This window comes from Chiloscyllium plagiosum, unplaced genomic scaffold (assembly GCF_037043375.1).
Source record: "Chiloscyllium plagiosum isolate Xiang-an unplaced genomic scaffold, Cpla_swu_hap1 HiC_scaffold_47, whole genome shotgun sequence".
Taxonomy (NCBI): Eukaryota; Metazoa; Chordata; class Chondrichthyes; order Orectolobiformes; family Hemiscylliidae; genus Chiloscyllium; species Chiloscyllium plagiosum.
Window position 1 is genome coordinate 47194419 of NW_028270185.1, and position 72089 is coordinate 47266507.

General features: G+C 46.5%; 2 long non-coding RNA genes and 1 other non-coding gene across 3 annotated transcripts; 1 reads left to right on the forward strand and 2 right to left on the reverse strand.

Annotated features, from left to right (window-relative positions):
- Positions 1-10322: 10322 nt before the first annotated feature.
- On the reverse strand, positions 10323-49938 carry LOC148136169 (uncharacterized). The gene is made up of 3 exons (XR_015754754.1): positions 49821-49938; positions 43666-43763; positions 10323-10510 (listed from the first exon to the last, which is right to left on the reverse strand). It is a non-coding gene; the product is annotated as an uncharacterized LOC148136169 (long non-coding RNA).
- On the reverse strand, positions 17724-17805 carry trnal-uaa (transfer RNA leucine (anticodon UAA)). Its single transcript has one exon. It is a non-coding gene; the product is annotated as a tRNA-Leu (tRNA).
- On the forward strand, positions 39679-58791 carry LOC148136171 (uncharacterized). The gene is made up of 3 exons (XR_015754753.1): positions 39679-40047; positions 51865-51961; positions 58541-58791. It is a non-coding gene; the product is annotated as an uncharacterized LOC148136171 (long non-coding RNA).
- The last annotated feature ends 13298 nt before the right edge of the window (positions 58792-72089 follow it).

A 72089-nucleotide genomic window follows, 5' to 3' on the forward strand; every position in this document is an offset into this window, starting at 1 on the left:
ATGGATGGAACGAGTTGAGAGATGGTGGATAAGATTAAAACGTTTAAAAGGGATGGATATATAAACAGGAAGGATTTAGATGGATATGGGCCAAACGCCGGCAAATGGAACGAGGTTAACTTTATATACCGGGTCAGTATTGAGGAGTTGACAAAGGTGCCGTTTCTGTGCTGCGTGATTTCATAAGAAGACAAATATTCCTCAAATCTTCATCACTCCTGTAATTGGAAAAATCAATCCGTGCTCCTCAACAGTTACCCAAGCCAACAGCGGATTCTGGACATTCAACAGTCAGAGCTAACAGAATCTGAAACCCACACGGTGTAAAGGAGATTAACCAGCTCAAAGCCCTTTTACTCCCTAAAGTAGGAAGGAGGAAATGCGCTGCTATCAATATAACTGCGCAAACACAGATACACGCAGGAATGTGAGAACACTGGGTTTATGAGATCCACTGCACTGACTGTCCACGATCCATTGCAGTTCTATACTTGCTGACATTTCACATCATTCCTTTCCTCAAGATAGCCTCCAGTCTAAGATGCAATTCAGGAGTTCGAAACATTTGACTCAGCGTAATCATGTAAAAAAATGAAACATCAGAAGTTTTAAAATGTATAATTTAACTGCACGATATTTTAACTCGGGAGTCGGTATAACACTTAATATTATATCAGGATGCAAATCTCTGTGTTGGAGAAATTCAGGTCCCCTCATTGTCACCCTCCTGCCGTGGCATGGATTTACTTTTCCCAGTTGCTGATGCAATCCCGTTCTGGTATAATCTAGTTCCAAACCAGGCTCAGACGGGTCATTTTAGCTCCTCACAAAGTATTCTATGTTATTTTTGGGATATATGGTCAGCATGGACAGGTTGGACCGAAGGGTCTATTTTCGTGCTGTACATCTCTATGACTCTATGGCAAGGGCAGCAGCTACTTAGGAACACCACCAGCTTCAAGTTGCCCTCCAAGACACTCACCACCCTCACTTGGAAATATACCGGTATTCCTTTACAGTTGTTGGGTCAAAATCCTGGAAATCCCTCCCTATCGACACTGTGGGTGAACTCACAGCAAGTGGGCTGCAGCGATTCAAAAAGGCAGCTCAGCACCACCTTCTCAAGAGCAAATATGGATGGGCTATCAAGGCTGGCCAAGCCAGAGACGGCCAAGTCCCACAAATGAATTTTGAAAACCTAGAGAATCTGACATGTTAGTGTGGGACCAATGTTCAATATTTTCAAACTGTAATGACATTGTCAGTCTCTCTTGCTTTTCCAGGCTTATAAAGTCAACGTCAGTGCTGTGCTAACACAAACTGGCTGCCGGGAACACACCTAACATGTCTGCCTGACACATTTGGCTATGGAATTCTGTCCGCAAGGGAGAGAGGGGGTGTCAAAAGCCATTTCCATGTCTGAATCCTGTGTGGGTCTACCCCATCCCTAAATCAAGTGTTTATCAAATCCCACTCTGACGTGCTGGGAGTTCAAATTGTGTGTTGTCTACAAATAAAACAAAATAATGCACCTGCAAATAAACAAAGCTGTAGGATGTAACGTTGTGTGTTTGTTGGTGTCATTGTAGTTATACAGGATTGAAGATAAATAAGACAGTGCGAGATAGACAGCACTGTAACCAGCATGGAGATAGTGCCATTATAAAAGGAGTCGAGATGTGGTGCTGGAGAAACACAGCAGCTCAGGCAGTATCCGAGGAGCAGGAAAATCGACGTTTCGGGCAAAAGCCCTTCATCATGAATCCCTCGACTTCAATCTCCAGCATCTACAGTTCTCACTTCCGCCCCATTATAAAAGGATATTAATATCTTCAGTGAATGGGGAAAACAGAGGGGAACGGTGTTCAAAGCAGGCAAATGGTGAGTCACCTGAAGTAGTGAAGTTTATGACTTCAAGACGTAATGGTCGGCATGGACGGGTTGGACTGAATGGTCTGTTTCCATGCTGTACATCTCTATGACTCTATGACTGTAAAATGAAACGATCACAGATCAATTAAAATGTCTCAGTGCAGACTAACAATAATCTGATACCTTTTCCTCACTGTCCCACACGGATTCCTGGTATAATAGGGAACACATCATTTGTTGGTGGAACGAGCAGGTTAACTTCATGTGATTTAACCCCTCTCCAATTCCCTTTCCAAGTTATCTCTGCCGAGTCAATGTTTAAATCTAACACTGTCCTGATCTGATGCCATTTAGAAATTCGAATCTCCTTCTGTCCCTTCCTGCCTGGTGCTCATTGTGTGAGGGTCTGCCTGTTTCTCTCCCATCTTTCAGAACACATGGAAACCTCCACATACAGGAGTTGAATCCTGTCTGGCTCAGCTCATTGTTGAGTTGGTCTATGGTGGGTATTTTCTCCCTTGATTTCTCTCCTCTCATATCCGGTTGTTCTGTATATAAATAATCCACTCCCTTCAATTCTATTCCAGTCTATAACACACTCTCGTGTTTCTAGTATTCTGTGTATAAACCAGCCCGACCACTTTGACTACTTCCAGTCTGTAACTCACTCTCAGGTGTCTGTTTTTTTTAATGCACAAATCAGCACAAAACCCTCAGTTAGATTCCAAACTGTGACTCAATCATGGCCTTCCATTGTTCGATATACAAACCATCCTGAATTCCTCAATAGGATTCCAGTATATAACTCACTCCCATGTATTGTGGCAATTTATGTAGACCATCTCAAACCCCTTGAATAGATTCCAGCCTGTAAATCACTCCTGGGTATCAGTTATTCTACATATAACCCTCCTCAAAGCCCACAAGTAGATTCCAGTTTGCAACTCACAGTTGAGTATCTGTTCTTTTTATAAATAAACCTCCTGATCCATCAATTCGATTCCATTCTGTAACTCACACTTGTTTATCGGTTATTCTAAATATAAACCACCCCAAAACCTTTGATTAGATTCCAGTCTGTAACACACTCCTGGGGATCTGTTATTCTACATATAAACCACCCCGCATCCCTTGATAAAATTCCAATCTGTAACTGATTTCAATTTATCCATGGCTCTCTACATAAACCACCTCAAAACCTCAGTCAGACTTTGATCTGCAATTCATGGCTCGGTACGTTTTATTCTGTAGAAAAACTACTATGAACCCAATCGATTCGATTCCAATGTGTAACTCACTTCCATAAGTCTGTGCTTCATTTTCAGAAACACACCAAATGGTGCAAATGGGGGTAAGCACAGTGCAGGAAAACGGGTCAGCATGGACCAGTTGAATCGAAGGACCTGTTTCCGTGCTGTATGACTCTATAATTTCTATCATCTCGATAACTCACTCCTGAATAACTGTTACTCTGTATAAAAACCACATTGAACTATTCAGTTCATTTCCAGCCTGTAACACAGTCCTGGGTACCTGACACACTGTGTATAAAGCATCCCGATACACTTACAACTCATTCCCAGGCATCAGTTACTGGATGGATGAATCAACCCCCAAAGCTCGATTAGATTCAAATCTGTAACTCACTCCCCGGTATCTGTCATTATGTATACAATGTCTACTCCCGAACCCCACATCACCCTATCCCCACTCCCCACCCCAACACCGATTAGATTCTTGTCTGTAACTCTCTTCTGAACTCTATGTTATTCCATATATAAATCGTCCCGAACTCAATTAGATTCCTGTCTGCACTCAATCCCCGGTACCTGTTACTCTCTGTGTAAGTCCACACGGAACCCTCAATTAGGTTCCATGCTGTAATTCATACCTGGGTATATGTTATTTGATACATAGACCTCCTGAACCGACACTGAGTGGAAGAGTGAGTGAGATCGAGTGAGAGAACGTAAGTGTGCATGTGTGTGGGTGTGTGAAAACGTTTGAGTATGGTAGCATGTGAGTGTATGAGCATGTATGTGTGAGTGTTTATGTGTTACTGTATGTTTACGTATGTGTTAGTGCATGTATAGGTGTCAGCTCATGTGTGAGATTGTGTCTGTATGTGTGAGAAGTTAGGAGTTCCAGTATAAAATCATTGACACTCAAACCTTTCACTCAGATGGACACACACACACACACAGAAATAGGCACATTTGATGGAAATATAGAAATAGAAGATGGACATGGAGAGTTATATCTGGGAGTCACACTAGCAGCAAGAATATTCTGAGACAGAGCCTCAGCTAATAAACCCACGATCTGCCCAGTCCTCTGTGTCGGGCTGGGGGGCGGGTGTCAGAGAATCTTACATGTTAGTGGGGGACCAATGTTCAATAATCACAAACTGTACTGATGTTGCTCGTCTCACTTGCTTTTCCCTCTTTGTAACCTCCATGCTAGTGCTGTGCTTACATGAATTGTCTGCCGGGAACATACTGGTTTAGATTGTGTATGGGAGAGCGTGATAGTGAGACTGAGTATGGGAGAGAGTGGGATTGTCTATGAGAGAGTTGGCAAGATTGAGGATGAGGAAGAGTGACATTGTGACAGAGAGAGACAGTGAGACTGAGCATATGAGACAGAAATAGTTTCTGTATGAGAGGGAAACATGGTGAGACTGTGTATGAGAGAGGGTGAGAAACTGGTATAATGTATGAGACAGATGATGAGATTCTGCATGAGAAAAAAAAATAGTGAGATTGTGCATGAGAGAGCGAGTATTGGGTTCTCAGTTAGTCCACATGTAAAGCACCCCAATCCCCTTGATTACATTCCAGTCTGTACACCATTCATGAGTATCTGTTCCTCTATAAATGAACACCCCAAAACCCACGATAAAATACCAATGTGCAACTAATTTTCAATCATCTGTTATTCTAAATATGAATCACCGCGATCATCTCTATAATTTCCAGTCAGTAACTCACTCCTGGGTATTTGTTATTCTATGTATAAAACTCCTCGAATCCTTCCACATATTCCAGCCTGAGTCTCACTCTCAAGTATCTGTGATTCGATATATAAAAAGCTCAAACTCCTCAATTAGATTCGTTCCCAGTATTGGTTAGTCAATATGTGAGCCACACATTCGACTATACCCCGATCTGTAACTCACTCACTGGCACCTGCTCCTCTGTCGAGAAAGTAGCCCAAATCCCTTAGATCGATTTCAGACTGAAATTCACTCCCTGTTGTGTTCTGAAATACATAGATTCACTGAGACCATCGATGAAATTCCAGTCTCTAACTCAGTATAAACTGAACGGGTGAATATTAATTGGGAGCAGGAACAGAGGAAGCTGGAGTTTAATTTCCACTACATTCTGTTTCTCAAGAAACATTAATTTGATGGAATGCAGCGGTTCAATAAGTCAGCTCCCTCCCAACTTCTCAAGGGCAGATGGGAATGGGGGGATAAATTCTGGGCCCAGCCAGTGATGCTCACATCCCATGAACGAATGAAAACAACAATCCCTTTCCCTTCCTGAACACTCACTACCCCTGCAGACTGAGTCTGCAGACACAGCAAGGCTTCCTCACTTCCCTAGTCCCATGTCCTGGTAATAATTGGCAAATCATCCTAATATTTGATGACACCATTACGTTAGCTTTCTGTGATTTCTGTTCACGGATCCAGAAAATAATGTGTAATACTGGAGTACCAGAGGACATGACCCACGAATGCAGGGCCCCGGTCATTCCCTCTCCCTCTCTCTCTCTCTGTCTCCCTCTCCCACACACACACACACATACAGAGTTACTGAGGGGCAAGGAATAACAGAGGAAAATGAGAATTTTCAAATATTAAAGCTCTGTTAAACAATCCCGGGAGTGGTTGATCGGGACAGTGTGGAGAGAGAGAGAGCTTGACTCAGTATCTAATCCTGTGCTGGCCCTACCCTTGGAGGGGTTGATGGGGATACAGTAAAGGCAGCTTCATTGTGTATCTAACCCCATCCTTTCCCTGCCCTGAGAGTGTTTGATGGGGACAGTTTATGGCATAGGAACAGGAGGAGGCCATTCAGCCCCTCGACCCTGTTGCATCAGTCAATGGCATCATGGTTGATGTGTTGCCTAACTCCACATTCCTTCCTTTGGCCCATATCCCTCACTGAACAAAAATGTATCTCTCACTGATTTAACCTGAACAAGTGATGCAGCTTTGCCCATTTACCCAGTCTATCAATATCCCTTTGTAATGTTAAGGTACTATCTGCACTGTCTACAATGCTGCCTAACTTTGTTCCTCACCCCGTGCTGTCCCTATCCTGTGTGTGTTTGGGAGGTACAGTGCAGATGGATCTTTACTCTGTATATAGCCCCATGTTGTCCCTGTCCTGGGAGTGTCCGATGTGGACAATATGGAAGATCTTGACTCTGTATCGAACCCCATTCTCCCCAGACTCTGGGAGATTCAGGTGGAGAAATTGCCGCTGAACACATAGTCTATATCTAACCCAGTGATGGAACTGCCTTGAGTGTGTTTGATGTGAACAGGATGGAGGAAGTGAGAGATTTGATCAGTATCTACCGCCACACTGAACATGGCCTGGGAATGTGAAAAGCTGCAGTGTACAGGGAGGTTTACTCTCATCTAACTGTATTCTCTACCTGACCTGGAGATTTAAATGGGTACAGTTTAAATAATGTTTTACTTTGTCTGAACCCTGTACTCCCGCTGCCCGGGACAGTTTGCTGGGAACACTGTTTAACCTCTGCGATATGGATCCTATGAAGACTGATGGGAGACAGCGTAAGTGGAATTGTCAGGGTTCAATTCCTTCACGTGGATGAGAGAAGGTCTCCAATTGTATTTGTGAGAAAAATTCATGCCCTTGGGACTGAAGGGTCAGTAACAGAATGAAGACACCAATGGCTCAGTGACAGCAGACAAGATAGAGGGGAATGAGAGTTTCAGCTGGAGGCAGGTACAGGTACACACAAAGGAATCTGAGACACAATTTTTATACACAGAAGGTTTTGAGTGTGCGGAATGATGTGCCAAAGTCTGGTATAGTCACAACATTGTTGCCAGGGTTGGAGAGTTTAAGCTAAGGGGAGAGGCTGAACAGGCTGGGGCTGTTTTCCCTGGAGCGTCGGAGGCTGAGGGGTGACATTATAGAGGTTGACAAAATTATGAGGCGGATAAATAGATAAAGTCTTTTCCTTGGGGTCAGAGTGTCCAGAACCAGCGGGCATGGGTTTAGGGTGAGAGAGGAAAGATATAAAAGAGACCTAAGGGGCAACAATTTCACCCGGGGGTGGTACGGAATGAGCTGCCAGAGGAAATGGTGGAGGCTGATAGAATTGCAACATTTAAGAGGCATTTGGATGGTATATGAATAGGAAGGGTTTGGTGGGATATGGGCCGGATACTGGCAGGTGGGGGAAGATTGGGTTGGGACATCTGTTCGGCATGGAGGTTTGTATCGCTCACTGATCTAACCTGAACAACTTTGCCCATTTACCCAGTCTGTCAATATCCTTTGTAATGTCAGGGTCTGTTTCCATGCTGTAAATCTCTATGACTCTATTTAAAAGGCATCTGGATGGGATGCAGACAGGGAGGGTTTGAAGGGGTAAGGGTCAAATGTTGGCAAATATAACTAGATTAATTTCAGTTATCTGGTCAGCAGAGACGAGCTGGAATGGAGGGTCTGTTTCTGTGCTCAGCCCCTCCGAAATCCTGATGAAGTACTTTTGCCCGAAACGTCGATTTTCCTGCTCCTCGGATGCTACCTGACCTGCTGTGCTTTTCCAGCAACACTCTGATCTAAGCTCTGAAATGCACTCTTTCAGAGTTCCATCAACCTCATACCATGCACTTGAAGGCACTTCTACTGCCTTCCGAAGATACACAAAGCCAACACACCAGGATGTCCCATCATATTAGGCAATAGGATCCGATGTGGGAACCTCACTGCCGATGTCAAATGCATCTTGAAAGCCATGAGGCAGGGTACCCCCAGCTTCTGCCACGACAGAACATTGGGGCACAGGCAGATTTCAACCTCACACCTTCAAGGCTGAATCTGAGCTGTGGTGGCATCTATTGTTAAAGATTTACCTGAGAATTTAGCTATTTGTACATACTGTTTACATATGAAAGAATAAAATCTAACATGGTATTTCTAAAAGTATACAGACTGAACAGACAATGCACTTTTATTTTTAAATATGTCATTTCAGTGGCATCACCCTGTAATCTTTTGCTATAAATTCTGTGTCGTATGATGTTAGGCTCCACAACCACCTGATGAAGGTACAGCGCTCCAAAAGCTAGTACTATCAAATAAGCCTGTTGGACTATAACCTGATGTTGTGTGATTATTTAACTTTGTCCACCCCAGTCTAACACTGGCAACTCCAAATCTTTATTACATATTGTTTACACTAACTCACACGCAGTTCAGGTCAGTTTAGCACAATGACCCTGTTCCTCTTTTTGTGAGGTTCCCTGTGTATATTAACAGAGTTAATGGGCCCCGAGATGATGAGTACATTCTCCTTATCCTCTCAGTTTAAACAGTTGAACATATCAGTTTGAAGCCAGTGGAAGAGGAGATTGTATTTTTCTGTACAATTTCAGTGCAGAAAGTTCAGCCATAAACTGTCTTCGCAAAAGTGGGGGTTGAATGCAATTCTCACTGAGCAACATTAATACAGCAAACACAATTCCGAGTTACTGTTATCAATTGGTTAATGAACTGGGATGAAAAAAAACACTTGTGGTGTGGTGTCGTGACTCAGTTTGTTCACTTGCCGACATCATAAACAGCCCACAAAGATTTCACATCGTAGTGGTGCCTGTGTATTTTACCAAATGCATGGTTGTTTCAAAATCTCCCAAGTCAGTGTTGCCCGTCAGTCAACCATGCGTCCTGTTTGAGCCTCAGCCTGTTTTGGTGACCCTCGTCTGATAGGAGAAAGTGAGTACTGAAGATGCTGGAGATCAGAGCTGAAAATGTGTTGCTGGAAAAGCGCAACAGGTCAGGCAGCATGCAAGGAGCAGGAGAATCGACGTTTCGGGCATGAGCCCTTCTTCAGGAATAAGAAGGGCCTGAAGAAAGGCTCATGCCCGAAACGTCGTTTCACCTGCTCCTTGGACGCTGCCTGACCTGCTGCGCTTTTCCAGCAACACATTTTCAGTTTCGACCCTCGTCTATTTCCTGGTTTAATTCCTCCAGTGGATATTGTTTCTTCCGAGCTATTAATTCAATCTGGAGTTTCCTTCCTGCGTTTGACAAGAACTTCTGCTTGTACTCCTCCTTTATTACGCCTCGTTCATTTCCAGTTTGTTGGGAATAACGAGGTGGGCCAGGAGACATGGCAGGCTTGCCGGGGAATGTTGCAGTGATGGCGCAGACACCAATAGCTGTTCACCCTAATTCTCTGCTGTCAACATTCATTCATTCCACAGCAACAGGAAATACTTCATTGCACTCCTGTCGTTGTGGTTCGCACTGTGAGTGCGGTTTCTTTTCTTGTGGATTATGAATTCTATTTAGAACTCGAAAGGATCATAATATTTGGAGGAAGGAATGACTCCTCACCTCAGGCATAAGTTTAGGGAACTTTATTCGGAGAATGTGAGCCTAATCCCACACATGCTACCGAGAGGGCAGAAAGCCTGTTAGCTGGTCCACTCTCAATTTGTCTCCGAATGTCAGACTTTTCAAAGAGCAGAAATGGGAAATGAGGAATATGGGCAGACCGAGAGTCCGAGAATGTGAAAGAGGGTCAGGTGCATGCACAGAGAAAGAAAGAAATATGGAGACGCATATTGACGGAGATACTGAAAGAACCAATTCTCCAATCGACATGGCTGCTGACTTACAGAAACAAATAATAAAAAAGGTAACTATTAAGCACAGCCTTTCACCATCTCCGAGCAACGGAAGGATTCTTACAGCCAACAAAGTCATTTTGAATTTTCAACATTGATGGTTGTAAGCTAATGAAAGATTTTGGTAAATATCCTGACAGGGAAAACTGATCATTTTACCAAAAGTATAATACAGAAATGTCTAAATAACCTCGCTCCGCCGATATGAAGCATTAACTCTGTTTCTCTCACTGTCGTACTAAGTTTTTCTATCAAACCTTGGTTTTGGTTCCGATTTCAAACATCTGCAATCCTTTGTTTCATATTATTCTTAACAACGTTTGAGACAAAACCAATGACCTGACGGCTTCAGCAAATCGGTCAGAAATACTGTTAGCAAGATATCTTTGCAGAACGCATCGCCCATTCCCTGACCAGGAATTATCCTTTCCCCCTCAGAAAATGCACCAACTCCTAACCGTGAGATTAAAAGGGAAGGCAACAGAAGCTGTCGCATTTATTCTCAATGAAACCACTTATGCATTTCATTTTGGTTCATTTTCGCTGCACATTAGTTTCTCGTTGTCTTCGAGGTGTTGTTAACACGAAAGGAAAATACCATTCGGCCTATCGTGCAGTATGGCTCATCAGATAGCCGTCTGTTTTCGATCCAGTGTCCAGCTTTGACAGGATACTTTGTGTGTTCTGTTGTTTTCACCGCAAAATTCAGAAAAAGATTATCCCTGCGATCTTAAACGAGACAACACTGGGAGTGAGTTATATACCGTCATACTGAAGTGAAATCCCCTCGAGCAACCCATTCACATTTTCATCCATAGAGTGAGTCACAGACACACGTGCCCGGAGGTGGGGGGAGGAGGGCAGAGTTTTCGGGATTATACCAGCTCCTTGTGCTTCAGTACCGCTCTCCACCGACTTAAGACCAAGCCCCACCCCGCCCCCTACACCCCACCTATACACACACACACACACACACACACAGAAGTTTCTCCGACAAAAGGCAGCTTTAGGCGCAACTAAATTCAGTTTTACAGACCATGAGAGACGTTGCGTTGAGCTGGAATTTAAAATGGACAATTGCCTCACATGCAACTTTCAAATTTGAAAACACACTGATCCAAAGTCTGCAGCTCCTGAAAATCTGTCGCACATTGAGGTGCATTACTACCAAATTCGAGACCCACTGATCCAATCCCTGCAGTAAATTGCACACAAATCAGGAAGGATCGAACCACCAAAAGTCAGAGGCATTATCCATTACGTCACTGGCCCAACGGCAGCTGGAGGTACGACAGGTCGTCGATATGAAATTGAAACATGGACATCGGGGTAAACAGTATTCACAAGGTGAACAATCAGTAAAAATAATTATCGTCACTGTTTCACATCGGATGTCCCACTTCGTGAAGCAATGTCTTTCAATAGCCAAGGCAACATATTTGCCCTCAGGTACCTGCTTCCGGGTCGCCTGAGCCTCTGCTGGAAGTTGCCATCATTTTATTCACAGTCAGTCTGCGATTTTTTGATTCACTCCAGTGAAATATCTTTTCATACCTTGCGTCATGACCTTTTCCAGTCAAGACCCTGAGCCAGTCCAGAGAGAAACCTCTGTTGGTTTGAATCTCGCGATGGAGAACAGAGGAGATGAACAGCGCCTTTTAGTGGTGGAATCCCTTCAGTGCAATCTCACGCATCAAAACCTGTTCTGTACATTCCTGCATTGCACCTACTGACCAACATCAGATCACCACAGCTCCACTTTCTTTACTTTGAAACCCAAGGCGATCATATGAAGCGTTTGCAAAATTGAAGAGAGAAACGTTGTTGCCGAAGGTGGTTATGAAGGGATGGACAGGCACAAGGGTGAGTACAATTCAGGTTGCTTTGGATACTATCAGCATTACCAGGGGCCCGTGCTGAGGAGTCAAAGTTTGTATCGTCCAGAAATGGATATAGTTCCAATTCAGGGAATGAAGGTTTAATTCTCTTCATGTGAATTGTCTGACTGAAAACGCTTTCCTCGTTTCACATAGAAGACATACCGAGATCCCTCCAGAATCAGCCCAGTGATTGCTTGAACCATGTAGAAGGACAATGACAGCGGACAGATACGATAGTGACCCCTTCAAATCTCCCTCCAATCATCTCACCTTCCTGAGTTGGAAATATGTTGTGTTCCTTCAGTGTCTCTGGGTGTAAATCCAGGAACTCCCGCACTTGCACCATAATGGCTGTACCTCCGTGTGAAGGAGTTCAATGGTTCACAAGAGCAACTCATCTCCTCCATCTCTGGGGGATTTAGGGATGGACAGCGAGTCCTATTGCATTGAGTGATATCTTTATTCCAGGAATGCGTTCCTAAATGTGGTAGGTTCCAATCGGTAGTAAGTTTGGAAGTGGAGCAGGGAAGTGAAATTGACGTGAATGACAATGATGACTGGGAGGCATGAGGCAGGAAGTGAGTCTGCATCTGGTGGTGCAAGGCTCAGTGTCACTGCTAATGGTTTAGCCTTTACAGCAAACTGTTTACATTGGCTCACACACCATTCCTGGTCAATTCATGGCAATGACACTGTTCCTTTTCGTGTGAAATTCCCTCTGTGTGTATGAAAGCCGTCAATACGCCCCAAGAGGATGAAAAATGTTCCCTTTGTCCTGTCAGCTTAAACAGATACACATATCTGTTTGAAACCAATGCAAGAGAAGATTAGCCTTTTATGTGCCTTTGCATTGAAGAACGATCAATCGTGAAATGTCTGGTTTTGCAAAAGAGGGGTTTGATTGCAAATCACACTGAGTAATATTGATACAGAAATGTATTTCCGAGTTCATGTGGTCATGTGGTTAATGAACTGCACATATGGACGTTGCTTAGTTATTTAAAACCCCTCCTTGGTAAGCAGCTGACCATAGGGTCCAATCGCAGTTGCGCCCGCTTGTTGTATTGAAAGCTCGGAGGTTCACCTTTTATAAAGTATCGTGTTGCTGATGAAGCGACTCAGCATCCTGCCTGAGTTCGAGCCTGTTATGGTTTGGCAAACCCACTCCTTTTTCCTGGTTTAGTTCCAGCAGTGTATGTTGTCCTTCCGAACCAATACACCAACCTAGAGTTTCTTACTGCTGTTCTAATAGGACTCCTTCTTCTCCCCCACTTTTATTCTCCCTCCTTCATTCCAAGTTTGGTGGGAATAACGAGGTGAGGCAGGAAACACTGCAGAAAGGCCGTGGAATGTTGTGGTCATGGCACAGAAACCACGAGTGGATCACCCTCATTCTATGCTGTCGCCATTCATTCATTTTACAGCATCATTAATGTTTCCACGTTCTCCTATAGTTAGTTTATTTTTCTTTGGATAAGAAATGCAACTTTAATTTCGAAAGGGTTATAATGATTTGAGGAAGAAATGGCCCCTTGCATCACATCCAAGTGCCAGACGTATTATCCGTAAAATGTGAGCCATGTTGTGCAGCCTCCTGCCAGGTTCCAGAAAACCTCTCAGCAGCTCCATTCTCAAACTATCCCCGAACGTCAGGCTTTTCATAGAGTAGGGATGGGAAATGAGGGATATTGGCAAAAAAAGGGTCAAAGAATATGAAAAAGGGTGAGGTAGATACACAGAGATAGAGACAGGAAATTAGAGGCCTATCTGGAGGTAGACACTGAACAAATCAGATCTCGGGTCGACATGGCTGCTAACTGGCAAAAAATAAAAGATTTTGATAACAATCCTCAGATAAAACTGACCATTATCCTGGCATTGTGGTCTAGAAATGAAGAACTAATCTGGTTCTGTCGTTGTGTATCATTGTCTCTGTTTCTCTCCACAGATGTTGCCAGGACTATTCAGTTTGCACGTCAATTCTTGTTTTTGGTTCAGATTTCCAACATCTGCATCTCTTGGTTTTCTATTCAACTTTAAAACCGATGTTCTGCCAACTTTGGAAAAGTGGTCAGAAATATTCTTACCACGATGTGTGTGCAGAACAAAGCACGCATTCCTTGACCGGGAATAGAACCCGTGTCACGGCGGTGAGAGCGCCAAAGGCTGGCTACTAGACTACAAGGGAAGGCAGAAGACGCCCTTACATTTATCCAGAAAAGTGAATTAGTGACTGTATGAGAGCATGAGTCAAGAAGTTCATCTGAGGATGTAAATCTTCTCATTCCTGTTGTTGACTGAATAAGCGGTAACCATGCCTTCTGCTTGGACACTCGAATATGTGAACTGCTCCAAATCATGACTGAGGTTTTCTGGTTTTGGTTCACGCAGGTTTAGAAATGCTCGGGTCCAAATGAGGCGTTTCAGAGCCTACTTTGGGATACATTTGACAGAGATGACATCAGGTAACCAATGTTCGCTGTGACCCGAGCAAATGAGAGCTTACCTTGTCACTGAACCAGGATGCCTTCACATGTAAAGCAAATGCGATAGTTTTGGTGCAGAAACGATCAGTGCTGGTAACTGTACCCTTAAAATGGACGGCGGGAGAAGATCCACAATTCGACTCATATCGTCGACCCAGGAGGAGAGAAACTTAGTTGAGAGTGTGGTGCTGGAAAAGCACATCCGGGCAGGCAGCATCCGAGCAGCAGGAGAACTGCCGTTTGTTTTAGGAGCGTTTCATCATCTCCAGCCCTCACTTTATCCGAGGAGAGAAATTGAACGAAGTTTGACACAGCAATTAATCGGAATGGTATTCCTTTTCACCATGGCAGCAGATGTGGGCTAGCAAGTTCAAAGCCAGGTTTGCTGAAGAGAACAACAAGCAGGAACGCTCCATTCCCACCAATCCACTTTTCCCAAGGGAACAAAGTCGCTCCTGCCTGGTTTGAACTAGAGGTGTTTCGGGTGCGACCCAAATGGAACAACGAGGTCACAACCGAGCCACCGAGCCAGCTGCTCTTTATCTATCACTGACATTTCCGTTCCGAATAGACCAATGTTGGCCAGGGTTATTAGCACGATTGAAAAAAAAGGATATCAAAAGAAAATGCTCAGGAAATACTGACAAACAGGTTGCCAGGTTTGCCGAGTTTGGAATGTAGGGCGATGCTGAATAGGCGCGGGCAATTTTCCTTGTAGCGCCGAGACAGAGGAATGTTCCTAACTGCACACTTAAACAGGATGGCCAGCAGGGCTGTAGACATCGCCACATATTCACAGCCACAGCGCAGTGACATTTGAAAAGAAATTCACGCAGCAGTTATTTGGAATGATACTTCTTTTTACCACTAGAGTAGTGTTGGGCGAGTAAATGCAAAACAAGGTTTGATGATGAGGCTGCAATAAAGCCCCATCGATCACCATCTGGGAAACTGTCGCCCTTAAAGCGGGAACAACAATATTTCTGCTCAGCTCTGAACGAGGCCATTTTCTGCAGAAACTGATGCTTCTACTCTCCAGAAATGTATCAGGGCCCGCCGACTGCATTCTTGAAAATAGTAATTATCTGTGCTGGAAACATCCACCTATATTCTGAACAAGGAAGAATGTGTATCGAATAAAACCATACACGGCAATTAATTGGACGTGCATTCCCTTTCACGACAACGGCAGGAATGGGCAGGGACATACAGAGTAAGGTTTACTGACCAGATCAGAAAGCAATTACCTTCATCTATGTTAACACACAAGCCAATTGTTTTTACTGCCCGGATATTTGAAGGACCGATCCTTCCCATGGGAGGTGAAGGTGATAACTGCTCCCCCGCACAAACACAGTGGGGCCAGAGACCTGATCGAGCTGTCCCCCAGCGGTGATTGCGTTGTTCAGAACAGATTGGGTTTGCCGTGCACGACTGAAACTCAGCGCGATCACCCAGAGACACGGTGTAACAGCCGCCAGCAGATGTGGAGGGGTTTGGGGCGGATGAAGACCCAGTCTGGGAAAAAAGACTGGGTCTTAAATTCAAGGGGAATGAGTGTTACAGGGAGAAGACTGGAGAATGGGATTGAGAGCAATATTAGCCATGATAGAATGGCAGAGCAGATTATGGGCTGAAAGCTCTAACCATCATCCTATACATTCCGGTCTCTGGTCATCTGGTATCTAAGGAAATAGAAACAAAGTTAATTGTTCATTTCCAAGTTCTTCGGTCATAAATGAGCAAAGTGAGAGATGGGACAGATCTGATACAAATTTAAAAGCTGGGAACATGGTTGGAGAGGAAAATAAAATACAAGAGAATAAAGTTGGAAGTCAGAAGATAGTCAATAAAAAGGAAGACTGTACAAATCCAGAGGGAGATGGGCATGCAAAAAGATATTTCACGAGTCCCGAAGTCTTAACACTCTTCCTTTCCAAAATGCAAGCAGACCTGCTGAGATTTTCAGCAATTTCATTTGTTGGTTCCGAAACAGAAGATGGTAGTGATCCTGGACCAATCAGCTCTTACATGCTTTGGGGATGTGAGACGTACCCGTTCACCCAGATCACTTCTGTCCCACTGTGAAACCTCACAATCCTGCCCCACCCCCACCCCTGTTACTGACAATAAACTGTCCATTACGTGAACCCCCATGAGCACACAAGATCATTTTCCGTGTGAATTGTGAAACGTTCAGGCGAGTTCGCCTAGGTTTCCGTCAGAACGGTCTGAATCACTTCATTTTGGTTCAGGACCATTTGACATTGAGCAGTCACTGTCAGACCCCGTCCCCCCAACAAGTAGACATTCGCGTTCTGTGTCTCTGAGCACTCTGTTTGGTGGACGTTTGGAGTGGAACCTGACGTTTTGAAAGAGACACAATTCATCGTATATTCGGCCGCACTGATAAACCTGTCTCTGGCACTTCCAGGAAAGTGGAGACAGCTTTCACTCAGAAACCGACGTGTGATGAAACACAGTCGGATCCACGTGTCAAAAACGACCCCTGCACTGGGTTGCAATCCTGCAAGTGGAGTAGAGGGCTGGATTTCTTTAAAGGAGTGAAAGGGCCCATCGTGAGGCTTGAACCTTACGGCCCTGAGATTAAGCATCTCATGCTGTACCGACTAAAATAGTTGGGCCTGGCTCACGATTAATTAGTGTGTCATTTCATACTGAGCATATTTCACCTGGCATTGCAATTTGCAAGGATCCAGTTCATTCCTGCCAATCACAAATGTCATCATCCACACTTTCCATTTCTCAGCTAGTATTCATTCAGAACATTATTATCTATTTAGCACTTATCTCTGGATTTAAGATTCAATATACATATTTTCATATTTTTATCCTCATCTTTAGGTGGCCGGAATGATTCCCAATCACTCTGGCAGACGTTAAATCAATTGGGACATTCCCTAAGGAAACGCAATCATTCCTGTTTCGGGTGTAAGCAATCCCACCTGCTGCCGAGACAGAGTCCTCACAGTCAGCACTTTCTCTATCCTTCCTGCCAACAACTTTCCCCACTTCTTATTTGCGACACAGGAGTTTTGTTTATGAAACACTCCAAGGACTGCAACAATCTTCTGAAGCCATTCTCAACTTAAAGTGGAATTGTTGTCCCTCTCACACGGGAAGAGCCGTTCCTGGGGAAGGATTTTCCATGTGCTGTGTCCCAGGGCTGAGCAGGAAGCCGGTGATTGAAGCTGCAGTAGCCGCTTTCTGTAGGCAGCGGGGCCTTGGAGAGATTGGGGCCACATCCAGCTGCGGACTCTGCTGAGTTCTCGTTGTTGCAGTGTCAGTACATGGTTGGTCTCAATGCTTGAACTGAAATCGTTGAGGCTCGGTGCGAAGGGCAGGCTCGAACCACCAAACTTGCAGCCAAACGTGCTGACTATTTGAGACACAGAAACTGGTACGATATTCATCGTAAAGCAGTGCAGATGAGGGGGCTCCGACAGCAAAGTGTCCCACTGACTGTCCCAGAGTCAGTGACCGGCTGCAAACGCAACAACGAAAATGTGCAGGGCCTGCTAAGTTCCTCTGCCTGAAGAAGAACAGCCGCGATCTTGGTAGCGGTGGGATTCGAACCCACGACTCGATAGAGACTGGAGCTTAAATCCAGCGCCTTAGACCACTCGGCCACGATACCCTACAGGCGAAAAGCGCACAAAATTGTCATTACTAATGTTTCAGCGTCGCTTCACTTCAGCAATAACAGATCGTGCATTCAGTAACGAACGTGGTGCAATTTAGAAAGTATTTGAAAAGGTTTGCAAGGTTTGCACTGTTTGGACAATAGCACGAAGCTGAATAGGCTTCGACAGTTTTCCCTGGGGCTTCAGGGCTGAGGAATGGCCTTACAGAATTTTAAAAAGTCATGAGGCAGACGGTCAGAGAAAAGAGTCAGGGAGTAAGTTTTACATAAATTCATAGTTTTTGAGCTCAAGATTTCTACATGAATGAATGCAGTTTTTGAGCAAAGTACAAAAACTGCATGCAAGTACAAACTCACCCACAAAATATCTGTGTGCATGTGGGTCTTTGTCTGTCTGTGTGGGTGTGTCTGTCTGGGGTGGGGGTTATGAGTGTGAGAAAGTGTGTGTGTGTGTGTGTGTGTGTGTGTCTGTGTGTGTAGTGAGTGCAGAGTGTCTTAAGTCTGTGAGGGGGTGCATGTGTGAGTGTGGGAGTGTGCGTGTCTATAAAGCTGTGCGTGGGTGTCTGTGTGCGCGTCTGTATGTATCTGTGTCCGTGTGTGTGTGTGTGTAGAAATATGTGTGTGTGTGTGTATAGTGCAATGGTGATCACCTGTAATGTGACATGAACCCAAGGTCCCGGTTGAGGCCCTCCCTATGGGTACCGAACTTAGCTATCAGCCTCTGCTCGGCCACTTTTCTCTTCTGCCTGTCCCGAAGTTCACCTTGCAGGATGGTCACCCGAAGGTCCGAGGCTGAATGCCCTGGACCGCTAAAGTGTTCCCCAACTGGGAGGGAACCCTCCTGTTGTGCGGTGCCCATTCATCTGTTATCGTAGCCTTTGCTCGGTTTCCCCAATGTACCATGCCTCCAGGCATTCTTGCCTGCAACGTATAAGATAGACAAAGTTGGCTGAGTCACATGAGTACCTGCCAGGCAAAAGGTGGGAGGTGATCCAATGCATAATAGTGGTATCCATGTCCACACTCAGACACGTCTTGCCGCATGAATTTATGTAAAACTCCATTATCTCACTTTTTAGATTAGAATCAATCTAAACATCATGGTATAGACAGAGAACACAGGGGTGGATTCTGGATCAGCGGTGCTGGAAGAGCACAGCAGTTCAGGCAGCATCCAAGGAGCAGCAAAATCGACGTTTCGTTCAAAAACCCTTCATCGGGATTAAAGGCAGTGAGACTGAAGAGTGGAGAGATAAACTAGAGGAGGGTGGGGGTGGGGAGAAAGTAGCATAGAGTACAATGAGTGAGTGCGGGAGGGGATGAAGGTGATAGGTCAGGGAGGAGAGGGTGGAGTGGATAGGTGGAAAAAGAGATAGGCAGGTAGGACAAGTCCGGACAACTCATGGGGACAGTGCTGAGCTGGAAGTGTGGAACTAGGGAGAGGTGGGGGAAGGGGAAATGAGGAAACTGTTTGAAGTCCACATTGATGCCCTGGGGTTGAAGTGTTCCGAGGTGGAAGATGAGGCGTTCTTCCTCCAGGCGTCTGATGGTGATGGAGGTGCGGTGAAGGAGGCCCAGGACCTCCATGTCCGCGGCAGAGAGGGAGGGGGAGTTGAAATGTTGGGCCACAGGGCGGTTGGTTGATTGGTACGGGTGTCCCGGAGATGTTCCATAAAGCGCTCTGCTAGGAGGCGCCCAGTCTCTCAAATGTAGAGGAGACCACATCGGGAGCAACGGATACAATAAATGATATTAGTGGATGTGCAAGTAAAACTTTGGTGGATGTGGAAGGCTCCTTTAGGGGTTTGGATAGAGGTGAGGGAGGAGGTGTGGGCGCAGGTTTTACAGTTCTTGCGGGGGCAGGGGAGGTGCCAGGTTGGGAGAGGGCGTGGACCTGACCAGGTAGTCACGGAGGGAACGGTCTTTGCCGAAGGCGGAAAGGGGTGGTGAGGGAAATATATCTTTGGTGGTGGGGTCTGTTTGGAGTTGGCCGAAATGTCGGCGGATGATTTGGTTTATGTGAATGTTGGTAGGGTGAAAGGTGAGCACCAGGGGTGTTCTGTCCTTGTTACGGTTGGAGGGGTGGGGTCTGAGGGAGGAGGTGTGGGATGTGGACGAGATGCGTTGGAGGGTATCTTTAACCACGAGGGAAGGGAAATTGCGGTCTCTAAAGAAGGAGACCATCTCGTGTGTTCTAGTGTAACTGGTCCTTCTGGGAGTAGATACAGCGGAGGTGGAGGAATTGGGAATACGGGATGACATTTTTGCAAGAGGTAGGGTGGGAAGAGATGTAATCCAGGTAGCTATGGGAGTCGGTGGGTTTGTAAAAAATGTCAGTGTCAAGTCGGTCGTCATTAACGGAGATGGAGAGGTCCAGGAAGGGGAGGGAGGTGTCAGAGATGGTCCAGGTAAATTTAAGGCCAGGGTGGAATGTTTTGGTGAAGTTGATGAATTGCTCAACCTCCTCACAGGAGTTCATTTTCAGGTCCTGACTTTGTGCGAGATGGTTAATTAAATATAACCTGGAGATGTAGAGACTCCTCATTTTAAGGCACTGACTGTGTGGTGGCTGGTTAAAACTTTTATAACCAGGATATTTACAGTTTCTACAGTTTGGGGCACTGACTCTGGGCTGGCTGGTTAAATGAATACATATAACCAGGAGATTTAGAACCTGTTCAGTTTAGGGCACTGACTGTGGGTTGGTGGCTTAAATAAATACATATAACTAGGAGATTTACAGTCTCCCCTGTTTAGGGTTCAGATTATGTGCTGGATGGATTAATATATATATATATATAGATATATACACACACACACACACACACACACACACACACACACAGAGAGAGAGAGAGAGAGAGAGAGAGAGCCGGGAGATTTCGAGTCTCCTCCGTTTCGGGCACTGCCTCTTTGCTGCCTGTTTAAATACATGTATCCAGGATATTTAGTGTTTCCTCATATTCGAGCTCTGACTCTGGGCTGGCTGGGTCAATATACATAACTAGGGGATATAGAGAATCCTCACTTTAGGTCACTGACTCTGTGCTGGCTGGTTAAATATATGCATGTAACCAGGAGATTTAAATTCTGTTCAATTTAGGGCACTGACTCTGTGCTGGCTGGTTAAATGTATATAGCCAGGAGGGTTAGAGTCTCCTCAGTTTGCGATACTGACTCTGGGCTGGCTGGTTAAACAAATAGCTATAACCAGGAGATTTAGTGTCTGTTCAGTTTAGGGCAGTGGCTCTGTGCCTGCTGTTTAAATATATATATATATATATATATATATACAGGATATTTAGGGTTTCCCCAGTTTTGGGCACTGGCTCTCAACTCTATGATTAAATAAACACATATAACGAGGAGATTCAGAATTTCCTCAGTTAATGCATTGATTGTGGTCTGGCGGATTAAATAACTAGATATAACCAGATTTAGAGTCGCCTCAGTTTCCGGTTAAACAATGTGCTGAATTTATAAATACACATAAATTACCAGAAGATTTAAAGTCTCCTCAGTTAAGGGCACTGACTATGTGCCATCGGTTTAAATATATATATAACCTGGAAATTTAGAGTCTCCTCAGTTTGAGCACTGTCTCTGTGTTAGCTGGTTAAACATATATATATATACAACCTGGAGATGTAGAGTCTCCTCTGGTGAGGGCACTGACTCTGTGCTGTCTGTTTAAATATATATAACCACGAGATTCAGATTCTCCTCAGACAAGGCAGAAAGTCTGTGCAGGGTGGTTAATTAAATATGCATATCCAGGAGATTTAAATTCTCCACACGTTAGGGCACTGACATTGTGCTGGCTGGTTACATAAATATATATAATCAGGAGATTTAGAATCTCCCCAGTTTAGGCACTGACTCTGTGCTGACTGGTTTAATATATATAACCAGGGCATTTAGTGTCTGCTTATTTTCGGGCACTGATTCTGTGCTGTGTCCTAACACATACATACTCAGGAGATTTAGAGTCTACTCAGTTATGGGCACAGCCAGCACATTTTCTGAACCCTAAAATGAGCAGACTCTATATTTCCTGGTTACATATATTTATTTAACCAGCCAACACAGAGTCAGCACTGACTTTATGCTGGCTGACTAATTTCAAAACAACAGGAGATTTAGAGTGACCTCAGTAAATGGCACTGTCTAATTAAATATATATAACCAGAAATTTAGAGTCTCCTCAGTTTAGGGTACTGACTCTGTGCTCGATGGATAAAGACTCATAAATTACCAGGAGTTTTAGAGTCTCTTCATTTCAAGGTACTGACTCTGTGCTGGCTGGTTGATTATCAGGAGATTTAGAGTTTCCTCATTTCAAGGAACTGACTGTGATGTCCGTTTAAATATATACAACCAGGCGATTTAGCGTCTCCGCAGTTAAGGCACTGACTCTGTGCTGGCTGGTTAATTATATATAACCAGGAGATTTAGAGTCTCCTCAGTTTCGGGCACAGACTCTGTGCTGGCTGGTTAAATAAATAGATACAACCAGGAGATTTAGAGTCTCTAGTTTCGGCCACTGACTGTGTGTTTAATAAGCATATCTAACTAGGAGATTCAGAATGATCTCAGTCTAGGGCACTGACTCTGTGCTGGCTGGATCAATAAATATCACCAAAAATTTCGAGTCTGCTCATTACAAGGCATTGAGACTGTGCTGGCAAGTTAAATAAATACATATAAACAGGAGATTTAGAGAATGTTTAGGGCATTGACTGTGCTGGCTGGTTAAATACAGAAACATAAACAGGAGATTAAGAGTGTGCTCATTCTATGGCACTGACTCTGCTGCGTATTCAAATATACATAACCAGGAGATTTAGAGTCTCTTCAGTTTGGGGCACTGACTGTGCTGGCTGGTTAATTGTATATAACCAGGACGTTTTGGGTCTCCTCAGTTTCGGGTACTGACTGTGTGGTGTCTGGTTCAAATTTGTATAACCAGGATATTTCGACTCTCCTCAGTTTGTGGCACTGACTCTGGGATGGCTGGTTAAAACAATAGATATAACTAGGTGATTTAGAGTCTCCTTAGTTCAGGGCACTGATTTTCTACTGTCTAGTTAAATAAATATGTAAAACCACGGGATTCTGATTCTCCTCAGTCAAGAGCACTGACTCTGTGCTGGATGGTTAAATAAACATGTATGTCCAGGAGATTTTAATTCTCCACAATTTAGGGCACTGACATTGTGCTGGTGATTTAAATAAATATATATAACCAGGAGATTTAGAGTCTCCTCAGGTGAGGGCACTGACTGCAGGCTGGCGGATTTAAAAAAAATATATGACCAGGATATTTATAGTCTCCTCTGTTTGGAGCACTGACTCTGGGTTGGCTTGTTAAAAAAATACGTATAACCATGAGATTTAGAGTCTCCAAAGTTTTGCGCACTGACTCTGCGTCGGCTGGTTAAATATATATAACCAGGAGATTTAGAGTCTTCTCACTTTTGGGCACTGACTTTTTACTGGTTAGTTAAATAAATATATATAACCAGGACATTTAGCATCTCCTCAGTCAAGGGCACTGACTTGGTGCTGTTTGTTTAAATAAAAATAACCACGAAATTCAGATTCTCCTCCGTCTATGGCACAAAATCTGTGCTGGATGGTTATATAAACATGCATATCCAAGAGATTTAAATTCTCCATAGTTTAGGGCACTGACTCTGTGCTGCCTTGTTTAATACACATAACCAGGAGATTTAGAGTCTGCTCATTTTCGGGCACTGACTCTGTGCTGTGCCTCGTTAATACATATATATATATTATCACATTTAGTATCTCCTCAGGTTAGGGCACTGACTGTGTTGGCTGATTAAATATATACAACCAGGAGATTTAGAGTCTCCTCATTTTGGGGCACCAACTCTGTTCTGGCTCAGTTATGGGCACAGCAGGCACATTGACTGAACCCTAAAATGAGCAGACTCTATATCTCCTGGTTATATATCGATTTACCCAGCCAGTCCAGAGTCAGTGCCCCAAACTGAGGAGACTCTAAATGTCCTGGTTACATACATTTATTTAACCAGCCAACACAGAGTCAGCATTGACTTTATGCTGGCTGACTAATTTCAAAACAACAGGAGATTTAGAGTGTCCTCAGTCAGGGGCACTGTCTGTGTGCTGTCTGTTTAAATATATATAACCAGGAGATAGAACATAGAACATAGAACATAGAAGAATACAGCGCAGTACAGGCCCTTGGGCCCTCGATGTTGCGCCGATCCAAGCCCACCTAAACTACACTAACCCACTATCCTCCATATACCTATCCAATGCCCTCTTAAATGCCCATAAAGAGGGAGAGTCCACCACTGTTACTGGCAGGGCATTCCATGAACTAACGACTCGCTGAGTGAAGAACCTACCCCTAACATCAGTCCTATATCTACCCCCCCTTAATTTAAAGCTATGCCCCCTTGTAATACCCGACTCAATACGCGGGAAAAGGTTCATACTGTCGACCCTATCTAACCCCCTAATCATCTTGTACACCTCAATCAAGTCACCCCTAAACCTTCTTTTCTCTAGTGAAAACAGCCCCAAGTGCCTCAGTCTTTCCTCATACGATTTTCCTTCCATACCAGGCAACATCCTGGTAAACCTCCTCTGCACCCGTTCCAATGCCTCCACATCCTTCCTATAGTATGGCGACCAAAACTGCACACAATATTCCAGATGCGGCCGTACCAGAGTCTTATACAACTGCATCATGACCTCAGGACTCCGGAACTCAATTCCTCTACCAATAAAAGCCAGTACGCCATATGCCTTCCTGACCGCACTATTTACCTGGGTGGCAACTTTCAGAGATCTGTGTACATGGACACCAAGATCCCTCTGCTCATCCACACTACCAAGTATCCGACCATTAGCCCAGTACCCCATCTTTTTGTTATTCTTCCCAAAGTGAATCACCTCGCACTTAGCTACATTGAATTCCATCTGCCACCTTTCTGCCCAGCTCTGCAGCTTCTCTATATCCTGCTGTAACCTGCCACATGCTTCCTCACTGTCAATAGAGTCTCCTCAGTTTCTGGTACTGATATATATATATATATATATATATATATATATATATATATATCTTATATATATTCATCCATCACATAGTCTGAACCCTAAACTGAGGCGACTCTAAATCTCCTGATTATATATATTTATTTAACCCGCCAGCCTCAGTCAGTGCCCGAAACTAAGGAGACTCTAAATATCCTGGTTATATGTTTTTACTTAACCAGCCAGTCCAGAGTCAGTGCCCGACAATAAGCAGCCTCTAAATCTCCTGGTTATGTATATTTATTTAGTCAGCCAGAACAGAGTCGGTGCCCCAAAATGAGGAGACTCTAAATCTCCTGGTTGTATATATTTAATCAGCCAACACAGTCAGTGCCCTAAACTGAGGAGATACTAAATGTGATAATATATATATGTATTAACGAGGCAGCATAGAGTCTGTGCCCTAAACTGAGGAGACTCAGAATCTCCTGGTTGGATATATTTAAACAGCAGAACAGAGTCAATGCCCTTAACTGAGGTGATTCTAAATCGCCATGCATTTATCTATACAGCACATAGTCTGAGCACTAAAGTGAGGAAACTGTAAATCACCTAGTTATATAAATGTATTTAACCCGCCAGCCCATAGTCAGTGCCCTAAGTTTAGGAGACTTTAAACCTCCTGGTTATATTTAATTAACCAGCTCATGATATATATTAAACAGACAGAACAAAGTCAGTGCCCATAACTGAGTAGAGTCTAAATCTCCTGATTACGTATACTTAAATACACAGCACAGAGTCAGTGCCCTAGAATAAGCAGACTCGAAATCTTCTGGTTATATATATTAGACCAACCAGCACAGAGTCATTGCCCTAAACTGTGGAGAATTTAAATCTCCTGGATATACATGTATATTTAGCCATACAGCACAGAGTTTGTGCCATAGACTGAGGAGAATCTGAATCTAATGGTTTATTTATTAGACTAGCCAGCACAGAGTCAGTGCCCTAAACAGTGGAGACTTTAAATTTCTTCGATATACATGTTTATTTAGCCATGCAGCACAGAGTCCGTGCCCTAGACTGAGGAGATTCTGAATCTCCTGGTTATATATATTTATTTAACTAGACAGCAAAAATTCAGTGCCTCAAACAGAGGAGAATCTAAATCTCCTGGTTATGTATATTTATTTTACCAGCCAGCAGGGAGTCAGTGCCCAAGAATGAGCAGGCTTTACATCTCCTGGTAATGTATATTTATTTAATCAGCCAGCATAGAACCAGTGCCCTAACATGAGCAGACTCCATATCCCCTGGTTATATATCTTTAACCAGCCAGCACAGAGTCAATGGCCTAAGTTGAAGTGACCCCAAATCTCCTGGATGTATCCATTTATTTAACCAGCCACCACACAGTCAGTGTGCTAAACTGAGGAGACTCTTCTTTCGACTGTGACGTCTAGGAATGGACAACGGAGAACTACAAACTTGCATATACAGAAAACTGACAAACACAGACTAAATACTTGACGACACCAGCAACTATCCCAACACACACAAACAAAGCTATATCAGAACACTATTCCAATGAGCCACCACACACTGCAGCACAGACGAACTTCGGAAAACAGAGGAGAACCACCGATACAACGTATTCAAGAAGAATGGATACCCAAAGAAATAGTGCGCAGATTCCTCAAGAAGAAGCCACGACAAGCAGACCAAACACAGCCAGAAACCCTAACCCCCTGACCATACATCAAAGAAGTTTCAGAAATGACAGCCAGACTACAAAGACCCCTCGGAATCCTAGTAGCATACAAACCCAACAATACTCTCAAACTAAAACTAACAAAATGAAAAGACTCAGTACATCACATGGACAAAACAAATGTCTTCTATAAAATTCCATGCAAGGACTGCCACAAACACTTTGAAGGACAAACTGGAAGAAAGTTAGCCACCAGGATACTCGAACACCAGCTAGCCACAAAAAGACACGATCCTCTCTGCCTCATAACCCTACACATGGATGTTAAAAATCACAATTTCGACTGGAACAACACAGCTATCCCGGGACAGGGTAAGCAAAGACATGACAGATAAATCCTAGAAGCCTGGCACTCCAACCTCAACGCCATAAACAAACACATAGATCTCGATGACATCTATCAACCCCTCAGAAAACTAACAGGAAATGATATCACCACAAACCCCAGAAACCCCATCCAGGAGAAAGATATAAATAGAAAGCAGGAGACAACAGCTTCGCTTCACTTGGAGATCGCCACTGATGATGTTACCTAGCCAGGTAATGAAACATCTGAATATCAAACCTACACTTCAGCGAGCAAATCTACACCCTTGTTAAATCGATAGATGTAACCAGGACTTTTAGTGTCTCCTCAGTCAAGGGCACTGACACTGTGCTGGAGAGTTAAACAAACATGTATATCCAGGAGATTTAAATTCTACACAGTTTAGCACACTGACTCTGTGCTGGCTAGTTAAAAAAAATATATAATCAGGAGATATAGAGTCTGCTCATTCTGGGGCACTGACTCTAAGCTGTGTATTTCAAAATATATAACCAGGAGATTTAGACTCTACTCAGTTATGGGCACTGACTCTGTTATGTCTGTTTAATATATATAATGAGCTGGTTAATTAAATATAACCAGGAGATTTAGAGTCTCCTCATTTTTGGGAACTGACTGTGTGGTGGCTGGTTAAAACCTTTATAACCAGGATATTTAGAGTCTCCTCAGTTTGGGGCACTGACTCTGTATTGGCTGGTTAATTGTATATAAAGAGGACGTTTTGAGTCTCCTCAGTTTAGGGCACTGCCTGTGTGGTGGCTGGTTCAAATTTGTATAACCAAGATATTTAGAGTCTCCTCAGTTTGGGTCACTGACTCTGTGCTGGCTGGTTAAATAAATAGATACCACCAGGTGATTTAGAGTCTCTAGTGTAGGGCACTGACTGTGTATTGGCTGGTTTAATATATATAACCAGGAGATTTAGAGTCTCTTCAGTTTAGGGCACAGACTATGTGCTGAATTTATAAATACATATAAACTACCAGGAGATTTATAGTCTCCTCAGTTTAGGGCACTGAATTTCTATGGGCTAGTTAAATAAATATGTAAAACAATGAGATTCCGATTCTCCTCAGTTTAGAGCACTGACTCTGTGCTGGATGGTTAAATAAACAAGTACAAGGAGGTTTAAATTCTCCACAATTTAGGGCACTGACTCTGTGAGAGCTGGTTAAATAAATAAATACAACCAGGAGATTTAGAGTCTCCTCAGTTTCGGGGACTGACTGTGTGTTGGATCGTTTAATATATATAACCAGAAGATTTAGAGTTTTCTCCGTTTAGGGCACTGACTTTCTGCTGGTGAGTTTAATAAATATATACAACCAGGACATTTCAAGTCTGCTCATTTTAGGGCACTGATTCTGTGATGTCTGGTTAAATATATGTAACCAGAATATCTTTAGACTCCTCAGATTAGGACACTGACTGTGGGCTGGCGGGTTAACTAAATTTATATATCTAGTAGATTTACAGTCTCCTCAGTTTAGGGCACTGACTCTGTGCTGCCTGGTTAAATAAATGACAGCCAGACTACTAAGACCCCTCGGAATCCTAGTAGCACACAAACCCAACAACACTCTCAAACAAAAACTAACAAACCTAAAAGACCCAGTACATCCCATGGACAAAACCAACGTTGTCTACAAAAATACCATGCCAGGACTGCCACAAACACTACGTAGGAAAAACAGGAATGAAGTTAGCCACTAGGATACACGAACACCAGCTAGCCACAAAAAGACACGACCCTCTCTCCCTCGTAGCCCTACACACAGATGAACAAAAATACCATTTCGACTGGGACAACACATCTATTCTGGGACAGACTAAGCACAGACATGTCAGATAATTCCTAGACGCCTGGCACTCCAACCACAATGCCATAAACAAACACATAGACCTATTTCCGCCAACTCCAAACATACCCCACCACCAAGGATATATTTCCCTCCCCACCCCTTTCAGCGTTCCAGAAAGACCACTTCCTCCGCGACTCCCTCGTCAGATTCACACCCGACACCAACCCAATCTCCACTCCCGGCACCTTCCCCTGCAACCGCAAGAAGTGCAAAACCTGCGCCCACACCACCCCCCTCACTTCCTTTCAAGGCCCCAAGGGATCCTTCCATATCCATCAGAAATTCACATGCACCTCCACACACATCACTTAATGCACACAATGTGGCCTCCTGTACGTTGTACGTTGGGGAGACAGGCCGTCTACTTACGGAACGTTTCAGGGAACAGCTCTGGAACACCTGCACCAACCAACCCAACCGCCCCTTGGCTGAACCCTTTAACTCCCACTCCCACTCCGTCAAGGACATGCAGGTCCTTGGCCAACTCCCTCGCCAGACCATGGCAACATGACACCTGCAGAAGACCGCCTCATCTTCTGCCTAGGAACCCTCCAACCACAAGGGATGAATGCAGATTTCTGCAGCTTTCTCATTTCCCCTCCCCCTGCTTTTCTCAGTCCCAACACTCAGACTCATCACCACTTTCTTGACCTGCAATTTTCTTCCCAACTTCCCCCCCCCCCTCTCCGGCCTATTACCCTCACTTTAACCTCCTTCCACCTATCGTATTCCCAGCCCCCCTCCCCCAACTCACTCCCGCCTACCTTTCATCTTAGCCTGCTTGGCACACCCTGCTCATTCCTAAAGAGGGGCTTATAACCAAAACGTCGATTCTCCTGTTCCTTTGATGCTGCCTGACCTGCTGCGCTTATTCAGCAACACATTTTTAAGCTCTGATCTCCAGCATCTGCAGTCCTCACTTTTTCCACATAGATCTAGATACCTTCTATCAATCCCTCAGAAAATGAACAGGAATGACACCACCACAAACCCCAGAAACCCCATCCAGGAGAAAGATTTAAATTGAAAGCTGGAGACAACAGCTTCGCTTCACTTGGAGGTCGCCACTGATGATGTTAACGAGCCAGTAATGAAACATCCGGATATCAAACTCAGCGAGCAAATCTACACCCTGCTTAAATAAATATATGTAACCAGGACTTTTAGTGTTTCCTCAGTCTATGGCACGGACTCTGTGATGGATGGTTAAATAAACATGCACATCCAGGATATTTACATTTTCCTCAGTTTGGGACACAGACTGTGTTGGCTAGTTAAATAAATGGATACAACCAGGAGATGTAGAGTCTCTAGTTTAGGACACTGAATGCGTGTTGGCTGGTTTAATATATACATAACCAGGAGATTGAGTCTTCTCAGTTTAGGGTACTGACTTTCTTTTGGTGAGTTAAATTAATATATACAACCAGGACATTTAGAGTCTACTCAGTTAAGGGCACGGATTCTGTGATGTCTGGTTAAATATATATAATAAGGATATGTATAGACTCCTCAGATTAGGGCACTGACTCTGTGCTGCCTGGTTATTTAGGATTGCGAGGATGAATCAAGAGAAGAGTGAAAGTAATAGGGTGGTTGTTATGGGGGACATTAACTTTCCTGATATTGATTGGGAAAGCTATAGCTCAAGTTCGTTAGATGGGTCAGTGTTTGTCCAATGTGTGCAGGAGGGTTTCCTGACACAATATGTAGATAGGCCAACAAGAGGTGAGGCCATACTGGATTTGGTTCTGGGTAATGGACCAGGCCACGTGCTAGAATTAGAGGTAGGTGAGCACTTTGGGGACAGTGACCACAATTCGGTGACTTTTACTCTAGTGATGGAGAGGGATAAGAGTGCAGTACAGGGCAAGAGTTATAGTTGGGGGCAAGGAAATTATGATGCGGTGAGGCATGACTTAGGATGTGTGGCCTGGAAAAGTAAGCTTCAAGGCAAGGGTGTAATTGATATGTGGAGCTTGTTCAAGGAGCAACTATTGAGTGTCCTTGATTAGTATGTACCCATCAGGCAGGGAGGAAAGGGTCGTGTGAGGGAGCCGTGGTTTAATAAGGAATTGGAATCCCTTGTTAAATGGAAGAGGGCGGCCTATGTAAAGATGTGGCGTGAAGGTTCAATTGGGGCGATTGAGGGTTATAAGGTAGCCAGGAAGGACCTGAAGAGAGAGCTAAGAGCAGCAAGGAGTGGATATGAAAGGTCCTTAGTTGGTAGGATTAGGGAAAACCCTAAGGCTTTCTATAGGTATAACAGGAATAAAAGAATGATTAGGGTAGGAATAGGTCCAGTCAAGGATAGTAGTGGGAAGTTGCGTGTGGAGGCTGAAGAGATTGCGGAGACACTGAATGAATACTTTTCGTCAGTATTCATTCAGAAACAGGACATTGTTGTCAATGTGAATACTGAGTCACAGTTAAGTAGAATGGATGGCTTTGAGGTATGTAGAGAAGAGGTGTTGGAAATTCTGGAAAGGGTGAAAATAGATAAGTCCCCTGGGTCTGATGGCATTTATCCTAGGATTCTCTGGGAAGCAAGGGAGGAGATTGCAGAGCCATTGACCTTGATTTTTATGTCCTCGTTGTCTACAGGAGTAGTGCCTAAAGATTGGAGGCTAGCAAATGTGGTTCCCTTGTTTAAGAAGGGGAGTAGGTATAACCCTCGTAACTATAGGCCTGTGAGTCTCACTTCTGTTGTGAGTAAAATCTTAGAGAGAGTTTTAATGGATAGGATTTATGAACATCTGGATAGGAATAATGTGATCCGGGATAGTCAGCATGGTTTTGTGAAGGGCAGGTCGTGCCTCACAAACCTTATTGAATTCTTTGAAAAGGTGACGAAGGAGGTGGACGAGGAGAAAGCAGTAGATGTGGTGTATATGGATTTTAGTAAGGCGTTTGATAAGGTTCCCCATGGTAGGCTACTGGAAAAAATACGGAGGTATGGCATTGAGGGTGAGTTGGAGGTTTGGATTAGGAGTTGGCTGGCTGGAAGAAGACAGAGAGTAGTAGTTGATGGCAAAGGTTCATCTTGGAGTGCTGTCACTAGCGGTGTTCCGCAAGGACCTGTTTTGGGACCATTGCTGTTTGTCATTTTTATAAATGACCTGGAGGAGGGGTTAGAAGGTTGGGTGAGCAAGTTTGCGGATGATACGAAAGTCGGAGGAGTGGTAGACAGTGAGGAAGGATGTGGCAGGTTACAGCGGGATATTAGATTAGATTTTCTTTTTAGATTACATTACAGTGTGGAAACAGGCCCTTCGGGCCAACAAGTCCACACCGACCCGCCGAAGCGAAACCCACCCATACCCCTACATTTACCCCTTACCTAACACTACAGGCAATTTAGCATGGCCAATTCACCTGACCCTGCACATCTTTGGACTGTGGGAGGAAACCGGAGCACCCGGAGGAAACCCACGCAGACACGGGGAGAACGTGCAAACCCCACACAGTCAGTCGCCTGAGTCGGGAATTGAACCCGGGTCTCTGGCGCTGTGAGGCAGCAGTGCTAACCACTGTGCCACCGTGCCGCCCACGACAGCCTATGCTCCCAACTTATGCTCCTCAGATCCTGTCTTACAGCATCGCAATTACCCTTCCCCCAATTGTAAAACCTACCCTGTTGCACGCACCAATCTCTCTCCATAACCAAGGGGAAAGTCACAGAATTGTGGTCACCTTCACCAAAGGTGAAGCTGCAGAACTGGGCAGAAAGGTGGCAAATGGAGTTCAATGTAGCTAAGTGTGTGGTGATTCACTTTGTTAAGAGTAATAAAAATATGGGGTACTGGGCTAATGGTCGGATACTTGGTAGTGTGGATGAGCAGAAAGATCTTGGTGTCCATGTACACAAATCTTTGAAAGTTGCCACCCAGGTAAATAGTGCGGTGAAGAAGGCATATGGCGTACTGGCTTTTATTGGTAGAGGAATTGAGTTCCGGAGTCCTGAGGTAATGTTGCAGTTGGAAAAGACTCTGGTGCGGCCGCATCTGGAGTATTGTGTGCAGTTTTGGTCCCCATACTATAGGAAGGATGTGGAGGCACTGGAACGGGTGCAGAGGAGGTTTACCAGGATGTTGCCTGGTATGGTAGGAAGATCGTATGAGGAAAGGCTGAGGCACTTGTCCGACCAGAGGGGAGGCCATTTTGGATTTGGTACTCGGTAATGAACCGGGACAACTGATGGGCTTGTTAGTGGGTGAACATTTTGGTGAAGGTGACCACAATTCGGTGAGTTTCACCTTGGTTATGGAGAGAGATTGGTGCATGCAACAGGGCAGGTTTTACAATTGGGGGAAGGGTAATTACGATGCTGTAAGACAGGATCTGAGGAGCATAAGTTGGGAGCATAGGCTGTCGGGGAAGGATGTCGTGGTAATGTGGAACTTTTTCAAGGAACAGATACGACGTGTCCTTGATATGTATGTACCGGTCAGGCAGGAACGAAATGGTCCTGTGAGTGAACCTTGGTTGACAAGGGATGTTGAATGCCTTGTAAAGAGGAAGAAGGAGGCTTACATAAGGTTGAGGAAACAGGGTTCAGACAGAGCAGTGGAGGTTTACAGGACAGCCAGAAGTGACCTGAAGAAAGGGATTAGGAGAGCCAAGAGAGGGCATGAAAAATCTTTGGCGGATAAGATCAAGGATAACCCCAAGGCATTATATGCGTATGTGAGAAACATGAGAATGACGAGAACGAGGGTAGGTCCAATCAAGGACAATAGTGGGAGACTGTGTATTGAGTCGGAAGAGATAGGAGAAGTCTTGAATGAGTACTTTTCTTCAGTATTTAGGAATGAGAGGAACCGTATTGTTGAAGAGGAGAGTGTGAAACGGACTGGTAAGCTAGAGGAGATACATGTTAGGAAGGAAGATGTGTTGGACATTTTGAACAACTTGAGGATAGACAAGTCCCCCGGGTCTGATGGGATATATCCTAGGATTATGTGTGAAGCAAGAGAGGAAATTGCAGTACCGTTGGCAATGATCTTTTCGTCTTCACTGTCAACGGGAGTGGAACCAGGGGACTGGAGAGTGGCGAATGTTGTGCCCTGTTCAAAAAAGGGAATAGGGATAACCCCGGGAATTACAGGCCAGTTAGTTTTACTTCTGTGGTAGGTAAAGTAATGGAAAGGGTACTGAGGGATAGGATTTATGAATATCTGGAAAGGCACTGTTTGATTAGGGACAGCCAGCACGGATTTGTGAAGGGTAGGTCTTGCCTTACAAGTCTGATTGAATTCTTTGAGGAGGTGACCAAGCATGTGGATGAGGGTAGAGCAGTGGATGTAGTGTACATGGATTTTAGTAAGGCATTTGATAAGGTTCCCCATGGTAGGCTTACGCAGAAAGTCAGGAGGCATGGGATAGAGGGAAATTTGGCCAATTGGATAGAAAACTGGCTAACCGGTCAAAGGCAGAGAGTGGTGGTAGATGGTAAATATTCAGCCTAGAACCCAGTTACAAGTGGAGTTCCGCAGGGATCAGTTCTGGGTCCTCTGCTGTTTGCAATTTTCATTAATGACTTAGATGAGGGAGTCGAAGGGTGGGTCAGTAAATTTGCAGATGATACGAAGATAGGTGGAGTTGTGGACAGTGAGGAGGGCTGTTGTCGGCTGCAGAGGGACTTAGATATGATGCAGAGCTGGGCTGAGGAGTGGCAGATGGAGTTCAACCCTGCCAAGTGTGAGGTTGTCCATTTTGGAAGAACAAATAAGAATGCGGAATACAGGGTTAATGGTAGTGTTCTTAGTCAGGTGGAGGAACAGAGGGATCTTGGGGTCTATGTACATAGATCTTTGAAGGTTGCCACTCAGGTGGATAGAGTTTGTAAGAAGGCCTATGGAGTATTATCGTTCATTAGCAGAGGGATTGAATTCAAGAGTCGTGAAGTGATGTTGCAGCTGTACAGGACTTTGGTTAGGCCACAGTTGGAGTACTGTGTGCAGTTCTGGTCGCCTCACTTTAGGAAAGATGTGGAAGCTTTGGAGAGGGTGCAGAGAAGATTTACCAGGATGTTGCCTGGAATGGAGAGGAAGTCGTACGAGGATAGGTTGAGAGTTCTCGGCCTTTTCTCGTTGGAACGGCAAAGGATGAGGGGTGACTTGATAGAGGTTTATCAGATGATCAGAGGAATAGATAGAGTAGACAGTCAGAAACTTTTCCCCGGGTACAACAGTGTTACAAGGGGACATAAATTTGAGGTGAAGGGTGGAAGGTATAGGGGAGATGTCAGGGGTGGGTTCTTTACCCAGAGAGTGGTGGGGGCATGGAATTCGCTGCCCCTGGGAGTGGTAGAGTCAGAATCATTGGCGACCTTTAAGCGGCATTTGGATAGGTACATGCATGGGTACTTAATCTAGGTTAGAAGTTCGGCACAACATCGTGGGCCGAAGGGCCTGTTCTGTGCTGTATTGTTCTATGTTCTATGTTCTATATATATTTAAACAGCAGGCACAGGGTCATTGCCCTAAACTGAACAGACACTAAATCTCCTGGTTATAGCTATTTGTTTAACCAGCCAGCCCAGAGTCAGTATCGCAAACTGAGGAGACTCTAACCCTCCTGGCTATATACATTTAACCAGCCAGCACAGAGTCAGTGACCTAAAGTGGGGATTCTCTACATCTCCTGGTCATGTATACTGACTCAGCCAGCCCAGAGTCAGTGCTCCAAATTGAGGAGACTCTATATATCCAGGATACATGTATTTAAACAGACACCAAAGAGGCAGTGCCCTAAACTGAGGAGACTCGAAATCTCCCGGCTGTATATATGTATTAATCCATTCAGCACACAGTCTGAACCCTAAACTGAGGAGACTGTAAATCTCCTAGTTATGTATATTTATTTAAGCCACCAGCCCACAGTCAGTGCCATAAACTAAAGGAGACTCTTAGTCTCCTGGTTTTTTATATATATATATATACAGCCAGCACTGAGTGTGTGCCCTAAACGGAGGAGACGCTAAATATGCTAGTTTTATATATTTAACCAGAAGGCACAGAGTCAGTGCCCTAAACTGAACAGGTTCTATATCTCCTGGTTATATCTATTCATTTAACCAGCCAGCCCAGAGTCAGTTCCCCAAACGGAGGAGACACTAAAAGTTTTAACCAGCCACCACACAGTCAGTGCCTTAAAATGAGGAGTCTCTAAATCTCCAGGTTATATTTAATTAACCATCTCGCACAGAGTCGGGACCTTAAAATGAGGAGACTCTAAATCTCCTGGTTATATATAATTACCTGCGAGCACAGAGTCAGTGCCCCAAACTTAGGAGACTCTAAATATCCTGGTTATATTTCAGTATTTAACCAGCCAGCACAGGTTCAATGCCCTATAATGAGCAGAGTTTAAATGTGCTGCTTATATTTATTTATTTAACCAGCAAGCACAGAGACAGTGCGCTAAACTGAGGAGACCCTAAATCTTCTGGTTATATATATTTATTTAACCAGCCAGCAGAAAGTCAGTACCACAAACTGAGGTGAGTATAATTCTCCTGGCTCTATATATTTACCCAGACAACACCGAGTCAGTGCCCTAAACGGAGAGAATCTGAATCTAATGGTTATATATATTTATTTAATCAGCCAGCAGAATGTCAATGGCCTAACCTGAGGAGACTCTAAATCTCCTGTTTATATATTTATTTAACTAGCCAGCACAGTCTCAGTGCCCTATAATGAGCAGACTCTAAATCTTTGATATATATTTAACCAGCCAGCACAGTCAGTACCTCGATTGAGGAGACTCTAAATATCCTGGTTATATATATATATTTAAACGATCAGCATAGAGTCAGTGCACTAAACTGAGGAGACACTGAATCCCCTGGTTGTAAACATGTACTTAACCAGCCAACACAGAGGTAGTGCCCTATAATGAGCAGACTCTACATCTCCTGGTTACATATATTCATTTAACCAGCCAGCACAGAGTCAGTCACCTAAACATGAGGAGACCCTAATTCGTCTGGGTATATGTTTATTTAACCACCCAGCACAGAGTCCATGCCCTAAACAGAGGAGAATCTAAATCAGCTGGTTATACATTTATTTATTCCACTCAGTCCCATTCAATGACGAGGCTCTGAATCTCCAGGTCATATATATTTAACCAGCCAACAGAATGAGTGCCCCAAACTGAGGAGACTCTAAAATTCCTCGTTATATATATTTATTAAAATGTAGAGTTGCGAGTCAGTGCCCAAAACTGGGGAAACCCTAAATATCCTGGTTTTATATATATTAAAACAGCAGGCACAGAGTCAGTGCCCTTAACTGAGGAGATACTAAATCTCCTGGATATATCTATTTATTTAACCAGCTAACCCAGGATCAGTGCCCTTAAATGAGGAGACTCTAAATCTCCTGGTTATATATATTTAAACAGACAGCACAGAGTTAATGCCCTTAACTGAGGAGACTCAAAATTTCCAGGTTATATATATATATATATATATATATATATATATATATATATATATATATATATATATATATATATACTGGCGCACTGACCTCTACACCGCTGAAGCTAAACACCAACTCGAGGACACCTCTTCCTACTGTCCCCTCGACCATGACCCAACCCCGCCCCTTCACCAAACCATTATCTCCCAGACCATACAGAACCTCATCACCTCAGGAGATCTCCCACCCACAGCTTCCAACCTAATTGTCCGTGAACCCCCCACTGCCTGGTCCTACCTCCTTCCCAAGATCCACAAGCCTGAACACCCAGGCCGACCCATTGTCTCAGCATGCTCCTGCCCCACTGAACTCATATCTACCTACCACAACACTGTCCGATCCCCCCTAGTCCAGGAACTCCCCACATACGTTCGAGACAACACCACGCCCTCCACCTCCTCCAAGACTTCCGTTTCCCCGGTCCCCAACGCCTCATCTTCACCATGGATATCCCATCCCTCTACACCTCCATCCGCCATGACTAGGGCCTCCAAGCCCTCCGTGTTTTCCTCTCCAGACGTACCCAACAGTACCCTTCCACCGACACTCTTCATTTGGCCGAACTGGTCCTCACCCTGAATAATTTCTCCTTTGAATCCTCCCACTTCCTCCAGACCAAAGAGGTAGCCATGGGCACACGTATGGGTCCCAGCTATGCCTGTCTCTTTGTTGGCTACGTAGAGCAGATGATCTTCCGTAATTACACCGGCACCACTCCCCATCTCTTCCTCCGTTACATTGATTACTGCATTGGTGCCACCTCGTGCTCCCGCGAGGAGGTTGAGCAATTCATCAACTTCACCAACACATTCCACCCTGACCTTAAATTTACCTGGACCATCTCTGACACCTCCCTCCCCTTCCTGGACTTCTCTATCTCCATTAATGACGACCGACTTGACACTGACATTTTTTACAAACCCACCGACTCCCACAGCTACCTGGATTACACCTCTTCCCACCCTACCTCTTGCAAAAATTCCATCCCATATTCCCAATTCCTCTGCCTCCGCCGTATCTGCTCCCAGGAGGACCAGTTCCACCACAGAACACACCAGATGACCTCCTTCTTTATAGACCACAATTTCCCATCCCATGTCGTTAAAGATGCCCTCCATCGCATCTCGTCCACATCCTGCACCTCCGCCCTCAGACCCCACCCCTCCAACCGTAACAAAGACAGAACGCCCCTGGTGCTCACCTTCCACCCTACCAACCTTCGTATAAAACAAATCATCTGCCGACATTTCTGCCACCTCCTAACGGACCCCACCACCAGGGATATATTTCCCTCCCCACCCATTTCGGCCTTACGCAAAGACCGTTCTCTCCGTGACTACCTGTTGACATCCACGCCCCGCTACAACCCACCCTCCCAAACTGGCACCGTTCCTTGCCACTGCAGGAATTGCAATACTTGCGCCCACACCTCCACTCTCAACTCTATCCAAAGGCCTAAAGGAGCCTTGGACATGTGGTCTCCTCTACATTGGGGAGACTGGACGCCTCCTAGCAGAGCACCTTAGGGAACATCTCCGGGACACCCTCACCGATCTACCACACCGCCCTGTGACCCAACATTTCAACTCCCCCTCCCACTCTGCCGAGGACATGGAGGTCCTGGGCCTCCTTAACCGCCGCTCCCTCACCACCAGACGCCAGGAGGAAGAGCGCCTCATCTTTCGCCTCGGAACACTTCAACCACAGGGCATCAATGTGGACTTGAACAATTCCACATTTCCCCTTCCCCCACCTCAGCTCAGCACTGTCCCCATTACTTGTCCTACCTGCCTATCTTATTTTCCACCTATCCACTCCACCCTCCCCCTGACCTATCACCTTCATCCCCTCCCCTACTCACCCATTGTACTCTATGCTACGTTCTCCACACTCCCATTCTCCTCTCACTTATCTCTCCACCCTTCAGTCTCTCTGCCTGTATTCCTGATGAAAGACTTTTGCCCGAAATGTAGGGGGTAGTTTAATTTTAAACCGTTAGCTGCATTTTAGTCTTTTCTACCCTATAGTAAACACAAGCAGATACTCGAAACTGGTGCCGGACCTCCCCCATGTTTTTATGAATGAAACAATTGGAACAGCTTTCCTCGATAGCTGAGAAACCGCCCTTAACCACAGTTGTACAACATCATCCATATAAGGAAAGAACGGGGAACTCGAATACTGATTGGCCAAGTGAGTAACAAAATAATCGCAGGCACCAGAACCCAAATAAGGAAAACAGTGGGGAACCCTAGCACTCATTGGTCAAGACAGCAGTAGGAGACCCAGCCCACATATACGTGTATGTAATGTGTGGAGATTATTATTCATGTGTGTACCACGAGGCACTGCACCCGACTTTGCAAAGTTGAATGAAAAGTTTTGGACAGACTCCTCCGTGTCTTTGTTCCTGGGAAGGGAAATAAAAGTGCCGGAGATGGGGCCAGAGAGCCGCTTATCTCGCACAATTGGTGGCTCTTCTGGGATGAAATAATTATTGCCGGGGGGAAGTCTCTTCGGCTCACGGATCAAGCCTGATCACAACAAAGACGCGTCTAGTATATATTTATACTTCTCACTGATCAGCTTGGTCCGTCGGCCAAGAGAGGATGTGACCCGGCTCATTTAAAAATAATTTTGAATCCTGGAAAAAGGAACACACGGACGAGTGCTGGGACGACCGGTTAGTGACTATACACGGGGGTACACACATTTAAAAAGGCCAGACAACTCCGTGCACGGATCAAGGTAAGAGAGTTTCTTTTGTTCGTCCTTGTTGGCCGCGTGGTTTTGACGGTCATCTGTGAAAACACTTTGGGCGTTTAAGACCAGGACCGAAGATAAACCACGGGAAATTGTGGTTTTGACGGTCATCTGTGAAAACATTTTAGGCGTTTAAGACCAGGACCGAAGATACACCATGGGAAATTAGACTTCTAGATTTACTCAGGAGAAGTCAGGGAAGACTGCAAATGGGAAAGAAATACCCCCCGATAGTCCACTAGGTCGGAAGTTAAGTCTATGGACGGACAGTAGTAGAACGAAGGACTTAAAGAAGATTAGATTAGATTACATTACATTACATTACAGTGTGGAAACAGGCCCGAAGCGCAACCCACCCATACGTATTATACAGCCACACTTGGAGTATTGTGTACAGTTCTGGTCACCGCATTATAAGAAGGATGTGGAAGCTTTGGAAACGGTGCAGAGGAGATTTATTGGGATGTTGCCTGGTATGGAAGGAATGTCTTACGAGGAAAGGCTGAGGGCCTTGAGGCTGTTCTCATTAGACAAAAAGGCTGGAAGGTGACTTAATAAGACATACAAGGTAATCAGAGGGTTAAATAGGGTGGACAGAGAGAGCCTTTTTCCAAGTATGGGAACGGCAAACACATGGGGACACAAGTTTAAAGTGAGGGGAGATAGGTATAAGACAGATGTCAGAGGTAGTTTCTTTACTCAGAGGGTAGTAAGGGTCTCGAATGCTTTGCCTGCAATGGTAGTAGATTCGCCAAGTTTAAGTGCATTTAAGTCGTCATTGGACAGGCATATGGACGTACATGGAATAGTGTCGGTGGGTTGGGCTTCAGATGAGCATGACAGGGCGGCGCAACATCGAGGGCCGAAGGGCCTGTACTGCGCTGCAATGTTCTATGCTCTATCAACAACTGATAATAATATATTTTCGTTTAGGAAGGCAAATCCCACTGTCAGATAATAGTGTCCTTACTGACTGAGTTTAAAGTTTGTCAGTTAGGAGGGTCCTCAGCATTGTGTTTTTCTAAAATGTGCAGAATGGGTTTAGACAGAGACCACATTAATGGAGTTTGGCTGATCACCGGCCCCTGGCTAGTTTTGGAAGACCACCCTCTCTCTGTGGTAGTTCACAGTCTGCTATCGGTCAGATGGGTTTTGTAACAACCCACCTCTCAGTGACACCTGGTGTTTCCCATTCCTTGATGGAAAGGGATTGTGTTGGTGGATCTTGCTCAGGCAGCTCGCTCCAAATGGGAGCCCAGATAAAGCAGGGCAATGGGTGGGTTCAGCAGGTCATTAGGAATGAGGAGACTATGGGGGCTGCAGATAGAGCATGGTGCTGGAAAAGGCACAGCAGGTCAGGCAGCATCTCAGGAGGAAGAAAGTAGAGGTCTCAAGCAGGGCTCTTCTTCAGGACAGTTAGAGTGACCAAAGTTGCATGAATTCAGGTTTTATTTGCTGAGGGCTATGTTGTACAAACTTGGACAGGTGGAGGAGTTGGGTCAAATGTTGAAGTCTTCCTGATTGTAGTGTCTATCCAACTTGGTACAATGTGATTGGATTTGCTGCTGAACACCTTCATGGTTCAGATGGTCAGGATGTTCAATCCTGTGCACGAGGGAGAGATTCAATGCCTTATCATTTGTTCGTCCATAATATAGAACCCAGCCTTCCTGGACATTGTGGAGTGATTAAATGCCCTCTCCTGCAGTTCATACAGTGTGGATATAGAATTCTGGAGGCAAACTGAACTATGGAGACTCCAAAACCGAATACAGAAATTTTGCGATCAATATCCATGTTAGGTGTCTGATGTTCTTTGTTTTCCTAATACCAGGTGTCTTTGTGTGAATGCTGGGGACTTAGGGGAAATGTCAGCCAGTTAGACTAACCTGTAAAGCAGCTGCTGACCCAAAACCACCTTGAGTATATGACCGTGTTTCTGTGAGTAATCTGCTGCTCATGTTCTCCTATATCCTTTAAAAGTGCAAATGATTAATTTAGAGAGATGTGGTTCAGATTCTTTAAGCTTCATATGACATGGAACAACAATTATCTTTGTGTCATTACTTACAGTCTGGGCTCAGGCACAAAAAAACTTTGATTAATAACTTAAAACCTTTTTTTTCTCTTACAGTAAGTCTAGTGGTGATTGTAAACTTAGCTTGGGGCAAATGTGGCCTTTCTACATGCAGCACTCACTATCTGGTGGCTATGACAGTGTCAGATCTACTGTTCATTGTTTTTTGTATCATCCTTCACCGATTTCAACGTTATTATTATCCACCGTGTTTCCTGCAAATCACTCCTGTTTGTACCATTCTCTATGTCCTCAACCGCTTGACCATTGATTGTTCTGTGTGGTTCACCATTGCTTTTTCCTTTGATCGATTTGTTGCCATTTGTTTACATGAGATGAAAACTAAGTATTGCACAGGGAAAACTGCAACCAGGGTTCTAGCAACAATCTGCATCTTCTTTTGTTTAAAGAACATTCCAAATGCCTTTGTATATAGACCTGGAAAGATGATCAACAATGTTCCATGGTACTGTTATACCTGGTCTGGTTATTATAATGATCCTCGGTGGATAGGTTTTAGATATTTTGAGACTTTTTTAACACCATTGTTCCCATTCACTTTTATTCTCTTTATCAACATTCTGACTGTCAGACATATCTTCGAGGCCATTAAGGTGCGGAAGGAACTGAGAGGTCAGAGAAAAACACAGAATGATCCAGAGGTGGAGAGCAGGAAGAATTCTGTGATTGTACTCTTTGCCATATCTGCCAGCTTCATACTTCTCTGGTTGTTGCATATTTTATATTTCTTTAATGCTGGTTATTCCTTGGATAAAGTTTCTTTTCGTCTCTTTGGTCAGATTGGATACATGCTGAGGAACTTCAGTTGCTGCACAAATGCCCTTATTTATGTGGTGACACAGAAACATTTCAGAGACCAGTTAAAGTACGCCGTGACATATCCAGTTATAAAAATAATTCAATTGGTGAATCAATCAAAGTAACTCAGAGCCAACATTAGGTGCAGCAGAGAACGGAACGAGGAGTCCACGTGAGGAATGGACCGAAAGGAGAAGGAGGAGCAGCAACATGATAACACTCCTTTCCTCATGGGCAAGGAATGACTCCATCTGAGGGGCAAAATGACAGAGACTGGAGGTGTAAAGCCAGTGTAAAGTGCTGTTAGTAATCAGCAACAATTAGTAGGAAGTGGAACAACACAAGCAAAACCAAGAGATGAATTACATACACACAAAAGTAACATTCATATCAAGTAATCTGTTCTCAGTGAATGAAGTGGGTAGAAAAATAAATGATATGGAGGTAGGTGAGTATTAGATGAGATGAGATTAGATTGCTCAGAGTATGGAAGCAGGCCATTTGGCCCAACAAGTCCACACTGACCCTCTGAAGAGTAACCCACCCAGACCCATTCCCCTATATTTGCTGCTGACGAATGCACCTAACACTGTGGGCAATTTAGCATTACCAATTCACCTGACCTGCACATCTTTGGATTGTGGGAGGAAACTGATGAAACCCACGCAGGCACAGGGAGAATGTGCAAACCCCACACAGACAGTTACCTGAGGCAGGAATGTAATCTTTCACTGCAGGCCAGAGAGGGAAATGCAACGACAGGCTCCTGTTCACTCTTCCTCACTGAATACTCTGACACACACGTCTGGGCAAATTAACACAAAAACATGAGAAGTTTAAAAGAGGAAATAACATAGTGTCAGGTCTCTGTGTCTTTGAATTGCACATTTATATTCAACAATAGCAAACTTAGTTTCCATTCAATTCCTCACGGTGAAAATAGAACACAGAACAATACAGCGCAGGAGAGGTCATTCAGCCCTCGATGGTGGTGAGTATACTATTGTTGCAGGCAGGGTTTTCCATGCCCCTCCTACTCTCTGAGTAAAGAAACTACCTCGGACATCTGTCCCATATCTATCACCCCTCAATTTAAAGTTATGTCCCCTCGTATGAGCCATTGCCATCTCAGGAAAAAGGCTCTCACTGTCTACCTTATCTAACTCTCTGATTATCTTATACGTCTCAATTAGGTCGCCTCTCAACCTTCTTGTCTCGAATGAAAACAAGTCCCCCAGCCTTTCCTCATAAGACCTTCCCTCCATACCAGGCAATCCTAGTAAATCTTGTCTGAAACCTTTCCAAAGGTTTCACGTCCTTCATATAATGCAGTGACCAAAACTGTACACAGTACTCCAAGTGCAGTTGCACCAGAGTTTTGTACAGCTGCAACATGACCTCGTGGCTCCAAAACCCAATCCCTCTACCAATAAAACCTCACACACTGTATGCCTTCTTTAAACCTAAACGTGGGTGGCAACTTTCAGGGGTCTTTGTATGGACACTGAGATCTTTGCCCATCTACGCTCCCAATGATCTTATCATTAGGCCAGTACTCTTTATTCCTGTTACTCCTTCCAAAGTAAATCACCTCACACATTCCCACAGTAAACTCCATTTGCCACCTCTCAGCCCAGTTCTGCAGTTTATCTATGTCCCTCTGTAACCTGTAACATTGTTCGGCATTGTCCACTACTCCATCGCCGTTAGTGGTATCCGCAAATTTATTAATGCATCCTTCTGTGCCCTGTTCCAGGTCATTTATAAAATGACAAACAGCAATGGACCCAACACAGATCCTTGCAGTACACCAGGATGAACATTTACCATCAACCACCACCCTCTGTCTTCTTTCAGCTCACCAATTTCTGATCCAACCCACTAAATTACCTTCAATCCCATGCTTCCATAGTTTTTTGAACTAGCCTACCCTGGGGAACCTTATCAAACGCCTGACTGAAATCCATATACACCACATCAACAGTTTTACCCTCCTCCATCAGTTTGGTCACCTTCTCAGTTTGGGCGGCACGATGGCTCAGTGGTTAGTGCTGCTGCCTCACAGCACCAGGGTCCTAGGTTTGATTCCAGCCTTGGGTGACTGTGTGGAGTTTGCACATTCTCCCCGTGTCTGCGTGGGTTTCCTCCATGTGCTCCGGTTTCCTCCCACAGGTCCAAAGATGTGCAGGTCAGGTGAATTGGCCTTGCTAAAATACCCATAATGTTAGGTGCATTAGCCAGACGGAAATGGGACTGAGTGGGTTACTCTTTGGAGGGTCGGTGTGGACTTGTTGGGCCAAAGGGTCTATTTGCACACTGTAGGGAATCTAATCAATAACTCTCCAAAGTTCCATAACAATACAACAGCAAATAAAACAGTAATTGCTACTCCTGAAATTCGAGGAAATCACCTCAAACACCTAAAACAACCTCAAAAATGGAGCAACTGTCACAGCCAGAAATCTTAGCAGCACTTATACACTTAATAGTAAGGTCCGAGGGAGTGTTGCTGAACAAAAAGACCTTGGAGTGCAGGTTCATAGCTCTTTGAATGTGGAGTCACAGGTAGATAGGATAGTGAAGGCGACGTTTGTTATGCCTCCCTTTATTGGTCAAGAGTATTCAGTACAGGGGTTGGGAGGCCATGTTGCAGCTGTACAGGACATTGGTTAGGCCACTTTAGGAATATTGGGTGCAATTCTGGTCTCCTTCCTTTTGGAAAGATATTGTACTGGAAAAGGTTCAGAGAAGATTTACTAGGATATTGCCAGGTTTGGAGGATTTTTTAGATTAGATTACATTACAGTGTGGAAACAGGCCCTTCGGCCCAACAAGTCCACACCGACCCGCCGAAGCGCAACCCACCCATACCCCTACATTTACCCCTTAAATAACACTACGGGCAATTTAGCATGGCCAATTCACCTGACCGGCACATCTTTGGACTGTGGGAGGAAACCGGAGCACCAGGAGGAAACCCACGCAGACACGGGGAGAAAGTGCAAACTCCACACAGTCGCCTGAGGAGGGAATTGAACCCGGGTCTCAGGCGCTGTGAGGCAGCAGTGCTAATCAATGGATACAGCAGGTTATTATGGAGTAAAAAGTGAGGGTCAGCCGAGATGGCTTTGACCATCTTGTGGGTTTTTATCAGTCAGTGGATGTGTGGGGTCATGACATTGGTGAGGACAGATCACTGGGTTAATGCGAGTTTCCATTGTGTGAGATTAATGTCTGCAGTTAACATTTTCAAACTTACTCTATGGTGTAATTCCTCAACTGAGGAAAGAAACTCTGTCTGTAGCTCACAGACACTCTGCATTATCCAGATATTGATTGTAATGTTGTGTACTGTTGATCCAGATCTCCAGGAATCACTCTGATCATGGAATTGTACTGAATGGGGATCATAAACCTCAGGCTGGAACCTCATGTTGCTAAGAGGATGTGTCATTGTGGAATTGTACAGAGTGTGGGTAACTGCTCAGATATGAACTTCTGAGCCAGTATTCTTGTTTTTCTGTGGGTATCTGTAAATATAGTATTGGAGTAAATGTGGAGCACTAATAGCAGAATACCCGTGAGGTATATCTCAGACTATAAATTGTAATTGTTTGTGAGGAACTGAATGCAATGGAATGTCTGACTGCAGTGGGAAATAGAATGATAACTTATTTGAAACCATGTGATGCTTTATTTTTATTATATTTATCATTTCTGATCTGTTCACAAATGGAGCCATGAATGTAGCTTGGAAATGTGATGGATTGCATGTGGGAAAATATTCTCAGTTGGGTGGATATGTTTGGTCCAAAGTTTCCAAAGTTAAATGATCCGCTGGAGATAAACAAATATAAGTCAACAATGTGGAGCTGGAGAAGCACAGCAGGTCAGTCTGCATTGGAGGAGCAGGGAAGTCGATGATGTTTTGGGCTGGGATCCTTCATTGGGACGAGGGAGGGAAGGGGACGGGAGCTCAGAAATAAATGGGGAGTAGGGCTGGGGGAAAGGCAGGTGAGATGGTGATAGGTGGATGCAGGTGGGGGTAATTGTGATTGGTTCATGGAAGGGGGTGGAGTGGACACGTGAATAGGAGGATGGACATACAGGAATAAAAAAATATTAATAGGAATAAAAATATCTGTTTCAACAAATAACTGAGTTTAGTATCTGCAATATTGTGACTATGATTAATAATTGAGTTTGAGAGCATGTCAGAGAATTAACAGTACAGAATGCAGAATGTGGGCCATTAAATAGAGAAAATCTTGAATGAGACATTTGACTTAAGACATTACGACTCGATTTTGCCCAGCATATTTAATGTCACTAACAGAACTCACAAATCCAATTTCTCGAGTTGCGGGCATTTCTCTTCTTTTCGTATGGTAATGACAAATATTCTGACTTTGTCGGTTGTCCCGACTATGTCACACATTGCCCATTTTTTATTCCCAGCCGCTTCCAAAGAAGCAAGTGTTAACTCTAAAGTGTGACAAACTCAGGACTGTTTGAATTGCATTTACAGAATATCTGTTCCTTAATCAGATCTTAATCAGATCATACGACACCAACTTATAGTTCAACAGCCAAAAGAGAAAATGCTGGAAAATCTCAGCAGGTCTGGCAGCATCTGTAAGGAGAGAAATGAGCTGACATTTCAAGTCTAACTGGCCCTTTGTCAAAGCTTTGATGCTGCCAGACCTGCTGAGATTTTCTAGCATTTTCTCTTTTGGTTTCAGATTCCAGCATCCGCAGTAATTTGCTTTTATAGTTCAACAGGTTTATTTAGAAGCACAGGTAGTCAATCCTTTATTCAAAATCCTGAAATCTGAAAAGCTCCCAAATCCAAAGTTCCTTTTGTGAAGATTTTTCTCATTCACAAAGTTGTTTGGCGTGCAAACAGTTAACCCAACTCCATAACCACTCAACCCACATCACTCAGATGTAATGTGAGGCCATGACCCAGCACTGGCTGGCATCAATTCTGTCTCAGGGCCTGTAATACTCACCAATGAGACTGCTGTTCAGTACAATTTTTAAAAATTTCACAATTAAACAGTCACTTATTTTGAAATGCAAAAACTTCTGAATTCCGAAAACCAACTGGTCCTGAGGGTTCAGATAAAGGATTGTGTACCTGTAGTAGCTTTCGGAACACCTCTCCTTCGTTAGGTAGCTCATGGGGCAGGTTCATAAGACACAGAATTTAGAGCACAAGATCATAGTGTCATGCAACTGATACAATATATTGAAGAAATCTAGATTGCTGTTAAGTCTTTCTTTTAGAAAGGATTGCTGGTTTTAGTTCATTAATATGTAAATTCCAGAATTTCTTTCAAGTCATATTCCCGAGATAACTTAAGGTTTTACAAAAAAATTGACAATACTGCTCAGACAATGCATTAAATGTGTGAGGTTAGAGACGATCTGTATTCCATCCTTGAGTCAGACTGGTTCTAGTTCCAACGTAGGAACTTATAAAATGTTACATGGATTAACTGCCTGCATTCACTGCCTGCAAGTTATGTGCTTTTTGAGCAAAATAAATTGTATCTGCAAATACAATTCAGCCCATTGACTTAAATGTCTGTGTGTGTACATGTGAGGGAGAGAGGAGCGTGTGTGTATGTGCATGCATGTGTCTGCATGTGTGTGTGTAAGGGAGTGTGTGTGTGTGTGTGTGTGTGTGTGTGCGCGCGCGAGTGTGTGTGTATGCTTGATAGACTGTGAGTGTGACGGAGTATAACCTTTAAAAGGTGTGCAAGTGGGGATTATATGTGTGTGTGGCTGAGAGATAGAATATGTATGTGAGTGGGTCAATGTGAGTGTATGTGCATATAAGAATGTGTGTGTATGTGTGCGTATATTGTAGTGGAGTCAACTGTAGTGGAACATGAACCCCAGATCCCGTTGAGGCCATCCTCATGGGTATCAAATGTGGCTATCGACCACTCCACCTCTAAACACTCCACTCAATATTTTTTGGGGGAAGCAGAAGTTGTTTCTTCTCTTTCACAGGTTACTGTGACTGGCAGGAGTTTCCTATAAGACCACAACATCCACAAGAAGACATCTGGGATCAATAAAGTAGAGAATGGGAGACACCTGACATGGACATTAACTGCAAAATGTTTGCATTCAGTTTTGGAGTCTCCACAGCTCAGATTGCCTCCAGAATTTTATATCCACACTTTATGAAGGACAGTACAAGATATGGAATCACTCCACAGTAACCAGAAATGGATGCCCTCAACATTATGGACAGGTGAATGATTGGACATTGAGTCACTCCCTCATGCACAGGACTGAACATACTGACAATCAGAACTTTGAAGGTATTCAGCAGTGAATCCAACCACCATGTCCCAGGTTAGATTGCACCAAAATTAAAAGAAGTGCTTTTTTAAAAAAATCTGCACAGTGTAGAAACAAGTCCTTCAGCCCAACAAGTCCACACCAACTCTCTGAAGAGCGTCCCACTCAAACACCTGCCTCTCAATCCCAGTAATGCTGTGTTTCCCATGGCCAATCCACCGACCCTGCACATTTTTGGACTGTGTAAGGAGACCAGAGCACCCAGATGAAACTGATACAGACCCAGGAAGAATGTGTAATCAGCACACAGTCACCAGAAGCTGGGATTGAACCTGTCTTCTTGGTGCTGCAAGACAGCAGTGCTAACCACTGAGCCACCATGCCACCCAACTTCCAATATTTGTGATGGAATTCCTCCACATGTTCAAGCCTTTAAACCACAGTCTTCACACCCAATAAAATCTGACTCCATGTAACATAGTTCATTGCATCTTTCCAGTTTAGAAATCAGATACTTTATCTGGGATTCAGTAAAGCTTCTTACCTGATGTCCAGGTTCATGCACCCAACCTTCTCTCCTAGTCCCTCTCCCTGTGAATGGAAATCCCCCTCCCAGATTTGGAGCACACACTAGGGCTAGGAGTCTTCATGGTTTAACTAGCACTCTCCATGGAGATCACCAGAATTACACCACAATTTTGTTCTAGGAGAGCAAACATAAAATAGCCTTTATTGTCACATATACACGGTGAGTACAGTGAGGAGTTTATACCTCACCAATTACAGTACCGACTGAGATACAAAAGTAAAAGTTCAGGACAGCAGACCACGCTGGCAGCTAGTTTTCAGTTCGCACCAGTGACACACAATGCCGGGAAGCCGCTATGCAAGGAGGCTGCTACGCCAGACTAGACCGTTGCCATATTACCCCGGGAGGCTGTTGCACCAGGCAGGGAGGTCACTGTGCTGTAAGGCTACTGTACCAGGTCAGGAGGATGCCACACTGAGAGGCCACTGCGCTAGGATGGGAGGATGGCACGCCATGCTGAAAGGCTGCTGCGCTAGGCTGGGAGGCCCTTGCAACAGGCCAGGAGGATGTCACGCCTCACCGGAATGCTGCTATGGGAACCATAAGGCTGCCCACAACATGCCAGGAAGCTGTTGGGCCAGGCCAAGAGACCGTGAGAGGAGGCTTCTGTGCCAGGCCAAGAGTCATCACCAAAGGGTGCACATCATCTCTGCTGGCAAGGACTTTTGCTCCCCAGAGGACGGGAGTGGTTTCCTGAGGCTGGGAATCATCTCTACAGGCAAGGAATCATTGCTCACCAGCGGCCAGGAAGAAAAGGACAGGAAAAGAGAAAGAAGAACACGTGGCGCAGATGAGTTCTGGCTGGAACATCCTACTCCACTGCCTTCTTGGAGCATGGTATCAGGGACTGCTGCTGTGGATCCAGTCCAATGTCAAAGATTAGGGGAGATGATGATGTTTTGGTCTTGTGAGACAATGAGTTCAGAGAACAAGGGGAGCTGGGTTCGATATCCCCAATGGCAGATGGTGAATTCAATACAAATCTAGACTTAACAGTCTAATGGTGACCACTAAACTGTTATCAGTTGTCAGGAAAAAAGAATCCCATCTCCTTCACAAATGTCTTTCAGAGAAGGAAAGCTTTCATTCTAACACAGTCTGGTCTACATGGGACTACAGTGTGTCGGAAATATGCCTTTAAGAGAGATTTATTTTGTCCTGTTTCTCTTGAAGAGAGCTATTGTCAACTAATGGTGAGGTGTCTGCTCCTTGGAAAGCAGAGTAAATAGCTTTGATATTTTTAAAATTTACACAACATCCTGAGTGGATGGAGTCAGGCTCACAAACTCCCAAAGTTTTAGATTCTGCTATCTGTTGTTGAACTTGGTGTTTTGGAATTAAAACTGTCAATAGAGCTCTCTCTCTGCTGCTACAAAAAAATCTTGAGGGTTCTTTCAGTATTTCATTTTGCTGCGTTAGAATGAGAAGACCGCAATGAGAATCACACTGTTTTGCTGAATTTGCTTTTGCCAAGGGTGTGTTTATGGATGAGTTAAAACACAAATTACTTTGTCTCTGGTCAATAATATAAAATAGAATGCATCTGCAAATACAATTCTGCAAATGCAAATTCACTCATTGACTTATGTGTGTGTGTGTGTGTGTGTGTGAGAGAGAAAGAGAGTGTGTGTGTGTTGGGGGAGAGGAACAGAGAGTTAGTGTGTGGGGGAGAGGAACAGATGTTGTGGTCTTATAGGAAACTCCTGCCAGTCACAGTAACCTGTGAAACAGAAGAAACAACTTCTACTTTCCCCCAAAAATATTGAGTATATTAATATTGTTAATATTGAGTATATTAACATGTTTCTGGGAGTGATTTGCTCCTGATGCATTTCCCTATGTGTCTCTAGAAGGGCAATTGTTTGATTTGAGAGGTGTTACTATAATGGTTCAGATGATAAGACACAGAGCAACAATTATCTTTGTGCTAAAATACATCATGCATAGAGAATATTTGACCAGTAACTTTGTCTCTTTTTTTCCTTTCTCTCTCTCACAGTTAGTCCAGCAGCAATTCTAATCTTGTCTGTGGGAAAGTGTGGTCTTTCGACATGCACCACTCGCTATCTGGTAACCATGGCAGTGTCTGATCTACTGTACGTTACTTTTGATATCATGCTTCATAAGTTTACTTACTATTATTATCCATGGTGCCTTCTGGACATGACTCTTGTTTGTAGCGCCATCTATGCCCTGAGCCGCTTGACAGTTGATTGTTCTGTTTGGTTCACTGTCACTTTTTCTTTTGATCGATTTGTTGCTATTTGTATTCATCAGATGACATCTCAGTATTGCACAGAGAAAACTGTAATGAGGGTTCTAGCAATAATCTGAATTTTCCTTTCTTTAAAGAATATTCCCAACTATTTTTTATTTGAAGCCGAAATGATCATTAACAATGTTCCGTGGTACTGTTACACCACCTACAGATATTATAATGATGCTCATTCGCTGAGTTATCGATGTATTGAAACATTTTTAACACCACTTCTCCCATTCACTTTTATTCTCTTTCTGAACATCCTGAATACATGAGTGAGAATTTAAAATATCGACTGAGACTAGATTATAAACTCCATACCTTTACTTTGTCCAAATGTCTTCCTCCCTCCTGCTTTGCGTATCCCAGCATATCCCAATTTTCCCTGATCATCCTGTGATTGCAAGAACCAACACAGGCATATTGTCCTCCAAATTCTCATTTTAAATTCTCACTCGTGTATCCAAAATGTTCCATGTTCTTCCACTGATTTCATTTGTTTTTTCGGATTCTGTGAGTCTTGTTGCATAAACTCAATATGAAAGTGTTCGATGTTCTGCTATGAATGCAGCCTTCCCTTGAAGCCAAGATGCCACTTACATTCCCAAGCCATTTCTAATCTTGATTATCACCTCCCCAACAGCACTCACAAACCTATTTGGGGGAATTGTATGGATGTTCATTCCAGTCCTACCAAGACGTAAACTGTCCATCTTGTTGAGTTCTAACCTGCTCCAGAGCTGGTCCTAATGCCTTGAAACATGCTGCCTGACCTTCTGAACCCGTTTTCCAGACACATGTTCGACCATCCAATTATTCTGCTCGTTTCTGATCAACACATGGGACTGGCAGTGATTCTGAGAATACTGTGTTCCACATCCTGCTTTTCAATCTCATTCCTTGCTGCCTCAAATCTGTTTCATGGACCACATCCCTGCATTCCCACCTCGGTCTTTGTCACCAACATGGAGCAATACCTCTGTCGTTTGATCTTCCTGCAGCAGAATTTCCTGCAGCTGTTCTGTGATTTCCTTGACCCTGGTAGCAAGGAGGTTATCATCGCATGCTGAAGGTATGTTTTTAACTGTAGAAACTCCACTCTGTTTCCCTAACTAACGAACCCATTATCAGTATTGTGTACCCACTCTTCCTACCACCCTGTCCAGCTGACGTGACTCTGTCTGCATTCCTCTGATGAATTCTTTCCATTACAAGCTTCCAAAGCAGGAAACTGATGTCTGATCTCGATCATCTCAGGGGACTGCTGAGATACCTGGCTGTCACGTATTCCTTATTTGCCCATACACACTAACTGTGATGTAGCCACCTCCATAAATGTGTTATTCCCCTCATCCTCAGTCCCGTGGATGGCCTACAGTTACTCCCATTCTCGAAAACAGAACTCCAGTTTATGCACACTGTCACATTTCCAGGAGATAGGAAACCTCCCAGAATCCCACATTCCACAGGCTGACCATTTCCTTGCTCAGAGACAAAACAAAACTGCAGGTGTTGAATTCCAAGGGAGACAAGCAGGAGGTTGGAAGAACACAGCAAGCCAGGCAGCATCAGGAGGTGGAGAAGGCAATATTTTGGGGGTAACTCTTCTTCAGGACTGGGGGTGGGTTTGTGGGGAGCTGCAGATAAAGGGGTTGGCAGGGGCAAGGTGATGGGGATCGGTGAAGACAGGTAGAGGGGATGACCTGGTTGGTGAATGGGAGGAGTGAATCCGGTTGGTGGCTTGGAGGAAGGGTCGATGAGAGGAATGGAAGGGAGAGAGAGGGAGGGGCTAGGAAGGGAATCAGGGGATGGGAAAGGGGGTTATCTGAAATTGTCTCACCTGTAAGGACTGTTTGGGGCACTGGATGGAGGTGATGGGGGTGGTGTGCTGGTAGGTTTTGCATCATTGGTGAGACAGAGGTTCACCTGCCTCTCCTCCAACCTAGTTTACTGTGTCCAGTGCTTCTGGTGTGGATTTCTCTACATCTGGGAGACCAAAGGTAAACTTAGTGAATGGTTTTCCAAGCATCTCAGCCAGGCTCACAGAGGCCGACGAGACCTCCCAGTCACAGGCCATTTTAATTCCCCTTCCCACTTCCTTTCTGACATGACAATCCTTGGCTTCCTCTACTGCCACAACAAATTAAACTACAAATTGGAGGAACAACACCTCATCTTCCATCTGGGCAGCCTGCAACACGGAGTACTCAACACTGAGTTTTCCAATTTCAAGTAACCCCCTTTCCTATCCCCGACTCCCTTCCCAGCCCTCATCTCTCCTTCTAGCCACAAACTGGATTCATTCCTCCCATCGATCAAGCAGCTTGTCTTGTCTTCCCCTATCTCCACCAAAACCTCAAGACAAAGATTTTTTTCAGGGACCTTTCAAACCTCACCACCTTCTGCCTGATCACCTCGCTAATGGGATTTACACAATATAATGTGGTGTCTGTGAAATGAAACTGTTTTGATCTTCTTGCTGATCACATTCACTCTCAGACAGATCAGACAGAGGCACAGTCAGTGTTTCCTTCCCTGTGTTTCCTGGAGCAGCCTCGTGTCTCCGATGAAGCCAGTTTATAAACCAATTGTGATGTCTGAGCTCTCTCTGTGATGTACACGGTGAGGTCACACTTTGACCTGTCCAGTTCAAGAGGCCTCACTGCGATCAAACAGGGAGTTACTGAAACCCTCACTATAACGTCCCTCAGCCCCAGCACCCATCCCTATCTCTGTAACCTCCTAAAGCACCTAGAATCCTTCCAAACCTACAAACCTCACTATCTCTTTCAATTCCACCATCCAACCAAACTCATCCCTATCTTTGTAACATTCCCCAGACACTGCATCTGTCCCTATCCCCGACATCCCTTCCTCTTTCTGTGTCACCATCCAGCAGTTACATCCCTCCCTGTGTGAGAAGCCATCTTGACCATCAACATTATTCCATATCTCTCCAACAGCCTCCAACCCATACCTCTGTAAATTCCTCCAGCTCCAACACCCCTCGTTATCTCTATAATTTCCTTCCAGCACCTACACCCTCGTTATCCTGTTCCAGCCCCTTCATTATCTCTCCAGGATATAGACGCTTCAGATAGGACAGGCAGGGAATCAAAGGTGGGAGAGGAGTTTCATTGCTGGTCAGGGATGATAGCACGGCTGTGCGAAAGGACACTATGGAGGGCTTGAGTAGCGAGGCATTATGGGTGGAGCTGAGAAATAAGGGTGCAGTTACATTGTTAGGGCTGTATTACAGGCCTCCTAACAGTGAGCGTGAGTAGAAGAATGAATAGGTAAACATTCTTTTTGGAAAGATGTAGAGGCAGCAGGGTAGTACTGATGGGAGATTTTAATTTTCCCAACATTGACTGGGATACACGTAGTGTCAGAGGTCTGAATGGGGCATAACTTATAAGAAGCGTCCAGGAGAATGTTTTTAGAGCAGTATGTCAATATTCCGATGAGGAAAGGGGCCATATTGCACTTGGTGTTGGAGAAAGAGCAAGGTCAGGTGGTAAAAGTTGTGGAGGGGGATTTCTTTAGGAACAGTGACCACAATTCTATAAGTTTTAGAATACTTGTAGACAAAGATGAGAGTGGTCCTAAAGGAAGAGTATTAAACTGGGTCAAGGCCAGTTATATCAAAATTAGGCAGGAGCTGGGAAATGTGGATTTGACATAGCTATTCGAAAGGAAGTCCACATTTGATATTTGGGAGGCTTTCAAAGATAGCTTAAAGTTAGTGCAGGGTAGGTAGGCATGTCCCATTGAAAGCAAAGGATAGGAAAGGCAAAATTCGTGAACTGTGGATGACAGGAGAAATTATACAACTAACCAAGAGGAAAGGGGAAGCGTACATCAGGTCAAGGCAGCTAAGAACAGAACGGGCCCTGGAAGAATATTGGAAGAGTAGGACCAGTTTTAAATGATGAATCAAGCGGGCTAAAAGGAGTCATGAAATAACTTTAGCAAGCAGAATTAAGGACAATCCCAAAGCCTTTTATTCTTATATAAGAAGCAAGCGGGTAACTAAAGGATAATGAAGGAAGGCTGTGTGTTGAACCTGAGAGAATGGGTTAGATTCTGAATGATTACTTTGCATCAATATTCACAGAAGAGAGGGACATGATGAATGTCGAGATTAGAGATACATATTTGATTAGCGTGGATCACGTTAACATCAGTCAGGAAGTTGTTTTGGGTAGGCTAGAGGTTATTAAGATGGACAAATCCCCAGAACCAGATGGGATCTATCCCAGATTGCTGAGGGAGGCGAGAATGGAAATAGCTGGGGCCCTGACAGATATCTTTGTAGCATCCCTAAAAAGAGGTGAGGTGCAGAAGGACTGGAGGGTTGCTCATGTTGTGCCCCTGTACAATAAAGGTAGAAGGAATATTCCAGGTAACTACTGACCAGTGAACCTGATGTCAATGGTGGGAAATATGTAGGAGAAGGTACTGAGGGATAGGATCTATATATACTTAGAACAGAATGGGCTTATCAATGATTGGCAGCATGGTTTTGTGCGGGCGAGATTGTGCGTTTGCCAACTTAATAGAGTTCTTTGAGGAAGTGACCAAGTTGATAGATGAAGGAAGGGTTGTAGATGTCAAACACATGAACTTTAGTAAGGCATTTGATTAGGTTCACCATGGTAAACCAATAGAGAAAGTGAAGCCACATGGTGTGTGGAGTGTCCTAGCTAGGTGGATAAAGAACTGGTTGAGCAACAGGAGACAGAGAGTAGTAGTTGAAGGGAGTTTCTCGAAATGGAGAAAGGTTCTGCAGGGACACTGTTGTTTGTACTGGGGCCTCTATTGTTTGTGATATACATAAATGATCTGGAAGAGGGCACTGTTGGTATGATCAGCAAGTTTGCAGATGACACGAAGATTGGTGAACTATCAGAAAGCATAGGGGATTGTCAAAGAATACAGGAGAATATAGATAGACTGGAGAGTTGGGGAGAGAAGTGGCAGGTGGAGTTCAATCCAGGTAAACGTGAGGTGATGCATTTTGGGAAGTCTATTTCTAGAGCGAATTGTACTGTAAACGGAAGAGCCTCAGGGAAAGTTGATGAGCAGAGAGATCTGGGAGTGCAGGTCCATTGTACCCTCAAGGTTGCGGCACAGGTGGATAGAGTGGTCAAGAAGGCCTTCATCGGACAGGGTATTGACTATAAGAGCTGGCAGATCATGTTACACTCGTATAGGACTTTGGTTTGGTCACATTTGGAATACTGCATATAGTTCTGGTCAGGTTGAGTAGGTTAGGTTTATTTTCATTAGAAAAAAGGAGATTGAGGGGGACATGATTGAGGTCTACAAAATCATGAAGTGGAGAGACAGGGTAGATAGAGATGAGCTGAAAATGTGTCACTGGAAAAGCACAGCAGGTCAGGCAGCATCCAGGGAACAGGAGAATCGACGTTTCGGGCATAAGCTTTTCTTCAGGAATGAGGAATCCTCATTCCTGAAGAAGGGCTTATGCCCGAAATGTCGATTCCCCTGTTCCCTGGATGCTGCCTGACCTGCTGCGCTTTTCCAGTGACACATTTTCAGCTCTGATCTCCAGCATCTGCAGTCCTCACTTTTTCCTAGGTAGAGATGAGCTTTTTCCCAGGGTGAAGGATTCAATAATGAGAGGTCATACTTTCAAGGTGAGAGGTGAAAAAATTAAGGGGGATACACACGGCAAGTACTTTACACAGAGGGTGGTAGGTGCCTGGAATGGCTTCCCAGCAGAGGTAGTCGAGGCAGCTATGGCAGATTAATTTGAGATGTATCTGGACAGATGCATGAGTAGGTGGGGAGCAGAGGGATACTTAGGTATTGGGCGACAGGTTTAGACAGTTGATTTGGATCGGATCAGGTTTGGAGGGCTGAAGGGCCTGTTCCTGGGCTGTAAATTTTCTTTGTCATGTCAACAAAGATTGCTCATCAGTGACAGACAGAGTGGGTTTTTGGTTAGTACAGAATTCTTGGGATATGACAGTGCCCTGAGAAGACAGGCCCATTGCACCAACAGCCTGAGGACATTTGCCTGTGTCCTCCCACTGAAACTGGGTTGGAACAGAATTTCTGTAAAACCAATGAATTGGTCACTTGACTCCAGGTCCATTTCCTGAAAACTGAGAGTAAATGGGCATATTTGAGTTAACAATGAGAAACAGAAAGAATTGATTCAGAATCTGACAGTCATCATGCATCCTGTAAACAGTGAAGGGGACATGACAGAGTATCTCTCTTTGTTATCGCTGTCAGTTTTCTTTTGTTTCGATCCCTTTCAGATGACAGTTGGTAAGGATCCTGTAATTTACAACCCCATCTTCTGTTTCTTCTCTTTTCCCACTGCACCCTCCACCCCGTTCCTTGCATCATTTTGATTAATATTGTTACTCTGTCATTTCAGCCTCTCCTGCCCTTCAGATTGCCAACAGATTGGAAACCTCCGCGAGTATGGGGAAAAACTCTGTCTCCGTGGTCGCCGCAGCTACTTCCGCCTCCAGTGACGTCGCGACCTGCATTCGGACATCGCCGCATGTGTCTCCGCCCCCCCGCCGCGTTCCGTCACCACGCCTAACCCCGCCTCCCGGCCGAGTTCCGTCACCGCTCCTAACCCCGCCCCCCGGCCCAGTTCCGTCACCGCGCCTAACCCCGCCCCCCGGCCCAGTTCCGTCACCGCGCCTAACCCCGCCCCCCGGCCGAGATCCGTCACCGCGCCTAACCCCGCCCCCCGGCCGAGTTCCGTCACCGCGCCTAACCACGCCCCCCCCGCCGACCTCGGTCCCCGCCGCAGGCCTAACCCCGCCCCCACATCCAGCTCCAGTCCCACACCAGGTCCTAGCTCCCTGCCCTGCCGTGTGTTCACCATCCCTGCGGACCTGCCGCTCTCTGAGGATGAGAGATCAGTCCTCAGCAGGGGTCTCACCTTCGTTCCCACACGTTCTCGGGTCAATGAATTCAATACACGGAGTGACATTGAACGATTCTTCTGCCGCCTTCGCCTCCGTGCCTTCTTTTTAAATCAAGACCCTCACCCACCCTCTGACGACCCCTTCTTCAACCTCCAACACACCCCGTCCACCTGGACACCCCGTGCTGGCCTCTTTATTGCAAACTGCCGCCGCGATATTAACCGCTACCTGAACTCCCACACCCCTCCCACCCACTCCAAACTCTCACCCTCGGAACGCACAGCCCTCCACTCCCTCCATTCCAACCCCAACCTCACCATGAAACCAGCTGACAAGGGAGGCGCAGTAGTAGTTTGGCGCACCGACCTCTACACCGCTGAGGCCAAACGCCAGCTCGCAGATACCTCCTCCTACTGCCCCCTTGACCATGACCCCACCCCCCACCACCAAACCATCATCTCCCAGACCATCCATAACCTCATCACCTCAGGGGACCTCACATCCACCGCCTCCAACCTCATAGTACCACAACCCCGAACCGCCCGTTTCTACCTCCTGCCCAAAATCCACAAACCTGACTGCCCCGGACGACCCATTGTCTCAGCCTGCTCCTGCCCCACCGAACTCATCTCCGCCTACCTCGACACGGTCCTGTCCCCATTAGTCCAAGAACTCCCCACCTACGTCTGTGACATCACCCACGCCCTCCACCTCCTCCAGGATTTCCGCTTCCCCGGTCCCCAACGCCTCATCTTCACCATGGACATCCAGTCCCAGTACACCTCCATCCCCCATCATGAAGGACTCAAAGCACTCCGCTTCTTCCTTTCCCGCCGTACCACCCAGTACCCTTCCACCCACACCCTCCTTCGACTGACTGAACTGGTCCTCACCCTGAACAACTTTTCTTTCCAATCCTCCCACTTTCTCCAAACAAAAGGAGTAGCCATGGGCACCCGCATGGGCCCCAGCTATGCCTGCCTCTTCGTAGGGTATGTGGAACAATCCATCTTCCGCAAATACACTGGCCCCACCCCCCATCTCTTCCTCCGCTACATTGATGACTGTATCGGCGCTGCCTTGTGCTCCCACGAGGAGGTCGAACAGTTCATCCACTACACTAACACATTCCACCCCGACCTCAAATTCACCTGGACAGTCTCGGACTCCTCCCTCCCCTTCCTAGACCTTTCTGTTTATATCTCAGACGACCGAATCAACACAGACATCTACTACAAACCGACCGACTCCCACAGCTACCTGGACTACACCTCCTCCCACCCCGCCCCCTGTAAAAACGCCATCCCATTCTCCCAATTCCTTCGTCTCCGCCGCATCTGCTCCCAGGAGGACCAGTTCAAAATACGCACAACACAAATGGCCTCATTCTTCAAGGACCGCAATTTCGCCCCCGACGTGGTCGACGATGCCCTCCACCGCATCTCCTCCACTTCCCGCTCCTCCGCCCTTGAGCCCCGCCCCTCCAACCGCCACCAGGACAGAACCCCACTGGTCCTCACCTACCACCCCACCAATCTCCATGTACAGTGCATCATCCGCCGTCACTTCCGCCACCTCCAAACGGACCCCACCACCAAGGATATATTTCCCTCCCCTCCTCTATCAGCTTTCCGTAGAGACCACTCCCTCCGCGACTCCCTTGTGAGATCCATACCCCCCACCAACCCAACCTCCACTCCCGGCACCTTCCCTTGAAACCGCAGGAGGTGCAACACTTGCGCCCACACCTCCCCTCTCACTTCTCTCCAAGGCCCCAAAGGAAACTTCCATATCCGCCACAGATTCACCTGCACCTCCTCCCACATTATCTACTGCATCCGCTGCAGCCGGTGTGGCCTCCTCTATATTGGGGAGACAGGCCGCCTACTTGCGGAGCGATTCAGAGAGCACCTCTGGGCCACCCAGACGAACCAACCCAATCACCCTGTAGCATAGCATTTCAACTCCCCCTCCCACTCCACCGAGGATATGCAGGTCATTGGACTCATCCACCGCCAAACCACAACAACGCGACGGTCGGAGGAGGAGCGTCTTATCTTCAGACTGGGAAACCTCCAACCACAGGGGATGAACTTGGACTTCACCAGTTTCTTCATCCCCCCTCCCCCCACCTTGTCTCCGCCGAATCCCTCCAGCCCGGCACCGCCTTCCTGACCTGCAGTCTTCTTCTTGACCTCTCCGCCTCCACCCTACTCCAACCTATCACACTCACCTTGACCTCTTTCCACCTATCACATTTCCAACGCCCCTCCTCCAAGTCCCTCCTCCCTACCTTTTATCTTCTCCTGCTGAACACTCTCTGCTCATTCCTGAAGAAGGGCATGTGCCGGATACGTCGAATCTCCTGTTCCCTAGATGCTGCCTGACCTGCTGTGCTGTTCCAGCAATAAAGTTTCAGCTTTGATCTCCAGCGTCTGCAGACCTCACCTTCTCCTCTGTCACACTCACCCCATCACTGTCGCACTGACGTACTCACACTCACTCCAACAGCGTCACACTCACCCCGTCACACTCTCCCCATCACCGTCACCCTGCCCCTTCAGACTCACTCCATCACTGCCACACACTCACTCCATCATCATCTTCCTGATGCTCTCACACTCTCTCCATCACCCTCACCTTGTCCCCCTCACACTCACTCCATCACTGTCACCCTGACTCACTCACACTTCATCACCCTCAAACTGACAGCCTCACACTCACTCCATCACCGCCACGCTGACCCACTCATATTCGCTCCATCACCCGCAGCCTGACCCCCTCACACTCACTCTATCAATGTCACCCTTACCCCCTCACACTCACTCCATCACCCTCACGCTGACCCCTCACATACACTCCATCACCGTCACGCTGACCCCCTCACACCCACTGCATCTCTGTCACAATGACCCCCTCACACTCAAACCAACACCGCCACGCTGATCCAGTCACACTCACTTCATCACAGTCACCCTGACCCTCTCACACTCATTCCATCACCGTCATACTGATCCCCTCACACTCACTACATCACTCTCAACCTGACCGCCTCACACGCACTCCATCACTGTCACCGTGACCCCATCACACTCACTCCCAACACCATCACCCTGATCCACTCACACTTACCCCAACACTGTCACCCTGGCCCTCTCACACTTTCCATCACCGTCACCCTGACCCTCTGACACTCACTCCATCACCGTCGCACTGAACCCCTGACACTCATTCCATCACCGTCACACTGAACCCCTCACACTCACTCCATCGTCGTCACCCTCACACGCTCACATTCACACCATCAATGTCACCCTGCCCACCACACACTGACTCCATCACTGTCACACTGACGCTCTCACACTCTCTACATCACGTAATCCTGACCCTCTCTCTTTCAGCCTCATCACCGTTACACTGACCTGTTCACAGTCACTCAGTCACCATCACTCTGACCCCCTCACACTCACTCCATCACCATCAGCCTGACCCCCTCACACTCACTCCATCACGGTCATCCTGATTCTGTCACACTCACTCCATAACTGGCACACTGACGCACTCACACTCACTCCATAACTGTCACCCTGACCCCCTCTCACTCACTCCATCATCGTCACCCTGGCCCCCTCACGCTCACTCCATGAAACTCACCCTGAACCCCTCACACTCTCCCCATCACCGTCACCCTGAATCCCTCACACTCACTCCATCACCGTCACCCTGCACCCTCAGACTCACTCCATCACTGCCACACTGACTCCCACACACTCACTCCATCATCCTCTTCCTGACGCTCTCACACTCTCTCCATCACCCTCACCTTGTCCCACTCACACTCACTCCATCACTGTCACTCTGACCCACTCACACTGCATCACACTCAACCTGACAGCCTCACACTCACTCCATCACCGCCACGCTGATCCCCTCACATTCGGTCCATCACCCGCAATCTGAACCCCTCACACTCACTCTCTCAATGTCACCCTTACCCCCTCACACTCACTCCATCACCCTCACGCTGACCCCTCACATACACTCCATCACCGTCACGCTGACCCCCTCACACCCACTGCATCTCCGTCACAATGACCCCCTCACACTCAAACCAACACCGCCATGCTGATCCAGTCACACTCACTTCATCACAGTCACCCTGACCCTCTCACACTCAGTCCATAACCGTCATACTGACCCCCTCACACTCACGACATCACCCTCAACCTGACCGCCTCACACGCACTACATCACTGTCACACTGAAACCCTCACACTCACTCCATCACTGTGATGGAGTGAGTGTGAGGGGGTCAGGGTGACGGTGTTGGAGTGAGTGTGACGGGGTCAGTTTGACGGTGATGGAGTGAGTGTCAGGGGGTGAGGATTTCGGTGATGGATTGATGTATGAGGGTTTCAGTGTGTCGGTGATGGTGACCATCTCACACTGACTCAATCACTGTCACCCTGACCCCCGCACACTCACTCCATCAATGTCACCCTGACCCTCTCAAACTCACACTATTCCCGACACCCTGACACCCTCACACTCACTCCATCACTGCCACCTTTATCCTCTCACAATCACTCCATTTCCATCACTCTGACCCCTCACACTCCCTCCATCTCCGTCACTCTGACCAATTCACAGTCACTCCATCTCCGTCACCCAGATCCCCTCACACCGACTCAATTGCCCTTTCACTGACCTGTTCACACTCACTCAGTCACCATCACTCTGACCCCCTCACACTCACTACATCACAATCAGCATGACCCACTCACACTCACTCCATCACGGTCATCCTGATTCTGTCACACTCACTCCATCACTGCCACACTCACTCCATCACTGTCACGCTGACCCATTCACACTTCATTACCCTCACCCTGACAGCCTCACACTTACTCCATCACCGCCACGCTGACTCCCTCACATTCTCTCCATCACCCTGAACCACTCACACTTACTTCAACACCGTCACCATGGCCCCCTCACACTCACTTCATCACTGTCGTCCTGACCCCCTGACACTCACTCCATCACCGTTGTCCTGATCCCCTGACACGCACTCCATCACCGTCACCCTGAATCCCTCACACTCACTCCATCACCGTTACACTGAACCCCTCACACGCACTCCATCGCCGTCACCACGACACACTCACACTCACACCATCAATGTCACCCTGACCCCCTCACACTCACTTCATCACTGTCACCCTGACACTCTCACACTTAAGCCATCACCGTCCCCCTGACCACCTCACACTCATTCCATGATACTGTCCCTGAACCCCTCTCACTCCATCAATGTCGCCCTGATCCACTCACACTCACTCCATCACCGACACACTGAAACCCTCACACATCAATCCATCACCGAAATCCTCACCCCCTGACACACACTCCATCACGGTCACACTGATCCCCTCACACACACTCCATCAACGTCACCGTGAACCCCTCACACTCACTCGATCACCGTCACTCTGACCCCTGACACTAACTCGATCACTGAAACATTCACACGCACTCCATCGTCGTCACCCTGACACCGTCACACTCACTCCATCAAGGTCGCCCTAACCCGCTCACACTCACTCCTCACTGCCAACTTCACCCCCTCACTCTCAAACCATCTCTGTCAAACTGACCCCGTCACACTCACTCCAACACCGTCACCCTGACCCCCTCACACTCACTCCATCACTGTCACGCTGACGCCCTCACACTCACTCCATCACTGTCAACCTGACCCACTTTCACTCACTCCATCACCGTCACTCTGACCATCTCACACTGACTCAATCACTGTCACCCTGACCCCCGCACACTCACTCCATCAATGTCACCCTGACCCTCTCAAACTCACACTATTCCCGACACCCTGACACTCTCACACTCACTCCATCACTGCCACCTTTATCCCCTCACAATCACTCCATTTCCATCACTCTGACCCCTCACACTCCCTCCATCTCCGTCACTCTGACCAATTCACAGTCACTCCATCTCCGTCACCCAGATCCCCTCACACCGACTCAATTGCCCTTTCACTGACCTGTTCACACTCACTCAGTCACCATCACTCTGACCCCCTCACACTCACTACATCACAATCAGCATGACCCACTCACACTCACTCCATCACGGTCATCCTGATTCTGTCACACTCACTCCATCACTGCCACACTCACTCCATCACTGTCACGCTGACCCATTCACACTTCATTACCCTCACCCTGACAGCCTCACACTTACTCCATCACCGCCACGCTGACTCTCTCACATTCTCTCCATCACCCGCACACTGACCCCCTCACACTCACTCTATCAATATCACCATTACCCCCTCACACTCACTCCATCACCACCACCCTGACTCCCACACACTCACTCCTTCATCCTCTTCCTGACGCTCTCACACTCTCTCCATCACCCTCACCTTGTCCCCCCACACTCACTCCAACACTGTCACCCTGACCCACTCACACTGCATCACCCTCAAACTGACAGACTCACACTCACTCCATCACCGCAACGCTGACCCCTTCACATTCGCTCCATCACCCGCAACCTGACCCCATCACACTCACTCTATCAATGTCCCCCATTACACCCTCACACTCACTCCGTCACACTCATGCTGACGCCTCACATACAATCCATCACCGTCACAATGACCCCCTCACACTCAAACCAACACCGCCACGCTGATCAAGTCACACTCACTTCATCACAGTCACCCTGACCCTCTCACACTCAGTCCATCACCATCATACTGACCCCCTCACACTCACTACATCACCCTCAACCTGACCGCCTCACACGCACTACATCACTGTCACCCTGACCCCATCACACTCTCTCCGAACACCATCACCCTGAACCACTCACACTTACTCCAACACTGTCACCCTGGCCCCCTCACACTCACTCCATCACCGTCACCCTGACCACCTGACGCTCACTCCATCACCGTCGCACTGAACCCCTGACACACATTCCACCACCGTTACCCTGAATCCCTCACACTTTCACCCTGACCTCCTCCCTCTCACTCCATTATTGCCACCCTGACCCCCCTACATGTCACTCCATCAATGTCACCCTGAGCCTCTCAAACTCATACTATCTCCGACACACTGACATCCTAAAATTCACTCCATCACTGCCACCCTGTTCCCCTCACAATCACTCCATCTCTGTTACACTGACAGTCTCACACTCACTCCATCTCAATCACACTGATCCCGTCACACTCACTTCATCTCCGTCACACTGACCCCTTTACACTGAGTTCATCTCCGTCACCCTGACCCCCTCACACCTACTCCATCACCGTTACACTGACCTGTTCACACTCACTCAGTCACCATCACTCTGTCCCACTCACTCACTCCATCACAATCAGCCTGACCTTCTCAAACTCACTCCATCATGGACACCCTGATTCCATCACACTCACTCAATCACTGTCACACTGACGCCCTCACACTCATTCCATCACCGTCACCCTGACCCCCTCACACTCTCTGCATCACGTAAACCTGACCCACTCTCTCTCACCTTCATCACCGTTACACTGACCTGTTCACACTCACTCAGTCACCATCACTCTGACCCCCTCACACTCACTCCATCACAATCAGCGTGACCCCCTCACACTCACTCCATCACGGTCATCCTGATTCTGTCACACTCACTCCATAACTGTCACATTGACTCACTCACACTCACTCCATCACTGTCACCCTGACCCCTTCATACTCTCCCCATCACCGTCACCCTGAACCCCTCACACTCACTCCGTCACCGTCACCCTGCCCCCTCAGACTCACTCCATCACTGCCACACTGACTCCCACACACTCACTCCATCATCCTCTTCCTGACGCTCTCACACTCTCTCCACCACGCTCACCTTGTCCCCCTCACACTCACTCCATCACTGTCACCCTGACCCACTCACACTGCGTCACCCTCAAACTGACAGCCTCACACTCACTCCATCACCGCCACGCTGACCCCCTCACATTCGCTCCATCACCCGCAACCTGAACCCGTCACACTCACACTATCACTGTCAACCTTACACCCTCACACTCACTCCGTCACACTGACGCTGACCCCTCACATACACTCCATCAGCGTCACGCTGACCCCCTCACACCCACTGCATCTCCGTCACAATGACTGCCTCACAGTCAAACCAACACCGCCACGCTGATCCAGTCACACTCAGTTCATCACAGTCACCCTGACCCTCTCACACTCAGTCCATAACCGTCATACTGACCCCCTCACACTCACGACATCACCCTCAACCTGACCGCCTCACACGCACTACATCACTGTCACACTGAACCACCAACACTCACTTCCAACACCATCACCCTGAACCACTCACGCTTACTCCAACACCGTCACCCTGATCCCCTGACACTCACTCCATCACCGTCGCACTGAACCCCTGACACACATTCCATCACCGTCACCCTGAATCCCTCACACTCATTCCATCACCGTCACACTGAACCCCTCACACTCACTCTATCGCCGTCACCATGAAACACTCAAACTCACACCATCAATGTCATCCTGATCCCCTCACACTCACTTCATCACTGTCACCCTGACACTCTCACACTTAAACCATCACCGTCACCCTGACGACCTCACACCCATTCCATGACACTGTCCCTGAACCCCTCACACTACTCTGTCACCACCACCTTGACCCAGTCGCACTCACTCCATCACCGTCGACCTGACCCACTCACACTCACTCTATCACACACACACTGAAACCCTCACACTCACTCCATCACCGTTATCCTGACTCACTCACACTCACTCCATCACGGCGACCCTCACCCCCTCAATCTCACATCATCTCCGTCACATTGACCCCCTCACACTCGCTCCAACACCATCAACCTGACCCCCCTCACACTCACTCCATCACCGTCTCCATGACAATCTCACACTCACTCATCACCATCACTCTGACCCAATCACACTCACTCCAACACCGTCTCCCTGAGTCACTCACACTTACTCCAACGCCGTCACCCTGGCCCCCTCACACTCACTCCATCACCGTCACTATGACCCCCTGACACTCACTCAATCACCGTCACCCTGAACCTCTCACATTCACTTCATCACCGTCACTCTGACCCCCGACACTGACTCCATCACCGTCACCCTGACCCACTGATACTCACTCCATCACCGTCACACTGAATCCCTCACATGCATTCCATCATCCTCACCCTGACAACCTCACACTCACTCCATCAATGTCGCCCTGATCCACTCACACTCACTCCATCACCGACACACTGAAACCCTCACACCTCAATCCATCACCGAAATCCTTACTCCCTGACACTCACGCCATCACTGTCACACGGATCCCCTCACACACACTCCATCAACGTCACCCTGAACTCCTCACACTCACTCGATCACCATCACCCTGACCCCTGACATTCACTCGATCACCGTCACACTGAAACCCTCACACGCACTCCATCGTCATCACCCTGACACGGTCACACTCACTCCATCAATGTCGTACTGACCCGCTCACACTCACTCCACACTGCCACCTCCACCCCCTCACTCTCAAACCATCTCCGTCACACTGACCCCGTCACACTCACTCCAACACCGTCACCCTGACCCCTACAAACTCATTCCATCACCGTCACGCTGACCCCCTCACACTCACTCCATCATTCTCAACCTGACCCACTTTCACTCACTCCATCACTGTCACGCTGACCCCCTCACACTCACTCCATCACTGTCAACCTGACCCACTTTCACTCACTCCATCACCGTTACTCTGACCCTTCACACTGACTCAATCACTGTCACCCTGACCCCCGTACACTCACTCCATCAATGTCTCCCTGACCCTCTCACACTCACACTATTCCCGACACCCTGACACCCTCACACTCACTCCATCACTGCCACACAGACGCCCTCACACTCACTCCATCATCGTCATCCTGACCTCCTCACGCTCACTCCATGTCACTCACCCTGACCCCCTCACACTCTCCCCATCACCGTCACCCTGAACCACTCACACTCACTCCATCACCGTCACCCTGCACCCTCAGACTCACTCCATCACTGCCACACTGACTCCCACACACTCACTCCATCATCCTCTTCCTGACGCTCTCACATTCTCTCCATCACCCTCACCTAGTCTCCCTGACACTCACTCCATCACTGTCAGGCTGACCCATTCATACTTCATTACCCTCACCCTGACACCCTCAAACTCACTCCATCAACGCCACGCTGACCCCCTCACATTCTCTCCATCACCTGCTCACTGACCCCCTCACACTCACTCTATCAATATCACCCATACCCCCTCACACTCACTCCATCGACACCACCCTGACTCCCACACACTCACTCTATCATCCTCTTCCTGACGCTCTCACAATCTCTCCATCACCCTCACCTTGTCCCTCTCACACTCACACCATCACTGTCACCCTGATCCACTCACACTGCATCAACCTCAAACTGACAGCCTCACACTCACTCCATCACCGCCACGCTGATCCCCTCACATTCGCTCCATCGCCCGCAACCTGACCCCGTCACACTCACTCTATCAATGTCATCCTTACACCCTCACACTCACTCCGTCACACTCACGCTGACCCCTCACATACACTCCATCAGCGTCACGCTGACCCCCTCACACCCACTGCATCTCCGTCACAATGACCCACTCACGCTCAAATCAACACCGCCACGGTGATCCAGTCACACTCACTTCATCACCGTCACTATGACCCCCTCACAATCACTCCATCACCGTCACGCTGACCCTGAACACTCACTCCATCATTGTCAACCTGACTCACTTTCACTCACTCCGTCACACTCACGCTGACCCCTCACATACACTCCATCAGCGTCACGCTGACCCCCTCACACCCACTGCATCTCCATCACAATGACCCACTCACGCTCAAATCAACACCGCCACGGTGATCCAGTCACACTCACTTCATCACAGTCACCCTGACCCCCTGACACTCACTCCATTACCGTCACACTGATCCCCTCACACACACTCCATCAACGTCACCCTGAATCCCTCACACTCACTCGATCACCGTCACCCTGACCCCTGACACTCACTCGATCACCGTCACACTGAAACCCTCACACGCACTCCATCGTCCTCACCCTGACACAGTCACACTCACTCCATCAATGTCGCACTGACCCGCTCACACTCACTCCACACTGCCACCTTCACCCCCTCACTCTAAAACCATCTCCGTCACACTGACCCTGTCACACTCACTCCAACACCGTCACCCTGACCCCCTCACAATCACTCCGTCACCGTCAAGCTGACCCCTTCACACTCATTCCATCATTGTCAACCTGACCGACTTTCACTCACTCCATCACTGTCACGCTGACCCCCTCACACTCACTCCATCACTGTCAACCTGACCCACTTTCACTCACTCCATCACCGTTACTCTGACCATCTCACACTGACTCAATCACTGTCACCCTGACCCCCGCACACTCACTCCATCAATGTCACCCTGACCCTCTCAAACTCACACTATTCCCGACACCCTGACACCCTCACACTCACTCCGTCACTGCCACACAGACGCAATCACACTCACTCCATCATCGTCATCCTAACCTCCACATGCTCACTCCATGTCACTCACCCTGAACCCCTCACACTCTCCCCATCACCGTCACCCTGAACCACTCACACTCACTCCATCACCGTCACCCTGTCCCCTCAGACTCACTCCATCACTGCCACACTGACTCCCACACACTCACTCCATCATCCTCTTCCTGACGCTTTCACACTCTCTCCATCACCCTCACCTTGTCTCCCTCACACTCACTCCATCACCGTCACCCTTACACCCTCACACACACTCCATCACCCTCACGCTGACCCCTCACATACACTCCATCACCGTCACGCTGGCCCCCTCACACCCACTGCATCTCCGTCACAATGACCCCCTCACACTCAAACCAACACCGCCATGCTGATCCAGTCACACTCACTTCATCACAGTCACCCTGACCCCCTCACACTCACTACATCACTCTCAACCTGACCGTCTCACACGCACTCCATCACTGTCACCCTGACCCCATCACACTCACTCCCATTACCATCACCCTGGACTACTCACACTTACTCCAACACTGTCACCCTGGCCCCCTCACACTCACTCCATCACCGTCACCCTAACCCCCTGACACTCACTCCATCACCGTCGCACTGAACCCCTGACACACATTCCATCACCGTTACACTGAATCCCTCACACTCACTCCATCACCGTCACACTGAACCCCTCACACTCACTCCATCGTCGTCGCCCTCACATGCTCACACTCATACCTTCAATGTCACCCTGCCCCCTCACACTCACTTCATCACTGTCACCCTGACACTCTCACACTTACACCATCACCGTCACCCTGACCACCTCACACTCTTTAAAGACACTGTCCCTAAACCCCTCACACTCACTCCATCACTGCCACCTTGATCCCCTGATAATCACTCTATCTCTGTCACCCTGACAGACTCACACTCACTCTATCTCCATCACACTGACCCCCTCACACTCATTCCATCTCCCTCACGCAGACCCATTCAAATTCACTCCATCTCTGTCACACTGACCCCCTCCCAGCTACTCCATCAACGTTACACTGACCTGTTCACACTCACTCAGTAACCATCACTCTGACCCCCTCACACTCACTCTATCACAATCAGCCTGACCCCCTCACACTCACTCCATCACGGTCATCCTGATTCTGTCACACTCACTCCATCACTGTCACACAGACGCACTCGCACTCACTCCATCAATGTCACCCTGACCCCGTCTCACTCACTCCATCATCGTCACCCTGTCCCCCTCACGCTCACTCAATGAAACTCACCCTGAACCCCTCACACTCTCCCCATCACCGTCACCCTGAACCC